At 37.9% G+C, this 72,089-nt stretch overlaps 2 long non-coding RNA genes across 4 annotated transcripts; both read left to right on the forward strand.

The window, feature by feature from the left end:
* Window positions 1-1,688: 1,688 nt before the first annotated feature.
* On the forward strand, window positions 1,689-24,194 carry LOC140725741 (uncharacterized). 2 transcript variants are annotated; one of them, XR_012098456.1, is made up of 4 exons: window positions 1,689-1,788; window positions 13,077-13,223; window positions 13,653-13,823; window positions 24,052-24,194. It is a non-coding gene; the product is annotated as an uncharacterized lncRNA (long non-coding RNA). The 2 variants fall into 2 exon arrangements; XR_012098455.1 differs by lacking the exon at window positions 1,689-1,788 and adding an exon at window positions 12,904-12,991.
* A 4,338-nt stretch (window positions 24,195-28,532) lies between these two features.
* On the forward strand, window positions 28,533-48,642 carry LOC140725736 (uncharacterized). 2 transcript variants are annotated; one of them, XR_012098453.1, is made up of 4 exons: window positions 28,533-29,016; window positions 37,988-38,126; window positions 40,038-40,222; window positions 41,907-48,642. It is a non-coding gene; the product is annotated as an uncharacterized lncRNA (long non-coding RNA). The 2 variants fall into 2 exon arrangements; XR_012098451.1 differs by lacking the exon at window positions 40,038-40,222.
* Window positions 48,643-72,089: the final 23,447 nt, after the last annotated feature.

The raw sequence follows: 72,089 nt of genomic DNA on the forward strand, positions 1-72,089 counted from the left end.
TGAAGGGTCAAAGACAACACTTCTAATTTTTTCTAAACTCAAACAGGAAATAGTTTGAGAAAACCACTGAAATATAGTTGGAGGATTAATTTCTTTCCAGTTCAATAGGATAGATCTTCTAGCCATTAATGTAACAAATGCAATCATCTGCCGGGCTGAGGGGGATGAACAACTATTATCCACCACTGGTAAACCGAAAATTGCAGTAATAGGATACGGTTGCAATTTGATATTCAGAACTGTTGAAATAATACCATAAATATCTTTCCAATAATTTTGCAAGCAAGGGAAAGACCAAAACATGTGGGTCAATGAAGCAACTTCAGAATGACATCTGTCACAGGTTGGATTAACATAAGAATAAAATCGAGCAAGTTTATCCTTGGACATGTGAGCCCTATGTACAACCTTAAATTGTATTAGGGCATGTTTAGCACAAATAGAAGAAGAATTGACTAATTGTAAAATTTTCTCCCACTGCTCAGTGGGTATAAGACAATGTTCTTTTTCCCATTCCTTCCTAATTTTTTCTGATACTTCTGGCTGTATTTTCATGATCATATTATAAATGATGGCTACTAAACCCTTCTGACAAGGATTCAGAGCTAAAAAAATTTCCGTAATGTCCATTGGACATAATTTCAGAAAAGACTGTAACATATTATTCAAGAAATTTCTAATTTGCAAGTATCTAAAAAAATGAGTTTTAGGCAAATTATATTTATTAGATAGCCGTTCAAAGGACATAAAACTGTTATCTAAAAATAGATCACGAAAACATGTTATACCTTTTGTTTTCCATAATGCAAAGGCTTGATCCATAAAAGAGGGCTGAAAAAAATGTTAGATATAATAGGGCTTGATAAGATAAACTTATTCAAGCCAAAGAATTTACGAAATTGAAACCATATTTGTAATGTATGTTTAACTACAGGATTAGTTATTACAAAATCTTTTATTGTATGAACCAGTTGAACAATTCTTTGCAAGGACCTGGAGAAAATGTTTTGACTTCAAGTGGCAAGATTCTTGGATTTAAAAGGAAACAATCTTTGGAAAAATCATGCTGCAAAAGGAAATCTTGAAATGTTTCACTCATTCGCTACTCAAAAGAGCATTGACAATTGTTTTTGGACTGTTATATCTCCAACTTACTGATCACACTAACGGACCATAAGCTCTAGATATAATAATTTTCATGCAGGTGTTCCCTGAGACCTGAAAATTATTTCAAGGGTTCCTCCAGGGCAAGAAGTTTGAGAAAGGGTGATGCAGACATTCACAGCATCATAAATTTTAAATTGTCCCATTCAGGCCTGTGGAGGATTTCTGACTCTTGTGGGGTAACGTCATTCCTGACATGGGGTCACTCTGCTTGGCAGGTGAGACTCATGGCTGTGAAGCAATCTCAGATTTTGGGGCCTCCTCTGCAGAGGTTATAGTTGTTGTCTTTGGGACTGCAGGAAGTGGTTCTGACAGCTCTAGACACCTTTCCTCTCTAAGAATCGACTCTGCTCTCCTCAGCTGATCAATGTGGCATCTCAAGATGACATCAGACATAATCTTCACTGTTTAAGAGATTGATCCAGTTCTGTCCTTAATCTTTCTCACTTTTGATCATCTCTGTAGTCCCTTGCAAGGTCTGCTTGTCCAGGATTGTAACATTGAACCTCTTTGTTTAAAAGCATCCAATTTGTTTCAGCTGTTTGTCCTGCATACTTCTTTTGAGATTGTGTTTGAGGAGATCCAAGCATGAGCACAAGGGACGACACAGGAACAGTATAGCTGGTAAGTTGTTGGTTGTAGAGTGTGCTGTGTTGTGAAATGCAAGGAGGAAATTTGCGAGTTTCTGAATCAGTCTAGTGTGTTCTTCAAACTCTGGACAAACCTTTCCGCCAAGCCATTTGTAGCTGGGTGGTACGGTGCAGATATGATATGTCTTATTTAATTCATTTTCCAAGGGTAGACAGGACAATCCATTGGCGTTTCCATGATTAGCAGTCCTCTTGAAATCAATCTTTGTACTTATGCCCTCTGAGAAACAGAACCCATCTCTTCATGTGTGCTGCCGCTGTTAGAGGAACACACTTCTATGGATTGATAATGAACACATTGAAAATATAGATTGCAATTGAAAGTGGTTGATGATCAGTAATTAGGGTAAAGTCTCTCCCATACAGTTACTGGTTGAAATGTTTTACACTGCAAATGAGACTGAAGATCTTTCTGTCAATCTGTACATGATTTTTCTCTGCGGTGGTAAGGGAATAGCTTCCTTTACTCACAACATGAGACATGACTGTATCTACATCATAAGGTGAGGCATCACAGGCTAGCTCCACTGAATAATGTGGATCATAATGTGTGAGTACAGTGTCTGATGTCACCATTTCCTCTGCCTTTTGGAAAGTCACCTCACACTGCTTTGTCCTTTGCCATTTCTTCCTGATCTGTAGTAATTATATCAAGGAGTAGAGCACAGTAGGCAGGCTTGAAAGGAGCCCATTATATTAATTGACAAATCCTAAAAAGGAATGCAATTGTGACATATCCTTTTGCTTTGGGACATCTACTGCTGATTGAATTTTCTCAGCACACTTGTGTAAGATCTTGTGTCTCAATGGTGTAACCACAGTAATTGATGATTGGATTGAATAAGTCACACTTGTCACAACGTGCTCTGAACCCATAATCTTCTGACCTTTTTAACACTGTCTTATCATCCTCTCCAGTAACAATCATGTCATCCTGGTAACGCTGAGTGCCTTACAAAGGTCCTTATTGTGTTCATAGGCTTATCTTTGGAGTAGCACCTGCATCTGCACTCCGGCAAAAATCCAATTATAAACAGAAAGCATTTCAATAGGTACATTTAATGTTAGAGAAATGTATATAATATACATCCTGGAATTCTTTTTCTTTGCAAACATCCACAAAAACAGAGAGCCCCAAAGAATGAATGACAGTTAAATGTTAGAACCCCAAAGCCCTACCCCTCCAGCTCCCCCCTCCCATACACAAGCAGCAGCAAAGCAATGACAACCCCCCCCACCAGCAAAAAGGCATCAGCACCTCCCACCAAGTACTCAACTGTGCAGCAAATCATCAATAAAGACACAGGCTGTACCCCAAAGACTACTCATTCACCGGTAATTCGACATACCACAGGCTCTCTCTCCCTAATAAGGGAAAAAGGCGTGTCTCCATTTCACAGCGAGAGGGGAGACATAACAAAACAACTCGCCGATTTATGGTGTTAAAAGTCTGTTGCATCGCTTCTTCTGAGCTCTGTGCCCAAAGAACTCGGCTCTCTGTGCTCACAGATGCAGCCAGCCCACGCTTCTGATCTTCCGTTTCCCACAATGTGCCAGGCGGCAGCACTGAACTCGAGTCCGCCCGCCTCCAGAGCCACGAGAAACCGACACCCTGAAGGCACACTAGTCTTCCAGGCCGCATCATTGGCATATCAAAAAATGGCTGGTTGTGAGATACCAAGAATGTGTCCCAGTTCCGCAAAGAACCAAAGTCAGCGTGTAACTCCAGGTCAGGGAGAACCCTGATAAAGAAAAAAAAGAGATATTAGAGATAGAAATAGAGCTGTTTCCGAAGATAGAAACATCATCCATCATCTTTCTAAGCCCCTCCCATTTGTGCGTGTTTATGGTGAGAAACACGTTGGACTTTTCTTCTGTCTCCATCTGCAGGTAGGCCTTAGCTAAGTCCACTTTGCTGAAGTATTTTCCTCCAGAAAGGTTTGCAAAGATAGCCTCTATCCTAGGCTAGGATATTGATTTATTTTCAGTACTGGGTTGATGGTGCCCTTAAAATCGCCACAGATCCTGACAGGCCTGTCCTTCTTGACTACTGGGATCACTGGCATTGCCCATGGGCTCCACTCAACCTTGGAAGGAACTCCTTCAGCCTCCGTGCAATCTAACTCTTTTGGTTACTTTGTCAGGGGCTTTCATGAAACTTGGGTGTGGAACTTTCTTTTAACATTTTACCCTTGGTAAGTTTGAGTTTTCCAATGCAATCCTTGAACACTGCTGTGGCATGATCCTGTATCTTTATTAATTCGCGTTCAGTTACAGGAGGTGTGGCATGGATCTGGGATTGATCTCCAATCAAACTGTAGTTGTTCCAGCCAATCACAGGCCCACAATGCTCGCTCTTCTGTTTTTACCACATAGAAGCCCAATGTGACTTGTTGGCTGTTGCATTTCACTGTTTACAAATATCATTCCCACAGGAGTTATTTTTTCTCCAGTATGTTCTCAGGTGGATATCTGCAGGCTTCAGTTCAGTATCTTTGAAATGCTGTTCAAACTCATTTTGTGGAATGACAGAACCAGCTGAGCCAGTGTCCAATTCCACTTTAATTAATTTGCTACTCAATTCTAGTATAAGCCATATTGCTGGTCTCTTGTTCATTTTCATATTGTAAATCTCAAGGCTAATCGGTATTGTGTCACTTACGTCAGATTTTTCAACAACAGCATGCAGATTAGATCCTTTTTGAAACTGCAACTTGACTTTTATTCATTTTCTCTTCCCTGTGCGATCCATTTATTCTGTCTGCCCCACATGCTGTTTGTTTGTGTCAGACTTTGTTGCTTTTCCTGCAAGTTTCGCCATTAAACCTGCATGGTTCTGGCCTACGTGATCTCCTGCTACAATGGCAATACAATTTGTTTGGTCAGGCAGCTTTCTGCTTCGATGTTGCAATTTTGTTCACATCCATTTTCATTCCTGACTGCAACTCAAGTACATCTCTTGCTGCTGTTTCCAGTGCACAGCAATTACAACTGCTCTTTAAAATGTGAGTTGCGCTTCAGTTAGGAGCTATTTTTGAATGCTTCCTTGTAAGATTCCACATACTAAACAACATCTCCATGCATTATTAAGCCCATCACAGAACTAACAATGCTTGGGCAATTTCTTCAATTCAGCCATGTAAGTTGAAATAAATTCCCCTTCCTTTTGAATCTATTTATGAAACCTGAAGTGTTCTGCAATCAGCAATGGTTTCAGTTCTAAATGTTCCTGCGTTATGTTCATGATATCAACAAAGCTCATTTTGGCTGGTTTGGTTGGAGCAGTTAAAGTTATAAGCAAACTGTATGCTTTTCCACCCATTGCACTCAGCAACACTGGCACTTATTTTGCATCAGTTATTTCACGCTTCAAAAAACTGCTAAATTTATTCTGTACACATCATTCAGTTATCTGTTGTGCAATCGAGCACACCTGTCTCTCCGAAGCAGCCTGCCACTTCTGCGTATGTATGTATGTATGTATTTATTTATTTATTTATGTTTTTATTTATTATCGCCTGGTACTCATTATTTATGAACCCTTAGCTGCATTTGTTGCTTGTTTTTAAAAGCATGAATGTCTCTCTCCCATTCTGAAGAAAAACATGCTGAGCTTCAACAGGTAATTGTCGTCTCGAGTTCATTTTAAGCTACCTCATTGTCACTGTTGTACTGGTATTTAGTTTTGTACCAGTAGTTAGTACTAGTCTACTTAGTTTTTATTTTCCAAACCAAACAAAGGATGCTTAATCAATCACAATACTTACCATAGTAAACACAAGGTACACTGCAGATGCTGTGGTCAAATCAACACGTACAAACAAGCTGGATGAACTCAGCAGGTCGGGCAGCACCCGTTGAAACGAGCAGTCATTGTTTCGGGCCGAGACCCTTCGTCAGGACTGAAGAAGGAGGGGTCAGGGGCCCTGTAAAGAAGGTGGGGGGAGGGGGAAGGTGCAGGTGAAAAACCAATCAGAGGAAAGATGAAGGGGTGGGGGAGGGGAAGCAGGGAGGGGATAGGCCGGAGAGGTGTAAGGGGAATGTAAGGGGTGTAAGGAATGTAAGGGGAAAGCACTATGGGTAGTAGAAGAAGGCAGAATCATGAGAGAGGTGATAAGCAGCTAGAAGAGGAGGCAGAGTGAAAGTATGATAGGGGAAGGGAGAGGGAGGGAATTACCGGAAGTTGGAGAATTCGATGTTCATACCAAGGGGCTGGAGACTACCCAGACGGTATATGAGGTGTTGATCCTCCAACCTGAGTTTGGCCTCGGTGGGAGGGGGGAGGGGTGAAATGTGATTTCTCCTTCTTCAGCCCTTTATCTCTTTCATCAATCAACTTCCCAGCACTTTACTTCACTTCTGCCCCCTCCTGGCTTCACCTATCACCTCATTATTTTTCTCCAGTCCTGATGAAGGGTCTCGGCACAAAATGTCAACTGTTCATTCCTTTCCATAGATGCTGCCTACCCTGCTGAGTTCCTGTCCTGCAGTTTGTATGTGTTGCTTGGAGTTTCAGTATCTGCAGAATTTCTCTTGTTTGTGATTGCTTGGACGTTTGGCCATGCAGTCCTGTATGGGCAGAGTGTACAGCAATGGGCTGAGTACACAGCGCTGAGGATGATGGGGAGGGAGGAGCAGTTGTGCATCCTGACTGTCTTAAGTCTGTTCATTGGAAAGTCCAACACCCTGTTGCACAGCGGTGTATTTAGACCAAGGAGTAGGAGTTTCTTCACCAAAGTCTGTGGGACAATATTGTTGAATACTGAAATGTACTCCAGATCAGCAGTCTGACATGTGTCCTTGTTTTCTAGGCCAGGTATGTGGCAGATGACATGGTTTCTATCGTAGAGTGGTTTTGTTGATAAGCATATTGGTGTGTCCAATGCGGCAGGAATGGAGTTTTGATATGTGCCATTATTGGCCATTCAAATCATTTCATGATGATAGGCGTCAGTGCCACTGGATAGTAGTCATTTCGTTCTGAATGTGTGGAGTTCTTTGGTACAGGGATGATGGTGGCTGATTTGAAACTTGTGATGACAGCAGCCTGGATGAGTGAATTGTTGAAGATGTCCATGAAAGATTCAGTGAGCACTGGATCTGAGATGCTGTCTGGCCCGGCTGCCTTATGGGGGTTGAATCTCTGCAGAGTCCTCTTCACATCTGCTGCTGTTACAGAAAGACAATGGCTGCTCATCTGGGAGGGAGGTACCTTTCGTGGCCAGCGTTGTGTTGCATGCCTCGAATTGTGCATAGAGGTTGTTTAGAGCATGAGGAATGGAGGCATCACGGGTACAGTCAACATTGTTCTCTTTGCAGCCCTTGCTCTCTTTCAAGAGCAACGGAGATGAATTTTAGTCCAGCTAGAATAAAGAGTTATTGGGATAGAGCAGGGTAATGAATGGTGGTTTATGATCTAAGCTGTTGTGATTTTAATGACTAGCAATGGAGATCAAAAGGACTGGATGGTCAATATTTATTTTTTTCTGATATAAAGTGGAAATCTAAGGTTTGATGTGTTGGAGACATTAGCATCATTGTTTACTCCATTTACATTGATTTCTTAGAATTTAATTCATATTCTACATTGATTATATAAGTATGTATGTCAGAAAAAAATCCTGCACCACTGGCATTGATTCAATTATTAGTTATTCTTGTATTCATCTTTAAGATGTAAAAATGTTATTTTATACAACAACTGCATACGTAATTTGACAGGCAATTGTTACTGAACTATATTGATGTGTCATGTTGCTCATAGAATAACAAAACTAAACTTAATTCATTGCAAATAAATGGAATATAATGAACACAGTGTATGATTATGAGCGGTTTATGATAATTTAGGCCAACACTTTGGTTGGGTTTGGTGTAGTTTGAATAATTTCTTGAGTCTGCCTAACTTTTACTTGTTAAATATATTTATTGCATTTTCTGATGTTCAATTAACAATAATTTTTTTAAAAGTCTACCGAACCTATTAACAAATATGCTTAGCTGTCAATTCTTGTTAAGTGAATATTTTTTGGCCCAGCTTTATATTTATATTCCAATTACATGCAAGTATGTTACATCCTGCATGGCTGGTGGAATTTGTGTTATCATTAGTCTTTTCACCCAATTAAAACAGAGACTCATTTGCTACTGCTCTCTCTCTTTCTCTTATTTTACTCATGTAATTATTTTTTTCAGCAATTTTTGAATTAGTCTCTTATTTTTACAACCATCTAGAAATTTCTAGAATGGTAATATAACAATTGTACTCACTCATCAAAGTCCCTCACTCACTATTTTATTTAGCGATACAGTATAGAACAGGCCTTTCCGGCCCACGGAGCTACATTGGCCAACAACCCACCTATTTAACCCTAGATTAATCACAGGACAATTTACAATGACCAATTAACCAGTTCACCTTTGGACCGTAGGAGAAAACCAGAGTACCCAGAGGAAACCCATTGCACTCAGGGGAAGGACATACAAACTTCTTACAACAGTGCTGGAACTGAACTGTGAACTCTGACCTCCTGAGTTGTCATAGCATTGAGCTAACTGCTATGCTGCCACCTTCGCTACAAATAAATAACAGTGAAGGATATGAAATATCTAGTAATTTTTTTCAAAGAATTTAAATCATTGAGCAAATGACTGAAACATAATTACTAAAAGTGTTAACAACATTTTCTGAAGGTAATTATATTTACTTTTCAATTATTTCTGAGTCAAAATGCATTGTAATATTAGCTAAGTATCTTGCCTTTGAACCCCTCTGAAAAGAATATGAGCACATGACAAACAAGAGAAAATCTGCAGATGCTGGAAATCCAAGCAACACACACAAAATGCTGGAGGAACTCAGCAGGCCAGGCAGCATCTATGGAAAAGAGCAGTCAACATTTTGGTCTGAGACTCTTCATCAGGACCGGAGAAGTGTCGACTGTGTGTGTTGCTTGGATTTCCAGCATCTGTAGATTTTTTTTGTTGATCATTTCAACAAGATCACTTCCCTTCTGCATTCTCTCTTGTCATACTTGTATGAAAAATACAAGCTTGTTGGAAAAATAGAGGGTTACACAGTAGGGTAATTCTAGGCAGTTTCTAGAGTTGGTTACATGGTTGGCACAACATTGTGGGCCGAAGGGCTTGTAATGTGCTGTAGGTTTCCATGATTCTATGATTCTGTGAAACTTCTCCTCATGAGATGATTGTTCAGTGGAACTGACTGATTTAATTTCATTCAGAGCCCTTCCAAAATCGTAACTAGTTCATGGGCAATAATAAAGATGCAGTGTATTTTCCGTGTATAACTGGACAAAATTATGATAAACTCCATGCACACAGGATCCATTTTATTCTCCCTACACCTTCTTATAAAGGATTTCTTTTAATTTGAATGTTGTATAAAATTTCAGGTACTGTAACAGTTATTAAATTCCAATAAAAGGTAAAAGATTTAAATAATAAGAATTCAAATATATGCTCTAATAATACTGAGGTGTAGACCTTTTAGAATATCACTATATAATATACAGAGTAATATAACATGACTAAGTTGAGGCAGTAATAGAGTGTGGGACATTTTATCCATCAGCCATTTGAGAACATGCTCCCTATTTTTCTTTTATTCACATACAAGTTCTTTGAATAATAAACTCTCATCCTGCTATAGTTATATTGCATGTTTGCAAATCTATCCATTGAATTATTTTTTCTTTGAATCATTTACAGGAAATAAAATATAGGTTATATTCAAATTGATTTTATGAAAACACAGTTCAAGCATATATTATTTGGAATATATGTATTATTCCATTACTTTTTAAAATGCAAATTATGATATAGATAAATCCTATCAAAGGCCATCCTGCTGTATTCAAATGAACATCAAATGAGTTCAGAGCTCCTGACTTTGACAAATTGCAGATGGCTTTTGTTCATTAACAGGGTTGCTAATGTTTATTTAAATGCAATTTACTGTTGCATTATTGATTAGCTGATGAGAAATTATCTGATAAGAAACATGCGTGGCAAGAAAGTCAGATGTTTTGTTCAGAGAGGAGCACCACTCATTGGAGGCTGTGAGGCATGGGTATTGGTTGTGGTTGTAATCGATAACACCAGCATTCAAAACAAAATTTAGTTTCAAGGCAAAATTAAGAAAAATGTCTCAGGATTAATTTCATTATTATATTGCATAATTTGCCTGTGATAGTCAATGTCAGTTTAAATAGTTCTAGGACTGAAAGCTGGTATAAATAGTTGGATTCATTTCTACTTAATTAAGAATTTATAAAGTAAGGGTTAATGAAGCAATACCAAACAACTAATTTAGGGCAACTTTGCACTGAAACACAAAGTATTTCCCTGAGTAAATTCTTTTTTAATTTCATTTGTTTTTGTCTAAAGGATTTTGGAAGTCATATAATGAGGCAGTGTTGTATAGGCATCATTAGCAGTCTGAGCTAAGGACCCATGGACAGCAAGTTATGGTCAAAATCACAAATGAGCTATGGAACATGTGTTCTGTTTATGCCATATTTCAATTAAATAATTCAAATGAAAAATAATAAGAGTTAGATGTACATTTTAATTTTAAATTGAAGCTAAATTGATGCATAGATTGTGTACTGACTCAAGTGACACCATTATGGAAAATGTATTCTTCATGGTGCCATTTATTCTCAATTATGACACTGCCTTACTGACATGGGAAAAGTATTTTATGGGCATAATGCCAGGACAAGTGGTATAATGTTTGATTTTACACAGGGCATATTGCAATTCTAATTGCTTACCATGTTTGGAAGTACTGCAATTGGTCCTGGGAATACAATATATTTATTGAAAGCTCAGTTTGTATGTTTAAATGTAAAATTGGCAAATATCTACCATCTATCTCTATTTAGAGCATATCCAAACATATATGATGAAATAGCACAGTAATAAGTGCTAATAACACTACACAAAGTGCAGATAACTTAAAGTGAACCACTCTTTATACTGATGCCTTACAGCAGCCATAAGAAATCATTTTATTATGACAAAAATATTATTCAGACCTGTGCACATTTTATTAAAGGTAATGAGAAATCAGAGGGCCAGCTCATGGACTTTCTTCTTCCTGTAGTCAAAAAAATCAGCCATTTAGTTTTGCTGATGTTGAGTGAGAGGTCGTTGTTGTGGACCTATTCAAGCAGATTTTCAATCTCCCTCCTAAATACAGATACGCCAGTGCCTTTGATTCAGTACTTTGATAATAAACTTATTCTGACCTTTGAACTTGGAATGGCTGTTTAAGTTTCACACCTCAGAATATTTCTGAGGGGGCACCCTTTTCTGGAAATACTTTGAAAATATGTAGATCATTCACTTTTATAAAAGGGCTGTTAAGCTTGAAGGAAAAAGCAGTACAAAGTTAGACATGAATATACTATTGGATATCTTTTAAACGATCGGTCAATGGTAAAGGCAGCATCACTAAACTAGATGCTACTTTATGGAGAGGAAAAGTAAACTGAATAATAATAAAAATTATGTTTATTTACATACTTGAGTGCATCGTTATGCACTGTAATATGTCTGTAATTGTGGATTGATTGAGATGGTATGGATGATTTCTTCTTGTTTTTCTTTGTATGAAACACAGCAGCTTTAAAGATACAGCTAGTATCAGAAACCAAAGGCCTGTTTTTTTCCATGATGACTAGGCTAACAGATTTTACACCCAGTAATAGTGAGTAATGTGTGGCATAATCAATCACGTTGGACTCCTCACATGGCCCACCACCATTAACAATTCACCGTGCCCTCACAACTTTGAAAACAGACTTTTTGTGCCTAGAAAATATAAGAAATGGAAGCAAAAGGAGCCCATTTGGGCCTTTTGAGTCTGCTGAACCAATCAATAATATCTTAGCTTATCGTTTTCTTCAGCTCCACCTTTCCAGACATGTCCCTTCATCCCATTAATTCCCTCAGTATCCATGGTGCATGGTAGTAGAGAATTTAAGCATTGAAAATCATTTGGACAAGGGCATTTCTTTGCAATTCAGAGGTAAATGGCCAACACCCTTTAAAAGTACAAGACTACAATTTATGATTCTACTCTTCAGTGAACCGTGAACAGTAGACTGCCCCCCTTTCCTCTGGTCTTGCTCTTGGATCATGAAGGTGTGGAATTTGTTGACAACTTAACTAGTGAAAGCGTACTAAAGTGAAAACATACAAAAGAGCTATAGCAAACTCACATGACCAGTAACTGAAAATGGTTACAGTCCCCGGCTCACAAAAATTCAGAGTGTCATTCACATCTTAGCAGATCTACTATGTCAGTTGAGGCTGCATAAGAATACTTGAACTGCTCATTCAAAAAAGAGGCATCATCTCCTATGAGGGCCAATCCATTAATTGGTCTGCTTTTATTAAAAATAATCTACCACCCCATACATGTAATTTTTGCCATGTTTAAGTCAATTTTTTATTGAAAAGATTTATTCGGTGCTGTTTATATGTAACCCCAAAATCAAATAATTCATATGATCTTAAATCGACTCTCATGTTCTTGTATTCTGTTGGATGTCTTTGTCCTCATTCTGTTTGACAATGGTCTTTCCTTGCTATTTAAGAGCAATGGGAATGTTCCTGCATCATTCAGCAGAAATTTATACATTATTCAGCAAGAAGTACAGATTTTTTGGACACTTCGAAAAATGAATCTGATGACAGTAAGTGTTACCCATCAAAGATAGCTTTAAGGACAAACGCACATCTTTGTGAAAATTAAGCCGATCATTCTGTTCAGAGCTTGTTATGTTCGTGCAGTTCAAGGCCTAGTCCTTCTTCAGCACTGTGTGTCATTTATTTGTCTTAGATCAGGTTGAAGGCAAGAAATGTATAATACTAAACTGAGACCAAAAGTTAATAGCAAAAATTAAAAATAAACTGAAGACAGAAGGTAGGAAAATAAAAACAGAAAATAAACAGTGTACAATCAAAGCATTTTCAATATTTCAGTGTAAAGAAAGGGGAGGAACACTGTGATATAAAGGTGGGGCTATGATAGAAAGTCTCGTTAAATCAATTTTCCTGTCTACGTGTCTCTGGCGTAGCCAAGGTCAATGCACATTGTGACCTTTTATCTATTATAAAGCACCGTATGCCTATCACACGTTTCTGTAAGTTAATTTTATTTTATGATATTTACTAAAAGAGAACCTCAAAGAATGGACTGTATTAATTTCTTTTTCTCTTCTCTTTCAGATCCCTTTTTGATCACCGAGGACGTCAGAACAGCAGAACTCACAGGCCAGTATTCATCATCAGCAGACAGAGGTGCACCTTTTCAGGATTAGACCATCCTGTTCGTTTTCTTCCCCAAGCTTCACCGGTTGAGTCACACAGATGCAGGTTAGTTAGGTTACATTGCTCAGGAACCAGCGTCAGCTTGACAACCACACAAGATATTGCTCTGCCCTCTTTCTAATGCTGCCAAATACACACAAACCATTTAAAATGTCACTGATGAAATACTAATAATCTGAAAGCATGCTTCTGCTTTGTTTAAACTTTCTAAACATAGCCAGAAATACTTTTGTCCTGCACACACTTTTTTTTAAATCTACCAATCTGTGAATTTGTCTAAATTCGCTAAGATGTTTTGGAAAGTTTGACAACATTATATACTTGGTAGAAGAAAGGCAGCAGTTTCTAAGAAGAACAGCAAAATAATTGTCCGATTTCCTTTCTGAAAAATAATGTGGTTACAGTTGTGGTGATGTTAGATCCTCTGTATAGCTTGCTTTTGTGATGAATCTGTTTAATTGCACTGTGTTTAAGGGAGAAGAAGAGAAATGAAGAACCACCGATCTCCTCCCGTGCCACTGCTTTGGGTAGCTACTGTGAGTGCTAATGTGCACCGATTTGTCAACAAAAGTCTAACAATGAATTGCAGTTTATCGACAGGTGCACATGAAGCTAAGAAAGACTGGTCAAAAAGGCTCAATAAAAGTGAGTGATAGCCATGCTGAGATCTTAGTTCTTCCTATTTTCCTGTAATAGACTTAGATATTCTGCAAAATTTAATTTAGAATAAACCTGCTAGGGCCTGGTATTGGAGAAGTGTTCCCATCCGACTGACTGCAAGTTAAAGGCAAGACAGAACTTGCTAACGTTAATCTGCTTTTCCACATTAAACCTGGCCCATTCACCTCACTCTGTTACTAATGTTGAATTTCCTTCCCCACCATGACAAAAGAGATCAAGTGCAAATATATAACATTTATATTTGTACACCCAGGGCTTCCCCAGATCTGAGATTATACATATAATCTTCAAGGACGACAGTGGCATTAATGAGTGCACTTGTGTGATGCTGCCTATTCACTGTTCTCCTTGGGGCCCCAAATAATTATTCCACGGTAATATAATTACATTAACAAATGCAATAGAACCTTGTGAAGAGAGTAAGATATATTTAATGGAACAGTGTGCTGATTACATTTAATTTCAGCAATTGTACAATGTATTTAAGCAAAACAACCAAAAGGACTATTGCAATCTATCTCTGTTTAAGATTTTTTTTGTAGTTTTGCTCTGTAGTCAAAATAACATGGTTACAGTGGAATTCTGGTTTTCAAGGTGCACAATACAAACTAGAAGTGTTTCTTTGTAATTTTTCAGATTAAATGTAAAGGTGATTGATCTTTTAAAATATTTGAAAATTCAACATTTTACAATTAGAATGTTGATTTCTTCCATAATGTATAGGATGCACAACTGAAATTTCAGGTGGCGGTAGGAAGTCAACCATGTTAGATGCCGGGTGATGTCTCTTTAATTGACAATCACCAACACCCACAACCGCAGTTCTCATCCTTTTTATTTAGAAACTGTCGGTTTATACAAGTCTTAAGTTCACTTAAAAGATAAAAAAAAAGGTTGAATTTCGCCTCGAAGACGGGTGCTCGAACAAATAGATCCTTACACTGCAAATTTTAGAATCAAAAGCAATAGTTAACCGTAAGACAAAAATGCAACCATGCTTTAAAATCGAAAACAAGATTATTTTTATTGTATACGCGTTTTTTTCAAATGTTCGCCATTACGTATTACCATTCAGTCAATGGGCAGTTTGAGTTTTACCAGATACAAAAGAGATACAGCAGGCTACAAAAGGAAAGAAATTGGAACCAAAAGGCACCAAACATGAAATACTTCGTCTGCAGATTTGCCTCTGATCTTGCTGCCTCTTTCCCTCTAACCACAATCATTTTCAAGAGGTTAATGGAAAATAAATCCTAGTTGTGATTCTGCACGGGGAAACACTTTCAGGTATGGAATGAGCTAAGCCTTCTTCAAGAGCCACCTAAAAGTTGTTACTTAAAGTAGAACGAAGTCCAATACATTTGTGCTGCGAAAGTGACGCGCGAGTAAAAAAAAGGGAAATGGTGCTGGAGGGGGTGGAAAAAAAAGCCCTCTCGCGTTTGCATTGAAATGTTCGTTTCAGCGGGTCACTAGGAGACTTGACGCTCCTTCCGACCCCGTGGGGGGAGGTGGACAACAGCTGTTTCTTAGTTCCGTTATTATCCCTGGCTGCTTTGGTTGAAGCTGATTTGATGAAAGTCAAATATTACATTGCTGATGATTATGTGATGACAGGAATTTACCTACTAAATTAATCCTGTGGGCTGTTGATTTTTGATTAATTTCTCTCCGGCCACGCGTTCAGGCTGCACGGCATTAATCTGCTGGGGCTGTGCCAAATATCTGGGGGATGGGCTCCCATTACGAAGGGAGAAAGGGAAGGAAAAGTACAGCTTTTATGCCACATTGAAGGAATTCCGAGATATTGCTGAGCATTTGCGATCTTTGTATTTGCACAGCCTCTCTTTTAATATATCGTCGCTGTCTGCTCTGGATTTAGTCTTATTGTGAGCATTCATCTTCCAATTTCACTAAATTAGTGCTAGTTGATATTGTTGCATATTAAACAGAGCTCTGAGCGCCCTTGGAGGATGCTGCGACCGAGGGCTCTGATTTTCAACCATTAATTTTATGGGACAGAAGAGAGGTGCTATTTCCCCCGTGACCTCTCACAGGGAATTCTATCAATTCTGGGCGGAGTTGTAATGCTAATCTGCTCTTTGAACGCTGGAAGTACCACCACCCTTACCTCCCCTTCATCGTCATCTCCACAAATGTGTATTTGTAAAACAGTAATAGTTAATATTCCAGGAGTGCTGCTCAGTGAGAATATTACAATACATCCATGTTTATGCCATAAATCATATCCGATCTGATGCGTCCCAACCTTTACATAAGAGTGTTGCAGACTTTGGATGCACCGTTCAGCCACAAATAAGCGGTGACGCAGGCAAAATCAAACATGGATGCTGTTACTGCCGCCGCGTTAAATTTGTGGAAAGATGTTACCCTTAGTCAGAATCCTGGATTTTCAATAAACTGCCGTATGTTGGCTTTGTTATAACGGCACCAGAGGGAAAAAGCGACTGCGAATTATGAAAAATATATAGTTATAGACAGAAATTACACCAATTTAAATGAAGAGATTTCAGATAATCGATCCCTTATTATTTTTCAAAATATTCAAGTAATGTCTTAAGGTTGTGAACCAAATACAGGAACTGAGTTGTGATTCTTTGTTAGTAAGGTTAAGGTGGTCCGTTGAAACTATTGTATCCTTTCCTAAAGAGAATTTCTTTCTAGATTTACCTTTAGCTGTCTTCTTTCATCCGAGCCTTTAACCAATTTGCAAATTTTTATGTTAATGATAAAATCTGGAATAGGTGGAAATAAAAAAAAAAGTAAGGCTTGTATTCTGTGGGTTTTATGGTGTATGTGCAGATACCCTGTACTTCATTTCTATCTAGGGGGCCCAGAGAGAAACAGTTTAAAAACACAGCATTATTTTCCAGAGTTTGGTATTTATTCTCATCCACTGTTAATTTGATTGCTCTGGGCATCCAGATTCAGCTTGGGTGTCTGGTCTTTTTGTAATATTCCTTCCCCAATTCTTGCTACATACATTTACTTTGTTCCTCCGTGCATTGTGCTCATAGTATCAAGCCACAATTGTCATCTGCAAACAGAAAAAGGTACACGGCTCGGATCTCCTTTCACTGCATTAGCCTGTTTTAATATAAAGCTAGTTGCTCATTTGATCTCACTCGATGTTAGGTGAACACAGGTAGGGAATTAAACAGTCAGAAATATCAATACTTTTATCATGCATGGGGCCCGAGCTTATTTGGTAAGACCCTGGGTGCCACAGAGCTCAGTTGGTGACAGATGGTAATACTGTCCTGGAAAATTTGTCACCTCAACATGACATGCTCTATGTAAATGTCCTGATTGTGCAGAGGGAAGCTCCAAATGTCCCAGGATAATTGCCATGAATGAGTATTGCCTATTCATTATGTGGGTGCTGTGCAAAAGGCATTAATGGATGCTCCCTCTATATTGTCAGAGAAGCTAGGCAAATCTGCAAGATGTGATTTGGGAATAACAAAAGCAGCACGTGCTAAATCGTTCACTTTTTTTTAGAGTAGCTTGCTTTAAATAATCCTTATATTTAACATGTGACTTCTCTTCAGTGGCTGTTGTAGCCACTATTCAACTTCGCTGTTCCATTTTACCGACTGTTATAAGCACAGCAAGTCTTAAAGTGACAGATTCAGATCAATGGACTCAACCTTTTAAATGCCACCAATTTGGCAAACCTATTTTGCAGAAATAGCTGTAAATTTGTTCCTTGGGTGGAATTATGATATTATTTCCATGCTGATATAAGCTAAGTTTTGCTGGACAAATAAGAGATTCAACCAGAAAAACTTGGGCAAGATGATTAATCCCATTCAGTAGCATATTGAAAGTTGGAAATATTAGAGCATTTTCATCTTTATAATGACTTTAAAGTAATTCTCATATGGTACAAGTCTACTATAACTGATGTATTAGATTTCCTGGAACTTACATTTTGACTTGGTATCAGATATATTTAATTATACATAAAACTTTAATGCTCTTCATCCTATGTTTCAAAACTTTAAAGGCCAGCTTTCTAGAGATTGTGGAACTATAGATGTGAACAGGTACTCTCCATTCTTCTGAGCAAAGCCGGAGTATGAAATAGGAAAACCGTTTAAAAATGAGCAACTTGCTGTATAGATACCCAGATTGCTGTAAAAGCATGGAATTTATATTTAACAAAAAATGAAATTTTATTAGTATACCTTTTTGTAAAGCATTTATGATGCTGATTTATGCAATGCCTCTACTCAGGAATGATAGCAAGAGATTGCTTAAAGAAAGATAAAAGCAAAATGTGCAAATCAATTATGAAAACAATTATGTTTGAGCTTTTCCATAATAAAAGCAGATAGAAGAATCTTCCAGATTGTTTACGAACATAATTTTGTGCATTTCAGATCCTTAAATCAAAACCATGTCTACTTCTTAAAATAGAAGTAAAAGATCCCATAGCACTATTTAGAAGATCAGAGGCATTTCATCAAACCCTAAATGCTGTTTATTCTTTAATCAATGTCACAAAGCTGATTTTCTCATCATTATATCATAGTTGTTTATGGAAGCTTGCTGAACGTTAGTGTAGCTGGGCGTAATAAAGAATACTGCACATATGCAGGCCTTTAACATAAATAAAGGCCCATCTTATATGGTGTACCTTTTAAAACAAATCAATACAAATACACAAAATAAAACAAAAATTTGGCTAAAACATTGGAGCTAAATGTGCTCATTAAGGAAACAAAAGAGATCAAATGATAGTAAGCGCACTACATTGGACAAAATAGTTTGATGTTCTCAGCCACTGCTTCTATTGTACATCATGGTCTGTGCAGTACAACGTGCATAATAAATTGTCATCTTCACCAAAGTTTCTTGCACAATAGTTTTACATGAAAGCCATAAATTTACTGAAAACTGGGAGGACGCAGGTAAGAAACAGGGTCAACTAACTCCTGATGAGCTTGGAGTTACTTTCCATATAGGATACTGACATCAAAAAGGACTCAGATAGTAATGGAGTTTCTCACCCCCATTCTCTTTGACAAGTTATACATCTATGAGAAAAATTAAAAACTTGGAATCAATTTGGATTCATTTTTCTATAATTGAACAAAATTGTTGCCATGACTTCCTTCATTTTCCTTAGCTTTGTTCTCTCGCTTTACTATTTTCTCTTGAAGGAGTTCTGAAAGACAGAGAGTAATCATTTCATTGACAAGTTCTCACAGAGTGGAGGCACACATATCAAAAAATTATATCATTGATTAACATTTAAAAAAGGATTAACTATTAGACTAAACAATTCAGTCTCGAGCATTTGAGATTAGGTCATTTATATTCTATTATCAGCTGTAATATTTTCTTCGCTAACTAAAGCTTTGCACATTGGTGAAAGCCAACTCCATTGGCTCACACTTCTTCCTACAGTATATTCCAGAGCAGTGCGTGACACCTTTTTCTTAAACTTATTTTAAGGTTAGAACAAAGGACAGAAATTAGAATGATCTAAAACATAAATGGCCTTTCAAGCTCAGAAAAGAGAGTTTCACTTTTTTCATGATTAAGTGATTTTATCAGCAATGGCACTGCAATTGTCATGCAGTATTAATTAGACAAAAGTATGTTCATTCATAGTAGTGAAATAATAGTGTCCATTTAGCTCTGGTATTAGCTTTCTATGCAAAACACAGTAAAACAATGAAATCTATTTTCTGCCAGCATCTAAATAAAAGTTAATAAATCATGTTTTGAAAACACCTCTGATATTTATATCATCTTTTGTATATTTTAGCAGTGTAATGGACCATGATGGAACTCATAATACATTGATGTAATAAACAAGCTGTGTATTATATACTAAACATAACAGGTTAAGAGAGCAACTATAGAAATGCATTTAGTTTGAAGGTCAAATTGATGTTGTCTTGGGTTTGTATCTCTAGCTTTAAGCTATCAGTCTTAGTTATTAAATAATATATGGTGTGTACTATTATGCATTTTAACATATTGCTGATTAAAATCAGCCAGATTAAAATCCTGAATATGTCCCTTCATTTCTCGATAGAACTCATTTTTGCAGTAAGTATGCACTTGCCAGATCTGACTGATACGTTCTTACCTTTTCCTGAACTTGTTAGTCCCAAAAATTGGCGTTCCCACACTAGAAAATATGTCCGGATCTTGGGGATAATAAAACCTCCAAAGGCTGATTGAAGCAGGCAAAATGCAAATCTCCTCCGCTTCAGGAAAACTCACCTCACCTCAGTTTTAATGTTAATAACCGAGTTTGAGAGCCATAGTGTGACTCCACCCCAATATTTGACAGTCACGAGCTTGATATTTGCGTATTACTTAATTAGAACTAACTTAATTCTTAGAACAAAATATCAAAAGTCTTAGTTAAATAATGATGCTGTTCCTGTAGCTCAACCTCGGGTATGAATGCTCATTAATTTGGTTGTGCTGTGGGACTGGATATCAAATAACAGCAAGTAGTATTGCCTCTGATACACCCATTGATTTAAACAGTTCACACAATATGATGAAATCCTTTGCAGCTTGATATCAAGTGGAAATGTACACTCAATGTCAGTCACATCTCTGCTTTCATTATACAAAACAGTATCTATAATGGTGCTGCCGCTGTCCTTGTGTGTTTGGGGATACAGCTACCATTGCAAAACAAATAGGTCATTGATTAATAAGGCAACACCCAACAAATGCAAGTATTTTAACTTTGTGTTGTGTACCTCAATACTTTGTTGTTCCTAATTAGAAGCTGAATTCAGAGAAAGAATGGAATTGTTTTACTCACAGAATGATCCAATAGTTTCCTTTGTCTGATAGCATTCTCAAAGCACTTAAAATTTACAGATGTTTAATTAAGTGCAGTCTTACAAATGATTCAGTGTTTTTTTATGCATTATTAGGCTGCACTTCTCTTGTTTGAAATCTAAATTTTTGCAGACAACCAGGGTTTTATAATAAGGCAAAGTCATGCTGGAAATCAAGTGTCGTTACAATAAAGCAATCTGTAGAGAAAATCGAGATCATCAAGCAGAAAATACATGGAAAGCTTATTGTTGCAAAATAGAGAACTTAATAGCTTAATAAAAAAAGATTTGGTTATCTTTAACACACTATTAGCAATGTGCTTTCAACAACTAGGCCAGGTTTTTGTTTAGCAGAACCCCTGCATTCCCTGTGAATGGTCTGATCCATTGACTTAATGGAATGCAGTAGAGAGAGTGCAATGCGGCAAGACCGCTCAATCTCATTTTCTTGTGCCAGTACTTACAGTACCATAGCAGTTTACCACATTATTTCAGATATAGTATTCACCTCCCTTTTCATGCTACATTGACACCCTCCTACTCTCCACGTTGTTTTGTGAAACAACAAACAGTGCGCTTGTGCACAGTGCCCCATTCTACCACAGCAGTCAGAACTGCAGCAGTTTCACCTGATTGGTAAAAGCTTTGTTCTTGCTGCAGGGTTGAAAAAGCTGACAAGGCACTTAATCTCTCCTCTTAATAATTGGAAATGACATAGCTCAGTATGTGCATTCAGCTTTATGGTACTGCAGTAAATCAGATGTTAATGCAACTTACCACATCCCCCAGCCCCCCTACTCTATCATCTATCCCAGTGCTGAAGGTTATTTCCATGCAAACTCTTAGGCCGATTAAGGATTCTAATCTTTGTTTTGGTCCAAAAGCCCTTGGTTTGTTGACAAATGCAGGAGACACACAGAAGGCAGTTTGGTAATCCTCTCTGCATTTGCTCTAATCTCTGCTGCACGAATACACTTGTGCATCTTTAATATTCTCCTTCCTCCAAACCTTTAGCTATTTCTGTCACAACAGGAGGACAGCAGAAAACTAGATTATGACTTTCACTTGACATTGGACCCACTCGCTTCCTATTTCCTTTTATACTTCTTGTCAAGACACGTGTATTAGATATATATTGCATGGAGATGCAAATTCTGCTTTAACTTTTATTTATTAAAATGCCCTAAAATTTGAGGAAGGTAGCATCATAGGTGCTTAAGATTGAAAATATACTCAGCCATGAAAACTTGCAATTTCAAGATCATTTTAAAAAAAGTTCACATCAATGGAGATTTTGAAAACAATTTTTTGTCTTAGTTGCTGTGACTTATAATTTACAGCTGTAATTTTCTGGAAACTTTGGGTCTATTTTGAATGTTTTAATTTCCTATAAACACCTTTTCAATACTTTTAGAGGCAATTTAATAGGATTTCGGAAGAATCTGTTTAGAGTTTGATTTTTGACACTCATCATCCTTCATATCAACAAAGGGATCTGTTACCTCATCACATAGTTGCATAATTAACTATTTTACAGACATGATTAATTCACATTTCTCAGCCCCTCCCTTAGATATGTTGATTCTTGATGGACCATCTTAAAATTGGCTACTTTCAAATATAAATATTTCATTGAGAATTACCACCTTAGTAAGTACATTAAATGTGTATATAAACATTGGTTGCTTTGCCATGCATGATATAACATGCAGAAAAAAGAAGACTCATTCTATATATAAAAAAGTCATAAAATTATCCTCAAATGATCTTACATCTAAGTAGAAAGAAATCTGAATTCTACTCTTTATTGGGCTTGAAGCTACAAACTGGTAGCATTTATACAAGGACACATTAGCCCTATAAAATAAAATACTTAACATATATGTGTTGATTTGAGAAGAGTCTGGAGCTTCCTCACAGGGAATGCTGGGGAGTGAGAATGGGTTGGATAGCTCCAAAATTCTTTAAAATTTAGAGACATTACTGGCCTTTTTCTTTGCTGACTTTTCTGTACTTCTGTAAGAATATCAAATTATGCTTTGCAGTTGATAATTTATGTGAATAAAAACATTTTATTCATACTTCTTTTACGCCACTGGAAGTCCATTCATCATATATTCAAATGTTGGGCTATACTTCTGTTTTCACTTTTGGGTATTTAAAACCTTGCTCGGTTCAGGCAGAGACCCACACTGGATGTTCAGTACAGTCAGAAGGAAAGGCAGGGAAATCGGAGACTGAATTATCCGAGCTACTATTTGCATATCATGGGAGCCAGCTCCAAAATGGCTCTGTGAGGGTTTTAGGAATGGCTTTCCATTAGTTCAGAATGAGGTGCTGCTTAGGGGAAGTTAAAGAGAAAGCTAAAAAAAAGAGCTTAAATGAAACTGTTTCTTGTGTTGAAATACTGTGTGTATCAATAGCATCTGAAATATAACAGCAGTTCCCTGCAAAATGTTCATTTGTGTGGTAGAAAACTATATACGTGAAACATGTAAATATGAGCCTGACTATAGAGTTATTAGCATGTTTCTACTCTTTTTTTCATTTCTCCATATTTCTGCATCTCCAACAGACCACTTGAAGAAAACAATTAGCCCTCCTTTTTGCAGATTTTATTCCACATTTTATTTCCTCGCTGCAATGCAGTTCTTTGTAGAGAGCCGAAAACATCCACTGACATTCTCATAATGACTGTCAGCCACGCCTGTACTGTTACATTTAACAGACTTGCTGTTGATAATTCTTTGCATTGTCTAGTGCATTCAAAATGGCTGACAAAGGCTTCAGTGAAATATTCAAAGTAGCATCTGGCCCTTCCCAAACTTATTTGATTTGCTTGTATAAAATAAATTATTAATTGGAGCAGTTTTTCTAAATATGGTTGTTAGACAATATGCAAATTAAACCCAATTTTCTGGTGATTATCTGATAGTTTGTATCAAAATTTAATTTATAATATATTTTTGAAATTTTATTTGCAAAATCTGATGAATATGATAACTTAAGTTTCTAGTCATCATTTAATTTTTTTGATGGTTTCAGTCATTTTGGAAGGAAAAGAATCTCGTCAGAACTGTTCTGCAGTCTGTAACATCACCATATCTCTTAGTTAAAATACAATGGTTATATGCAAAAGACAGCAAAGAAAAACTTTGCAATTCACTGTCTGGTTACCACTAGTCTAATATGTTTTCGCTAGCAAAATTTAACAAAGTTGGACTTTGTCAAGTATGAGAGTAATAAATTGTTATTTTATTGTGACAGCACAGAGTTTCAGAAATAAACTAAATGATAAAACTATGCATTGGGGTCAAAGAATAAGTGTTTGCCCTATATTTTTATTTTTACAGATGGAGGTCCATCGGTTGTAAACACAAGGAAGTGGCTGTAAAGCAAAATAAGGAATGGGAGCACACAATCAAGGAGCAAGAGTTTCCTTGAATATAAAATACTGAAATTTCTGGTATAAAGTTCAATGAGAGGCACAGTTTATTCAAAGGTAATTATTTTTCTAACATCAATAGCAATATGAATAATAAAACTGCATAAAATAATATAAACACAATATTTTACTTTATTATGTGAATAGTAATGTCCCTTGCTTCCAATTCATAAGAACTTTACATAATTCATTATTGTAAAGGTTAGATAAATAACTATTTGGAAAGCATAACATGGCTCTTTCTAAAGGGTTACAGGAACAACAAGAATAGCACTTACACATTTATATTAATAGAAACTATAGTTCAGGGTGTAAGGGCGATTATAACACATTTTTAAAAAATTACTATAAGCCTATATAATCATGTCAATGCCATTGTAGTAAGAAGACAATGTGCATGATCATGTTCAAGTTGGATGCTTTCACTCAGATTTATTAATAACTAAACAATATTCACATCTTTGTAAAAATTATGCACCAAGACGGCTACCATAGTGAAGTTCAGCATTTAAGTCAATTTCTGAGCAGCATAATAAGATAAAAGGCTAACTTTGCATTTCTTGAGGATATAACGATCAAATCCGATGATTAAAAATGAACTGAGATACTGTTAATTTCCTTGTCATGCGAAACTGAAAAATCAGTCTTTGAGGAGTGAATGTTGTGACTGAGGAAATGGGCTCTTATCTTAACCAAATTCTGCATGTCCCAATGGTTAATTTTAAATAGAAACAGTATTAAGAATGATCTTCTTTTATTTTCCAGCCTTTCAGTACTAAAGTAAGTCTTCAACCTGGGGATAAATGTGGTAGTTATTATTTGAGATCTTAAGTCGTGTTCTTTCTGCTTGTATTCTTTTAATTAACCCCATGTTTTCTAACATGTACTTCTTAGCTATTTCTTTTTATGTAACTATGAAAAACATTTGGGTTCCATGTAAAATTACAATGTGGCAAATAAGGAAAGTGTTATAAAGCCAAAAAGTGCAGTGAGTAAGCTGCATTAAAGGCAATTCACACAAAATTGTCAGGTATAGTTTCTGCATTCATCTTTCTATTGTGAAATGTTATAATGGCATGTAATATTATTTCCAGGAGATAATGTAATAGAAAGCATTCATCCTCTATAGGTTATATTGTAAACTGCTTAAGCTATTATAGTCCAGAAGTCACTTAAAACCCCCCACACTGGACTGGACAGCTGGCCATTTAAAATAAATAAATTAAAGTGATTTGCTGTGGACACCTTACAAAACCTGTCCTTATTGGTGTCTGACATCAATGTTTTGAGTGCTATAATGAAATGTTGTCTGTTGAAATGAATCAAGTTTATCCATTCAAAGGGGATGGTCAAACTGCACACAGATACCGAGAGTGCATCTTTTTCTCCAGCTAAGGAGACTAGTGCATATGGTTACACACACACACACACACACACACACACACACACACACACACACACACACACACACACACACACACACACACACACACACACACACACACACACACACACACACACACACACACACACACAAAATTTGGCAGTATCTCACTTTCCTAAATCGGAATTCTTTCAGCATTGGTGCTTACAATGAAACTGAGAATGATTGAGTTTAAGTAATCACTTCTTTAGTGAAGACATTACATTCATGCTCAATTTCTAACTTAATTCAAACACTGCATTTACCATTGATTTGAGAGTAGAGAGTTAGTAAAGTGACAAATGAAGGTAGTTCTGAAAAAAGATGTTGCTGAGGTTGAATCCATATCTGTTACAAACAGGAAAAAATATGTTCCCAGCACTGGAAGAGCCACAGTCTATGATCAGCAAGAAGCATAGACAAAAACATTATTTATGCACAACAGTTAAAGTCCAAATTATTATAAGCTCTATTTCTTAAGATGAACATTTAACAATTTCATGTGAATATTTGTTTTTGTATTATGTTCAATAACAATTATTTTGCATTCTCCTGCCCATAATCCTTGATCTCTGATTTTGCCTGACAAGCAGTGTTCCAAACGGAACAGTTAAAAATTGTATTTTGAAAAGTTTTTTTAAAATAAGACTAGATTTGATATTTTTGTAAAATTAAAAAAAAATTCAAATATGTTTTGATGCAATGTAATTTATATTGCAAATATGTCTTCATTTTACAAACAAAGCACAAGAAAACAAAAAAAAGGTCAGTTAGTCCCTTGTACCTCCTTTGTATTGAATAATAGCAAAATTGATCATTTACTTTGGTGGTAATTTCCTGCATTGTCTACATGTTCATAACGGACATGAAAACTGAACCTCCTTGAGCATTGTGTAAGTTTTATTATATTGTTGTGAAGCTCACAAAAGGAATTATTTTCCTTCTTTATAATCTTATTGAAATAATTGCTGAGCCACAGGCATATAGTTGTATTCTGATTAAAATGGTTTGAATCAAAGGAGTAATATAAAATCAAGCAAACTAAAAAAAAATGTATATTTATTTGGAATGAGTTTTGAATAATTGACAATGTTTTCTCAATAGTTGGTCTCAACATACGGATAAGCAAAACATTAACTACTGGGTAGTCATATTTATATTGGTATTTTAATTAACATTAATGATTTAAAATAGAGTTGCATATCTATAGAATAATAGTTACTTTATATAAAAATACAGGAGGTGATAAATTGTGTTTGTCATGAAGTTGCAAGGATTTATTAACATCAGTGGTCAGGTTATTACCAGAATTGACCTGAGACAATATATCTCAGGAGACAGTTGGATTCACTGAGTGATCTAAACCTGGTAAATGAGTCTCAGATCCTATAAGGGTTTTAATGAACAGGCCATTTCATGGAAGAAGTTAACGGATAAAAATTTTGTAAACTATTAAATTTTTATGAAGCTTTTATGAACTAAGATCGAAGGGATTTCAGTCTCAAAGCTGCAAAAGAGGTGTTTAAAATATATAATTTGTAACCAGAAGTACTTACTATAATAATAAAAATAAATTTACGACATCAGTCTGAGATGGCTAAAAACATGCTATGTAAAATTCAATCCAACTTCTTTGCTAAACTGATGCTAGTATACCACACTAAGCATAATTTTTTAAATTAGTTATCTTCTTAGTTTATTTCCTTCAAATTTCTAAATCAAGGTTTATTTTACAATTATTGACAGCTTAATTAATGATAATGAACTTTTTATAAGCTTAAGATACTCAACTGAAATTATGAAAGAAATGTTTCATTGAACACTGTAAGCACTAATGAATATTGATATATAGAGTTGCATCAGCTATATGTCATTTCAAAGGTTCACATTCAATAACCTTGCAATGTTCCATTACTTTGTGGGAATGATGGACATGTAGGTTAATGTAGTCCAAAGGTGGGGGCAGCCTTTAGGCAGTATATGAACTCCTATCGTTAGGACTTGCATGTTGTAGTAAAGTCATCTGAATTGATAGACTCCAATGACAAAATCAGGGCTCAAATGCATTTGTTTTGTTTTAGAATTCATTTATTTACACCTTTTTAATTATGAAGACAGTATGCACACATTGCTATTTAACTACAGTATAGAAAACAGTGTCTTGAAATCCAACGCACCAATACCTCTTCTCATTTCTACCATCAGCAAGGAGGTACAGGAGCCTGAAGACACACATTCGACATTTCAGGAACAGCTTCTTCCCCTCGGCCATCAGATTTCTGAGTGGACAATGAACCCATGAACACTACCTCATTATTTTTGCTCTCTTTTTACACTACTTTATTTAATTTAATTTTTTAGATAGACATATTGTAATTTATAGTTCTTTTTAATGTATTGCACCATACTGATGGTGCAAAAGAACAAATTTCACAATGTGGCAGTGATTTTAAACCTGATTCTGATTGATCCAACTAGTGGAATCAATAACCAGAAATCTAGTATGCCAACCAACACTTGTTTGACTAGTGAAGTCAATGGTTAGAAATCAGTAAGCTTGTGCTACTATTTAACTGATGAAATATATTACTAAAGTGATATGCTTACAGTGTTGTGAAATTAATTACCAAAAATCAACTGCGGCTGATTTCAATGCTGGACTGAACAGCGGAAGTTAGGCTAACCTTTTATATGAACAAACAATATTTTTACTTCAGCCTTTCTTTAATAAAGGTGACATCTTGTTTGTCAAAAATAACTGTTTACTTCCTAATGAAAGCTTATCCTTGAAATGACTGAAAGAAGGAATAAGCAATAGATGTTTGACAGTTGTAGTTTAGTGTGAGAGCATCTATTTCCTTGTTTGCCTGAATTTCTCTCAGTTTCCCATTTCTTGTGTAATTATATAAAGTTATTTTCTTGGATGCTTTGGATTTAATCATTTCTGTATAAATGCGGAATTAAGCATATTCCAATCATTTTGAAGATTTGAGGACATTTTCAAATCTGCTTTCCCACTAAGGATTAGCTTTCGATATTAAAGCAACTGATTGGTTTTTTTTTAATGATGGGATCCAGATTATCGAAGCTATGAAATAACAATTTCAAACCCACGTTGTACAGAGAAAATACGGTGCTTTTATATATTTTTTTCTATCAACAAAAGTCAGTATTTTCCACCACCGTTTATAAATAAACTAACCTGTGCAATATAGACAGTTGTTAAAAATTCTCAATTATAAAAGGATAAAATAGCTGATTTTGATGGGAGTTGTACTTAAGTGAAAGCCCAGCTGGAAAAGAAATCGAAGGCGTGCACAAGGTTAGTGCGAATTGGATCCTATTAATAGCCTCGGTACAGTTTGACGTTCACTTGTGCAGAGCTCGGATCTATGCACCGACTGCACGAGAGTGCTTCAGCCCCAAAGCGTCGATTATGGAAGAGCTCAGGCATGTTTACATCAATCATAGATGCTTATGTTGTGGTGTTCGTTCTGGTTTTTCTTACTGTTGGATAATTTGATGTTAAAGGCGAAGTTAAGGATTTATTTTGTAAGCATGCACCCATTTACCATTACTTTGCTCTGTAATCGAATGATACGATATTTCACTAGTGTGAGTGTGTTCCTCGCCATTTCCATTATTTGCCACATATTAAGTTACAAGATAAGATTTTGTTTTGTGCTCACCCGGAGGTTATTTTAAATCTGTAAAAATTATTCAGCAACTCATCATTGTTGGTGTTATTTTCACATGATTGCTAAAAAAAAATACAGTTGAAGAATGCCCTCACTTTCATTACGAAAGAAACAAAAGTCGTCTATATTGTAATCAATAAGTAGCGATTTTCCTGATACGGCGAAATTCGTTAAAAGGTATGTCCATGCCATTTTTAAAAATGTCGCTGTGAAACGCGGAGCAGTGAACAGAGAAAGGAAATCTAGGCACGTCTGTATAAGCAAACTGCACAAATTCAGTGGACTGAACGTATCTGATGCCTTTGGTGAAGGTCGAAACAGGTCAACAATGTGGCTGGCGTGGATTATGTCTGTGATACATTTGGAAGACACAGACTGGAAAAGCCAATATGGAAGGGGGGAGGGGCAATCATTGCAGAAGAGGAAAATCTACTTTTTATCTCTAGCTTGATGGCTGCAGTTCATAATCGTGTTTCAGTTTGGCAGAATGAAGTCCAGAATGAATGTGATTCCAGTGATGTAGCTTAAATACATCCTGGTTTGTTGCGATGAAATTAAATTAATATCAAATATTTTTGTGTTTTTATTTTTTTTTAATGTTAATAGACCTGCTTAACGATTTCAGCGATTGTGCTTGTCACTAGTGATAACAGAACGTAAGGATTTCATAAAATGCTTTTTTATATCATTATCTCATTCTAGTGGTCTGTATTTTCCTACACACATTCATAAAAGTTCTAAATCCATTTGTAGTAGTTACATTTATAGTTTTACTACTTATATTGTTAGCATTTGGTATATTTGTAAATATATAAACAGTACATATTTGTATTACTTATAAAAATATACATTTGCAATGGAATGGTTATAAAATGCTGCAATCCAAGAAGACCGCAACATGTCCAGAGTTTTAAAACACCTGGCAAACATGCATCTGAACAGGTGGAATAAATCCCTGATTTTAAAGCAAACCAATTTGTTTCTTTGCATAGGTGCTTCCTAACCTGGTGCATTTCCAACTTTTGCTGTACTTTTTATTATAGAATCAGTTTCTGTTTTCTTCTCTCATATTTTCCAGTTATGTTACATATTTTCTTTGCAGGGAAGTTGTGATCTAGCTCAATTATTTTTACACCTGAGAGTGTGACACAAATGAATCATTGATGCTGCAAGCAAGATGATGGCAAAAATCAGCGAGCGATGTGTGGGTGCCTTTTGCAGGTTCTTCACAGTTAGTTATTCTTGCATGTTTTTGCATCAAATTTAGTGTATGAGTTCCAATATCATTCAACAATCTTGATGCTCTCTATACCCAATTCCTTTCGATCTTATTGACAGTTTATCGATGATTATCAGCAGTTTTACCAATCTGATGACCCATCAGTAGTTCATTGTATTCTTTAATTATATAAATTCAACATAAAAGAAATATTACCCAAATACACCTTAGCAGAGTTTTGCTGTGAAAATAGAACTTTGCTATTATTAATAAAACCTTGTCAATAGTTGCCAATGCACAGAGATAAGAATTTTTTAAACACAATCATGACTAGCTAAACACTATTAAAACTTAACATAAGAATAAGCAAACATATGAATTAGGAGCAGAAGATCTTTTTTTGCCCCTGGGGTCTGCTCTGCCTTCTTGTTCTGGTTATACCTTTAATTTTGCATTCCCTCCTTACCTCCAACACCCCCAGCACCCAACTAATTTTTCATTCCTTTGCTTTTCAGGAATCTTTATTCCTCAGCCTTAAAGTTATTCCAAGTAAAGGTTTTTTTTAAGAAAGGGGGTTTTCAATGTTCACAGTTCTCTGAGTGAGAGAAAAAATCAGCCTCACCTTAGACTTAGCTTGGTAAGCCCTTTATTTTTAAACAAGTTCAAGATTTTCCCAGAGGAAAACATCCCCCCAAGAACCTTTGAGATCTTATGTATTTCAGTTACATTGGCTCACAAGTTTCTAAACTCCTGCAGGTACCCACCTAACCTTTCCAAACTTCCCTCAGAAATCCATTCTAGGTATTGGTCTAGTAAATGATGTCCGAATAGCAAATGGTGTCCCAAAGGCTTCCTACACACTTACTCTACATCCTTCCTCAAGGAAGGACAGCAAAGACATAGAACTGCCAAATCATATTACACACAGAAACATACACTTCCATCACACCTTGTCTGTGCCAGCCTGGGTGCCCGTTTGTGCTAATCCCATTGAGCAGAACTGTCCATGTCTCTCTTTGCTTTTCCTGTCCAAGTACTAGTCCAAATGCCTTTTAAATATTGTAAATGTATCTGCCACCATCACATCTTCTGGTAGCTTATTCCAGCTTTTTTCACTGATGCCCATATGAAAATCTAATCCTTCGGATATGCTTTAAATTTCTCTCACCTCAAGTTAAACCTGTGCCTTCTAGTTCTAGACTCCCCTTTCCTAGGAAATCTATCCCACTTATGCCTCCTTGATAAATGCCTGTAGGATCATCCCTCAGCCTCCTACATTTCAATGAAAATAAACCCAGCCTATCTGAGATAACTACCGCCCGCCATTGCAGGCAACATCCTATAGAATCTTTTCAGTACCCTTTCCATTTCTACCACATTCTTCCTGTACTGAGTTGATCAAAACTGTGCACTGTTTCTGTACTACAACAACAGCTCTTTCACTCAGTGCCTTGGCCTGTGAATGCAAGCATTCCAAATACCATTTTATCCATCTGTGTGGCCACTTTCGAGGAGTTCCAGACTTGCACCCCAAGGTCTCTCTGTACATCAGTGTTCCTGAGGTCCTTGCCATTTACTCTATATTGTCCTACCAGGATATGACTTCCTAAAGTGCAGTTCCTCACAATTTTCAGGATGAAATATATAGTATTCCAGAGGTGGTGTCACTACTGCCTTAAAAATTGAAGCATAACCTCTCTGTTTTTGTATTCATAGAGTCTTAGAACACAACATCATAGAAACAGGCCCTACAGCCCATCTAGTCTATGCTGAACCAGTAATCTGCCTTCTCCCATCGACCTGCACTGAGGCTATAGCCCTCTATAGCCCTACCATACTTGTATCTATCCAGACTTCTCTTAAATGTTGAAATTGAGCTCCCAAGAACCACTTGTACTAGCAGCTCATTCCACACTCTCACAATCTTCTGAGTGAAGAAGTTTCCCCTCGTGTTCCTCTTAAACATTTCAACTTTCACCCTTAACCCATGACCTCAGTAGAAAAAGTCTGCTTGCATTTACCCTATCTATACCCTTCATAATTTTGTCTACCTCTATTGAATAACCCCTCCCCCCACTCCAATCTTCTACATTCTAGAGAATTAGTTCCTAACCTATTGAACATTTCCCAATAATGCAGGTCTTTAAGTACCAGCAACATCCTTCCAAATGTTCTCTGCATGCTTTCAATCTTTCTTACATCTTTCCTGTAGTTAGGTGACCAAAACTGCAGACAATACTCCAAATTAGGCCTCACCAATGTCTTATACAACTTCAACATAACATCCCATCCTCTGTAGTCAGTATATTGAATTTGAAAGGACAATGTGCAAAGAGCTTTCTTTACAACCCTATCTACCTGTTAAGCTACTTTCAAGGAATTATGGAGCTGAATTTCTGGATCCCTCTGTTCTACCACATTCTTCGGTACCCTACCACTCACCGTGTAAGACCTACCCTGACTGGTCCTCCAGAATTGCAACACCTCACACTTGTCTGTGTTAAATTCCATCTACCATTTTCAGCCCATTTTTCCAGCTGGGCCAAACCCCACTGCAAGCTTTGATAGACTTCCTTGCTACACCTCCAGTCCTGGTGTCATCTGCAAATTTGCTGATTCAGTGTACTATATTATCATCCAGATCATTCATGTAGATGACAAAGAAAAATGGACCCAGCACCAGTCCCTGTTGCACACCACTAGTCCTGGGCCTCCAGTCAGAAAGGTGACCATTTACAACCACTATAGCTTCTTCCACAAAGCCAATGTCTAATCCAGCTTACCACCATATCTTGAATGCCAAGTGACTGAACTTTCTAGAGTAACCTCCCAAGTGGGACCTTGTCAAGGTCTTGCTGAAGTCCATGTAGACAACATCCACTGCTTTGCCTTCATCAACTTTCCTGGTAACTTCCTTAAAGAACTCTATAAGATTGGTTAGACATGACCTACTATGCACAAAGCCATGATTATCCCTAATCAGTTCCTGTCTATCCAAATACTTATATGTCCAATTCCTTAGACTACCTTCCAATAACTTTTCCACTACTGATGTCAGGTTCACTGACCTATCATTTTCTATCTTAGTCTTGGAGCCTTTGTTAAACAATAAAACGACATTAACTATCCTCCAATCCTCCAGCGCCTCACCTGTGGCTATATATCTCTGCTAGGAATGTTTTAAATACCCCTGCAGTTTTTGCTGTAGCGTCTCACAGAGTCTGAGGGGATACCTGGTCAGGCCCTAGGGATTTATCCACCCTAATTACCTCAAGACAGCAATCAGCTCCTCTTCCATAATCTATAGCGGGTCTAAGACCTCGCTGCTGAATTTCCGCACATGTATAGACTCTGTGTCCATCTCCTAAGTAAATACAGTTGTAAAAAAATCCTTTTAAGATCTCCCCCATCTCTTTGGATTCCCACTCTGATCTTCCAGAGGACCAATTGCTACCTTTTTTCACTTGTATTCAGATACTTTCACACTAAATTATAACATTGCATTTGGTTTCCAAGTTATTTGTTGTGCTGCAGCAGGGAAAACTCATCTCTCCACAGCTCAGACTGCTCGCCAGTTAGATGTTTCCTTTTCTTTCCAAATTTCATATTTCTCTTTATAAGGGACTTAATACACTTACTTGGCCCATGTATGACTCCTTTCTACTTCTTTCTTTCACAGCTTTCTTTCCTATCACTTATTTTATCATTGTCAAATGGTAAAAGGACAGTCATAAAAGTTTAAAAAATTATGACAGTATAATCCAGCAGTGATAGGTAAACAAAATATTGAGAACTCTGAGGGTCTAATATGGTGATGATAAATTTAGAAGATTCCATTCCTTCAGAGCCTAACACTAGAAGTAGACAAAGAGTGGTTACATAAGAACACATAATGTGGAATTAGGAGCAAATTATATGGACCCATGAGATAGCCCTGCCATTAACAATGATCATGGTTTTATTCTGTCTCCTGATCCACATATTTCTTGATTCTCTTAGTGTCCTGAAATATCCTTATCTCAATCCTAACTATGGCTGACCATCACAAGCCTTACTCAAAGGAAACATTTCTTCACCCCGGTGTTAAATAAGCAACCCTTTATCCTGAATGAAGACCGCTTGGATATAATATGCTGAGAGCTAATATTTATTTTGGCTGATGGTTATTGAGTAATGCATTGTTGGAATTGTGGAGGATATATTAAAGATAGATAGGGAATGCCATTTATCTGTCTCAGCTCATCCATCTAGAAAAGCACAGTAGGGTGGAAATTCATCCTTAGTTGCTTGCACTAAATGCCTATATATTGTACTGGCTTCACATTGTAGTCCTGCTTTCAAAATATGTTTCCTTTGACTTTGACTTCAATAGCATAATACAGCATGCAACTGCTGCTGTGTGCGCATTTAGTGCAAGTAACAAAGGACAAATTTCTATACACCTTCATCCTGATATCAAGCTGTTCTTTTAAGTGATTCCAGAATTTTTGCCTCCACCACCTACTACGTAAGTATTGATCACTCTTTGCACGAAGAATTGCCTGACAACGATTTTAAGTGTTTATCATTATTTTAAATCTGCCCGGATGCCAATCTCAACCCTCTCCCATCACCTACTGTAAAAGTTTAGTTTGAAACTATTTTCAGGATGTTCTTTTGTATGTAGGTAGGTCTCCTCTATAAAACCCCCTTACTTGTCTGAAAACTCCCCAGTACTCTCATCTTTGCTTATAATATAGTTACCTAGGATCAGTTACAGATCAGAGCATTATTTCTCTGCCCTATGATTTGGTGATCATAAGTGGTTTGGTACTTACAGGGTTCCCAGGCCAAATTTCATGCCTTCCTAGCTTGGATATAATAATTATACTGCACTTTCATTGATATCTTGCATTGTTTTTACGAGCATCATCCTCTCAGGGACAGCAGAAGAGACAAGCCCCACTTCTATCATCTTAGAGCTACCGAACAGAGACAATAGATGAAATCTTGCTTTTATTATTTACACCCAAGGACAGAAGTTAAAATAAGTGCCAGAAATGGTTCCAAGGAAATCAGGAAGATAAAGATTAAAGATCAGCTTTATTTGTTACATGTACATTGAAGCGTAGAGAGAAATGCATTTCTTGTGTCAGCAACCAGCACATTCAAGGATGTTCTGGGGGCAGCCTGCAAGTGTCATCATGTTTCTCGCACCAACACAACACGCCCACGATTTACTACCTGCCTGGCTTTGGAATGTATGTGGGAAGAAACTGGAACAGCTGCAGGAAGCCCACGTGGTCACGGTGAGAATGTACAAGCTCTCTACAGACAGCGGCTGAGTTGGACCCAGGACGCTGGCTCTATAAAGTGTGACGCTAACTGCTACACCGCTGTGCTGCCCTGAGGAAAACTAAAAATGTGTTCATTTTTATAGCACCTTGCTCAATGTTGAGATGTGTTTAGATGCTTTGATAATATATATAATGATATAATATCTTATGTCTATCATTAGGGGACATTTTACAGATAGAAATAACCTAATGAGCAAGCAATCTGCTCTGACTGAGAGATATCTGTGGTCAGGACACCAGGATATCTATACTTTTCTCAAATAATGTCATGGAGTAATGAGAGGGCATCTCTGGTTAGCACCACATTGCATCTTGGTGATACCACTGGCAACATAGCAGTCACATGACCTTTCAAAGTCAGGTGAAATTGTGAGCTGTGCAGTTGAGCAGGTTAATTATGATGTAAAGAATAATTGGTGCTAGCTTTGCTGGATTCCTATTTAAAGGCCAGGAAGAAATTTTATCTTTTTTTAAATTCAAGTTTTACCTTAGTGCGTCATCTTCTGATGTGCAAACACAGTGTTGAAGTTTTGATTCCTCATCACCTAGATAGCAATTTGGGAAGTGAATCACCCTCTCTTTATAGAACCCACCTGATTTCCATTCTATTTATTTCATACTGAGCAACACTATTTGCTTTTTGATATCTAATTTATCCACATTCATTCCTGTTGTAAAAAGTAGTTAAAAGTTTTAGTAGTATAGAGAAGCAATAGCAGTATCATTAGTAAAGGCTGCAACAGACTGATTAAGTGCTAAATCTCTTGCCTTATTAAAAAACAAACTTGAGGAATGTTGATTTTAGCTGTGCAATTGTTCCTCAAAGGCTCCCTACAAATTTCTTTGTAAAGGATAATAAAATAACAGATCTATAAAGACATTGCCTGTACTAGCTAGATTTACAGTAAGGGCATTAACTACTGTGCCTGTCAATTTCTTGACTTTTATTTGTATTGCTGGAAGCAGCTTGGAAGCTGAAAAATTTAGCATCCAAGTTACCATGGAGTATATTGCTCAAAGAAAATACTATCGCTGCAAGAGAACAGACAGCATGGCTGGAGAGGATTTAACAAGGTATGAGTTTCTTAGGAGAGCACAATGAAGTGGTTGGAATTGTTTGATGAACACCCAGCTATCACGTTACGAATTCTGGCAACCCTTTCAGTCAATCAAGCAAGTCAGTGTTTTATGGATGGCTGATGGCCGTCAGTGTAATGAGGTTATGAAATATGGAATGACCGCTTGCTTCTGCTTCTAAAGGAGTGGGAGTGAAACTTTCGTGCACTGCCAGTGGGGCATTTGTATCCAACATAGCTGTGTTACTGAAAAAAAATCTCAAACCATTTCACTCTTTTATTGAACAATCTATTCAATGTTTTCTACTGCACAGTTAGAAAATTTGTAGATTATACAACTATATGTGTGAGATATGAAACTAAATAGAATCTGCAGTAAAGTTTGAATGTACTTCAAAAATTTGGCAAGTGATAACAGAAAATGTTTTACCTAGAATGGTGCAAGCATTGAGAACACCACAACATGTATTGATAATTTACACTGACTGTGAGAAAATAAAGAGTGCAACATATCAACATGTTACTGTACACTCAAGGTTCATGACTTACCCGAAGAAGCCGCATTTAAAATATCAACATCTTTAGTGGAAAGCGTTCCATCACTTCATGTGAGTATCATGAAAAAAATTGTGCAAGTTAAATTTAGCTTGTTATTAGGTTGAGTGATGAAGACCTTGCTTAACAAGCTAATTTTAATGAGTATCCTAGAGTTGGTGGTGAAATGTAAGGAAGGAATTATACAAGTCCAGGAGCACACGAGCTATTATCTTGTATTGATATAATATTTTGATGTCTTTTTGGCATAAATCAGTGCACCTAATCTTCCCAGGTCTCTGGTTCATATGCTTAAATTCTACCATGTACAGCTTTGATTCCCTCATGCTAAATCTTGAATAAAACTTCAAGAGGAGAACTTCAAGATTAGTCACCAGCTTAAGACACAGGCTTAAAGTTAGGGTGTATTCATTTTATATCAACAAAGACTTGGCGATGACCCAACTTAATTTTATAGACTGAATAAAAATTTGGATTAGGTACTGTCAATAATTTTAGTTAAACATGCAAGGAGCATTCAACATCTTTTCTGTTCAGATGTGAGACGTACTGCAGCTGTTCACAAGGCCACCATTAGCCCCCATCCTGACCATGTTTGAGAAAGTGAAGAATGATGCCTTCTGGAACCACTGCATTTCCAATGATGAAAGCACTACCAGTCATGATGAAGGAGCAGGTATGTATTTCCAAGTTCCTACGAGCAAAAGGAAATGCTACAGCTGTCCATTCGCCTCTGCAATTCAGGCCTCAAACAGTCCTTCCTGGTGAGGCAACACTTCACCAGAAAATCTGTTGGGGTCATCTATTGTATCCAGTGTTCCTGATGGAGCCTCTTTTACTATAATGAGACCCGATGTAAATTGGGGGACCGCTTTGTTGAGCACCTCCGCTCTATCTGCCAAAAGCGGTATTTCCTGATGATCAACCATTTTAATTTCTACCCCCCCCCATTCCCGTTCTGACATGTCAGTTCATCACCTCCTCTTTTGTCACAATGAGGCTACTCTTCAGGTGGAGGAACAACATCTCATACTACTAAGCAGCTTCCAAACTGATGTCATGAATATCGATCTTTCCTTCCGGTAATTTCCCTCTCTTTTTCCCTCTCTAGCTGCTTAGCTCTTCCTCAGCTGCCTACCACTTGCCATTGGTGCCCCTCCTTCTTCCCTTTCTCCCATAATCCACTCTCCTCTCCTATAAGGTTCTTTCTTCTCCAGGCCTTTATCTTTCCCACCCACCTGGCTTCACCTATCACATTCCAGCTTATCCTCCTCCAACTCCACACTCACTTTATTCTGACGTCTTCCCCCTTCCTTTCCATTCCTGATTAAGGGTTTATTCATTTCCATAGATGCTGCCTGACATGCTGAGTTCCTCCAGCACTTTGTGTGTGTTGCTTTGAAGGTATTCTCCCTTATATTTCGAGATTCTGAAGTTTCCAGGGGAAAGAGATGCTTCTTTTTGCCTTAAGTAGTTTGTGTAGGGTACATGTGCTTAAAACTGTGTCTACTCATTGATGTAGTAGATGGATTATGAAGATAATATGTTATATATTATAAATGTGGATTTTCAGAAGACACTTGATTAATGCCACTTAAGTGGCATGTTAGCAAAACTATAATTTATCCAGTGAAAGGGCTAGTGATATTGAGGGTAATCAATTGGCTTCGAACCACAAAGCAAAGAATCATGGTAAAGATCAAGAGAGGCTGCCGATGCTGGAACTTGCTGCAAAAACAAACAGCTGGAGGAACTCAACAGCTCAAGCAGCATCTGTGGAGGCAAAGGAATCCTTAACATTTCAGATTGAAACCATGATTTAAACCAGTCCCGATTTGTGGGAGAGCAAAAATTGCAGATGCTAGACATCTGAAATGAAAAGGTGAAATGTTGGGCATACTCAACAGCTCAGGCAGCAAATGTATAGAGGGAAAGAGAGTGACTCCTTCAGGTTGTTGACATTCATCAAAACTGGGAAAATGGGGAAAAAAAGTGTATGCTTAATTTGCACAGGATAGAGAAGCATAGTAGATGGAACTAAGGGAATATCTGAAATAGAATGGAAACTAAGATTGCCCAGATGGCACAAATGCATAAGAGAGGGTGATGAATCCTTTCTAATCATTGTGGAGTGTAAGTAAAGGCTGATAAATGAAAAAGGAAGAAATACAGAGAATCTGAAATGCAGAGTACGTTTGGAAATCTGAAGTAAACAAAGATGCTGGAAACACCCAACTCCTCATGGTCTGTGAGCAGTTACTATAGTTTAATGGCTTGCAGTCATTATGACACAAACGAGAAAGTAAATTATCAGAGGCTGTTGAATTCAGTATCGATGAAATTCAGCAGGATTGAGTCCTGAGGGCTGCATTATGCCTAAATGAAAGATAAGGACTTCACTGGAATAGTGAAGGAACAGGGAGAGAGGGGAAGGAAAGGAGAAATAAATAGAAAGACGACTAGAAAACAAAAGTCACCCTCACGGACTGAACAGAGGGATTTTGCTTTCTTTTTGACCTGCTTATATTAATTAATTTATTATTATAATTTATAGTATTTCTTATTATATCTTTTATGCATCTCACAGTACTATGGGCACAAAACAACACATTCCTTATTTGTCAGTGACAAAAAACCTGACTGATCCTGATCTTCAGCGGAGACTTCACCACGAGCACCAAATTCTGCCCACCAGATCGGAAGAAATGCGAATGAATTGCATCTCCAGCTGGAAAGACTGTTTGGATCTGGGCAGAGTGAAGGGATAAATGTGTAGGTGTTACATCTCCTGTGGTTGCAAGGGGAAAGTACCTCAAAAGGGGTGAGGTTTGTGAAGAAATGATATGATGTGTCGCCCAAAAACCTGCAGCAGCTTGAGCTTTAACAGTAAAACATCTTAAGTCAAACCATGTCTTTATCATGCGGCTACCTGGGCTCTTCACTGAGACCACAGTTTCTTTTTCTTTTTAGATGAGTTATTATAGAATACTGACCAGTTTTAGACACACTGTTTTATATTAACTTGGAAATTCCTGCCATTATCTGAGTAAGAGATGGGTAAAATACTCATGTGCATGTTAAATGGAGTCTGTGGGATCTTCCACTATAGTTTAAAGATCATGTCAGTGAAGCCTGGTCCTGGGTTTAACCAGCCAAGAGCTGGTGATCTTGCCGTATGAGGATCGACAGTTTGGTAATATCGTAGGGTGGGGCAGCAGTTTGAAGTATTCGCCTCAGTGTATTCCCTGAATCTGTCATCACAAGAGATGGTTGAATGCAAGCCTGGCAGTTCTAAAAAAGGGAGGGGAGGAAGCTTTGAAACACATCACAATACCTGCAAACAGTAATGCAAGCATTTTCTGATTGTCTCATTGATAAGTACTGTTTTTCTTAGAGAAGTAAAAATAGCCAGCATCAGTCATTATACAATTTCACTCACTTGGTTTTCTTCATTCTCAGGAATGGTAAACTAAGCAGTTGGCTGGTTTAATGTCTCTTTTTACTTCTGAAGGGAAGAAAAGTCATTTAGCAGTTTTGCCATCACTTGGTGACTGGGCTGGATGTTCAGGTGTTACAAGGACCATGCTCTGCTTATTGTTTACTAGCCTGTTAACCATAACCACTTCGGCTAATTATCACAGAGACCAGCATTTATATGAGTCTCAAAGGTCTGAGAAAATAAACTGTGCTGCACTCACTTTATGGGCTTAAAATGGCTACTAAACAGGCCACTAGGCTACACTGGGTGTAAGGCACATTCAGTACTCACACCACGCCTGAAGTGAGTGGCTGCCAACAGGATGAAACTGTTTCAGGCAGAATCTGAAACTAAAATTAGGCCATCAAAGTCAAAGGCAAAATTGAATTTATTGTCAAATGTCCAAGTACATGTATACAAAGGCACCATAAAACCTTGCCTGCAACAGCGTCACAGGCATGTAGCATCAAATTCAATACATTCACAGGAAAAACATAAGTTACACAAAGACTGAACACGATTGGAACAAAAAAATTCCATTGTCATGTAAAGTGGTCAAAGTGATTACGGTGTCACTAAACTGAGTTAGTGATTGGTGTTTTGTAGGTTGGTTCAAGAACTGAAAGTTGGATGGATGTGGCTGTTCTGAACCTGGTGGTGTGGAACTTCAGACTTCTGTACCTTCTTCCCAATGGTAGCTGCAAGAAATTTCATGGCCTGAAGGGCGGGGATCTTTGATGATAGATGTTGCTTTCTTGAGACAGTGTCTCATGTTGATAATATCAGTGGTGTGGAGGGGTGTGCCAGTGATATGTAACACACTGTAAGGTTTCACTGCTAATGTAGTGGCCTCTCTTTAATGTTTCACTGCTAATGTAATAGTTTCTCTGTAGCAGCAATGTTTGGGTTATGACTAGAGATAACGGGGTTTTGGAATGCGGGGGCTAACCAATAAGCAAAATGTTGTTGTTTCTTAAGAGTCTGGAAGAGAGATTTTCGCAGTCTTTGGTCAGTGAGAGGAGAAGAAGGAAGATGCGTGTGGAGAGAGCTGGTAGACCACTGGACGGACTGGACTGGGAGCGAGGGTCTGAAGGTCGGCGACACTCGGAGGAGGTTGATGGTTGATGCATAGCCGTATCAGTGAGCTCCAATGTGCACTTTTGACTTTTCCCTTAAAATGGGCCCTCTTTCTTTTTATTTTCTTTACCAATGCTATATTCAGATTAAGATTTATAAAGTTCGATAAGTTAATTGCATATGGTGCACTGTCTGATATTTTGCAGCACAGATTTGGAACCGGGCAACACATCATGCTGCATCCACACAAACGAGATTTCTCAGTTCGACGGGGCCAGAAGTTGTCTTACCCTAGACGAACACGTGCTGGCCAAGTCTGAGGATTATAGACATATTAGGCTGAAGCTTCTTATGTTCCTACACAATTGAATTGCCGTACTATTCAGGATACTTTCAACTGTAGATGTTTGTTTGAGTGTATGGGGAGAAGCCACACCTCCTTAACCTTCTAAGAAAGTAAAGTGTAAATGTACCAATGTAATTTTTTTTTTCAACACACTTTCTGCAAGTTACCCATGAATTAAGAGGATTTTCCTGACAAGACTGTTGGGCAGCACTGTGGTAGAGTGTCACAGCTCTGGCAACCCATACTTAATCCTAACCTCCTGGTCTGTCCGTGTGGAGTTTACATGTTCTCCTATGGATCATGTAGATTTCCTCCTACATCTGAAAGACAAGTAACAAATATTTTTCCACTGAAAGTTCCCCCTGATAGAATATGAGATGATGTCAATGTGGGGAGAATATAACTGGATGACTGTAAATAGGCACTTGATTGGTCAGCATGGAAGTCAAATTTGTTGTCTTATTTGTAAGGAAATATTTTCAAAATCCTATGAGCTGGATTATCTGGTACAATGGGAAGATTTTCAGTGGTCACTGATTTCATACCTGGTGCTGGTACCCATTTCCAGTAGGTATAGTGTGTTGTACCTTTGTGATTTCCTCCACAGCTGCAATGTTACAGTAGTTTGACACCAACAGGTTGTCAAGTCTCTTTTTCTCAAAGCACTTTGTGCTTCCCATGTGCCATGCTGGTGGATACATGGGTATAAAGCTGAGATTCCACCCATTCAGCACCCAGCCAATGTCTCTCCACATCTCCAAATCACCTCACGTTTTAAAGGGAGAGAATCCCATTGCATTAGGGCATTTCCCCAGTATCCCTCTAGCCTGGGTGTTCCAGTAAAATCCTGACATCTACCCAGAAGCCATCCAGGTTACGCGCTGTTTCCAAAGACCAGAACTAATGCATTCAAAAGTTCAGTGGTTCATTATTAAAGCGTGTATCCATATACAACTCTGAAATGTCTTCTCCAGATGGCCATGAAACAAAGAAGAAGCATGAAGGTCATTCAGAGAGGAACGTCCCCCCCTCACAAAAAAGAATGGCATTTCAATCATCAACCGCCACAAACCCCTCCCCTGCACAAAATGGAACAGGAACATCGACCCCCCCCAAGATCCCCTCCCCGTCACAAAAAAACTAACAAAACATCAACCCTCGAACACCCCCCACTCACACAACAAAACCGAAGAAGAACAGGCAATAAAAGAACACATAATATAAAAACCACAAGTCTGGAAAAAATCCACGATCCATAAACACAAAACCACAATATCATCCTATGATACCACCGACATTCTTCAAAAGACAGGGAAACCACACGAGTCTCTTGACTTTTGAACTCAGTGCCTCGACTAATAAAAGCAAGCATTCCATAAGCCTTCTTAACCACCTTACTGACCAGTGCAGCCATTTTCAAGGAGTTATGAACTTGGATCCCAAGATCTCTCTGCTCAGCAACACTGATAATACTTCTTGCTCCACTGAGGAGCATAACTATTTGCTTGCATGAATGCTGCCCAGTAGCCCTCTTGATTGACTCTCAAAACCTTAATTCCCTGCACCCCCAACACATAGTGGTTGCAATGTCTCCCATCTATAAAATACAATGAAGTTTTTTTTTTGCCTAGGATGTTCTAACAGCATCTTCTAAATCTGTGACCTCTACCATGAGGAATTATAAGGCAGCAGACACACCAGAAACACCAAAACCTACAGCTTTCCATCCAAGTTGCACAGCATCCTGAATTATAACCATTCTTCCATCATTGTTAGTTCAAAATCCCGGAATTCCTTATCCAACGTCACTGTGACAGTACTTTCACCACAAAGGTCATGTAAGCAGATATCACCTTCTCTTCAGGATATTAATAGATGCTGTGTCCCGAGATGTGAGAAGAAAGTCTGACATAAAGGATTTAAAGATCAGCTTTAATTTATCACATGTGAATTGAGATATTGAAACATGCATTGGAATGCACTGCTTGTGCTAACCGTCGCCACAGTCCAGATGTGTTCTGGGGGAGGCCCACAGGTGTCACCATGCTTCTGGTGCCAACACACACTCCCACAATTCACTAACCCCAACTCATCTTTGGAATGTGGGAGGAGACTCATGCAGTCATGGAGAGAACTTGCAAACTGCTCACAGAGACTGGTGGGAATTGAATCCCAATCTTACAGCTAGTACTGTAGAGAGCTATGTTAACTGCTATGGTACCTCTAGGTTACCGTGCTGTCCCCTAGGCTACCATGAAATTCAATGGCCTGTGTGGTTTCCGTGAACACTGTGTGTGCTTGGTAGCACAAAGCCAGGATGGGCAATGAATGGACTTTTCACAAGATGTCGAGTAATCTCTGAAACAAGATGGGGACTGACTCTTCCTACCTGATGCAGGGTAACTTGCCTCTTAGTGACTGTAATCTCCATGATCTCCTTTTTATTGTCTTAGACCATAAGACATAGGAGCAAAATGAGGCCATTCAGTCCATCAGGTCTGCTCTGCCATAACCACCATGGCTGATCCTGAATCCCTCTCAACCCCAAACACCTGCCTTCTCGTCTTCTGGGAGGATCAGCACGTTTCTCTAAATTTACCTTGGGCCTAGTTTGTTTCTTGACCTACTTTGTTTGTCTTTCCCAGGAGTTTTCAGTCCAGACTTTGGAAATCATAATTCTTATATTTTTTAAATTTTTATTTCAAGATGCAGCACAGTAACAGGTCCTTCAGGCCCAATGAGCCTGCACCACCCAGTTATTGCCATGTGACCACAGCATCCTAAAAGGGGGTGTGAACAGCCAGAAGTCATGATATATATTGGTACCAATGACATATTGTAGGTATGAAAAGGGAGGAGGTCCTGAAGAGGGTTAGGTAAAATGCTGAAAAGTAGGACCTCTGGGGTAGTAATCTCTGGATTGCTGCTTGTGCCATACCATTGAGGGTAAGAATAGGATGATTTTGCAGGAGAATGAGTGGCTGAAGAATTGGTGCAGGGGGAAGGGTTTCAGATTTCTGGATCCTTGGGATCTCTTTTGTGGAAGGTATGATCTGTTTGAAAAGGACAGTTTACACCTGAACCTGAGGGGGACCAATATCTTTGCAGGAAGGTTTTCTAGAGCTGCCGGGGTGGGTTTAAGCTGGTTTGGTAGGGGGATGGGAGCCGGAGTGATAAGACTGAAGATGGGGCAGCTGCTATACAACTAGATAGAGTATATAGTAAGACTGTGAGGAAGGACAGGCAGATGATAGGGCAAAATTGCAGACAGTTGGATGAGTTAAAATATAACGGGCCAAAATCAAAAAGGATGATGAATACAGGACTGAAGGTGCTTTATTTGAATGTACACAGTGTACAGGAAAAGGTCCTGTAGCACAGTTAGAGATTGGCAGGTATGAAGTTGTGGGCGTCACAGGTTGTGGCTGAAAGAAGATCATGGTTGAGAGCTTAAACTCCAAGGATAAATATTGTATTGAAAGGACAGGCAGGTAGGTAGAATCATGGGGTGGCTCTGTTGGTAAAAATAAATCAAATACTTAGAAAGAGATGACATAGGATTAGAATAGAAAGATGTAGAATTCTTGTGGGCACAGTTAAGAAACTGCAAGGGGACAAAGACACTGATGGGAGTTATATACAGGCCCCTGAACATCAGCCAGGGAGTAGGGTACAAATTACAACAGGAGACAGAAAAGGCATGTAAAATGGGCAATGTTGGGATAGTCATGGGGAATTCCAATATGCAGGTAGATTGGAAAAATCAGGTTGGTCTGGATCCCAGTAAGGGGAATTTGTAGAATGCTTACAAGTTGGATTTTTAGAGCAGCTTGTGGTTGAACCCATTAGGGGAAATGCATTTCTTGATTGGGTATTGTGTAATGACCCAGATTCCTTGTGCAGGAGATTCCCTAAAGGTTAATTTGCAGGTTGAGTATGTGGTGAGGTGGGGAAGGCAAGTGCAGATGCTATCTCAGGCACTACATTCCTCCTTAGAACACCTGGAGAATAAAGACGCATATGTAAGGCTCCTTTTCATCGACTACAGCTCTGCCTTTAATAACATAATTCCAAATAAACTGATTCCTAAGCTCCGGAACCTGGGTCTCAACACTCAGATCTGCAGCTGGATCTTCAACTTCCTCACAGACAGGACCCCGGCTGTAAAAATAGGGAACAAGCTCTCCTCTACAATCACTCTGAGCACCGGTGTACCAGGGAGCACGAAGCACAGAAACAAATATCACTGTGATGATTGTACGGTCTAGTATCAATTGTTTGGTGACAATAAAGTATAATAATAATAATAATAATAATGCAATGTCAGGATTCATTTCTAGAGCACTAGAGTATAAAAGTAAGGATGTAGTGTTGAGACTTCATAAAGCACTGGGCACTTGGAGTACTGTGAACAGTTTTGGGCCTTTATCTTAGAAAAGATGTACTGAAACTGGGGAGGGTTCAAAGGAGGTTCACACAAGTGATTCCAGATTGAATGGCTTGTCATATGAACAGCATGTGATGGCTCTGGGTCTGTATGCACTGGAATTCAGAAAAATGGGGGGTGACCTCATTGAAACCTATCGAATGGTGAAAGGCCTTGATAGAGAGGATGTTTCCTGTTTTGGGAGAGTCTAAGATCAGAGGTGCATCCTTTTAGAACAGAGATGAGGAGGAATTTCCTTAGCCAGTGAATGGTGAATCTGTGAAATTAATTGCCCCAAGCAGCTGTGAATATTTATGTATATTTAAGGCAGAGATTATAGATTCTTTACATTTGGCAGGGTGGGAAGAGGTATAATCAAGGTAGTTATGGGAGTCAGTGGATTTATAGAAGATGTCAGTGGACAGACTATCTCCAGAGATGGAGACCGAGAGATCAAGAAAGGGGAGAGAAGTGTCCGAGATGGACCAAGTGAATTTGAGGGCTGGGTGAAAGTTAGAGGCAAAGTCGATGAAATCGATGAGCTCAGCATGGGTGCAGGAAGCAGCACCAATGTAGTCGTCAATGTATCGAAGGAAAAGTTGGGGAGCAGTACCAGTACAGATTTGGAGCATAGACTGTTCCACATAACCCACGAAGAGGCAGGCATAGCTGGGGCCCATGCGAGTGCCCATAGCTACACCGTTGGTCTGAAGAAAGTAGGAAGAGCCGAAAGAGAAGTTATTAAGTGTGAGTACCAGTTCCGCCAACCAGAGGAGTGTGGTGGTATTGGGGAACTGGTGAGGTCTATTGTCCAGAAAGCAGCGGAGGGGTTTGAGGCCTTCTTGATGGGGAATTGAAGTGTATAAGGATTGGACATCCATGGTGAAAATGAAGCAGTTGGGACCGGGGAACTGGAAGTTATTGAAGAGGTGGAGGGCATGGGATGTATCCTGGATGTAGGTAGGGAGAGACTGAACTATGGGTGACAAAATGGAGTCCAGGTAGGCAGGTACAAGTTCGGTGGGGCAGGGGCAGGCCGAAACTATAGGCCTACCAGGACAGTCAGGCTTATGGATCTTGGGGAGGAGGTAAAACCGAGCAGTGCGGGGTGTGGGAATTATGAGTTTTTTGGCTGAGGATGGAAGGTCTCTGGAGTTGATAAGGGCAGTGATGGTACGAGAGACAATGGTTTGATGTTTTTTGGTAGGGTCCTGTTCCTGTTTCAGTCCTGACGAAGGATCTCGGCCCGAAACGTTGACTGCTCCTTTCAACGGATGCTGCCCAACCTGCTGAGTTCATCCAGCTTGTTTGTTCATGTTTATTTGACCACAGCATCTGCAGTGTACTTTGTGTTTATTATAGATTCTTGATTGGTCAGGGCATGAAGCGGTATGGGGGGAAGGCAGAGCTTGGGGCTGAGAGGAAAAATGGATCAGCCATGATGAAATGGCGGAGCAGACTCGATGGGCCAAATGGCCTCATTATGCTCCTATATCTCATGGTCTTATCAACACCCACAAAATGCTGGATGAACTCAGCAGATCAGGCAGCATCTATGAAAAAGAGTAAACAGACAACGTTTTGAGCCAAGACTCGAAAAGGTCCCAACAAGGATCAGAAGGTCAATCATGCCAGCAAGGATTGGAAGATCAAAACATATTTTACATTGCTCAGAACACTGACTGATGGGCTGAGTGGCCTAATTCTGCTCCTATGTTTTATGGTCTTATGACTTTTTTTGATGCAGTATCTTAGAACGTTTAGTGTGATCTGGTTAATATGTGTGGCTGTGGTCCATATTAAAAGCCGGCAGCATTTTTATTTCTGTGTCTGCATTTCCTTTCAACTACTATCAATTCATGGAATTTTCTCCTGACTTCCCTTCAGGACCTTTTTGCTTCTAAGGCAGTTTCTACTGCACCCAACAAACCACAGCCAGACTAGCACCAACTGTGAAGAATGAGTTAATCTCTCAGTCAACTTCATCAGCGAGGGCAGATCACATATTCTTTGAGCCCCTGACTTCTTTACAAAGCTACTTGCGAACTGTGAAACCAGCCACTGATGCATCCTTGCTTGGACTGGCTGATTTCAAGGATGAAAGGTACTTAGAAGCATCGGTTAAAGAATGCTAACCACAAACAGAGAAGAGGAACTTAAAGCTTTCATTACCAAGCAATGAAAATATAACCAAAATCTTTTCATGAGCATGAAATATTTATGTAGGTCTTAAAAATGGCTTTTATTGCTTGCAGATAGTTTCGCACTTTATAAATGTTCTGCAGTCATAGGTTAAGGCATGGTGATTTAAAAAGTGAACCAATTAAATAACATTCCTTGTCACCTTACCTATTAAAATATCATATTTCTTTCCCATTCTTTCTTCAATTATATTTTTCTCCCTCTCTTTCATTTTTCAATTTCCTTTTTTACAGTCTTAACAAATTAATTTATCTTTGTATTCCTCTTTGAGCTTCAGGACATAAGGTCAATACAGTCAATAAGTATTGAAGGAGTAGTGACAGTATAAACCAAATTTGCAGTTTTAGACGGGTGCAGAAACTTGTGCATGTGTGTGCATAAATCTTAAACGTGAGGGCAGGTTGAGAGAGTGGTTAATATCACACATTGGATTCTGGGCACCTTAAATAGAAATATGGAGTGCAAAAGTAAAGAGATTATGCTGAACTGTAAAACACAGGGTATGCCATAACTGGAGTGTCCAATTACAGCAAATTTTAGGAGAACGTATACAAAGGCTCCAGGATGAGGAATTTCAGTTATGAAGATGGCTCAGGAAATTTGGAGTTCCTTTTCCTTGGAACAATGAAGATTAAGAGGAAATTTGGAAGAGCTGTACAAAATCAAGGGCAAGAAGACTTGCATTTCAGAATGATTAGCAAATAATCTGGAGAGGTTTGAAAGAAAAAAAGTCACACAGCATGTAATTATCATCTGGAATGGATTGCCTGAATGTGTGATGAATGCAAATTTACCGATGTACAGGGTTAGAAGAAGCTGCAGAGGGTTGTAAGCTCAGCCAGCTCCATCGTGGACACTAGCTTCCCCAGCACTGAAGCCGTCTTCTAAAGGTGATGCCTCAAAAAGCCGGCATCCGTTGCTAAGTATCTCCATCTCCCATGACATGACCTCTTCTCATTACTACCATCAGTGAGGAGGCACAGGAGTCTGAAGACACACAATCAATGCTTTAGGAAATGATTTTTCTCCTCCTCTGTTAGATTTCTGAATGGACCATGAACACTACCACACTATTTTTGCTCTCTTTTTGGAGTACTTGTTTTATATACTTTGCTGTGGAAAATCTTGGAGACATACAGGTAGCTAGAATGCCTAAGAATGTTGCTCCTGCTGCAAAAAAAAAACCCAGATGAGTGATGATAAATGTGATTCTGATATGGGTCTCTATTGTGGACTGAGAGCGGGAAGGGGGCAGGGAGAGGGGAATCATGGTTGGGAAATGGGGGAGGGAGCAGGGAACACCAGAGGGACAATCTGTAATGATCAATAAACCAATGGATTGGAATCAAATGACCTTGCCTACTGTCTCAGGGCTGGGTGTGTCTGCACCCGTGCCACAACCTGTCCCGGCACTCTTTCTCTGCCACCTGTCCCACACCCCTCCCACGGTGGTCCACCCTCGCCATTTCCAACATCCTTTGCTCCGTCCAGATTTACAAACTCCGTCTCTGCTCAACATTGACAAATGCAGTGTAATGTACATATTTCTTATTGTAATTTTTAGTCTATTTAATGTTTACACTGCACACACAAAACACCAAATTATGTCGGTGATATTAAACACAAATTTGGTACCGAATTAAGTTGTAATTTTCAAAAGGAAGTGATAAATATTTGAAGAAAAGAAATGCTGGTCTGTGGAAAAAGAATGGAGAAATAGGACTGGCTGGATTTCTGTGGCAAGTGTTGGCACAGGCCCAGTGGGCTGAATTGCCTCCTTCTGTGCTCTAATGTTCTTGTGATACTATAATCCAGAGAGGAAAGGAATTTGCCTTGAATGGGTTGACTGCACAAATAGATCATGCACAGTAGCATTTGAACTGTAGTTAATAATCCAAGTTACTTTAGAGAGCACCCGGCTGCGTTTTAACCTCTTATGCTTTCAGACATCATCGCCTAATAGTTCCCCATTGATGTTGCCAGCAGTCAACCACAACTGTTTAATCAAAAGCATACAAAATCCAAAGCTAGAAATGACAGATGGGACAAATAGATAGTAAGATTAATCGGAATTGCTTTTAACTAATCATTTTTATCAAACACCTCCGATGGCGAGACTTGCTTTTTAGCAATGTAACAGCTCAGCTCATTTCATTTAAATGTGTTAGTTACTTGTCACAGAGCAAGCTTGGGTGAGCTTGGCTTTGGGCACTTGCATTGCCAGGTCAAGAACATTAACAATTGACCACCACTGATCGTTTAAAATCCACCCACAGATACAAAATTCCTTCTCATTTTTGCTTCCAATGTGGTGGATGCTTCAGGAAAATTAGACAATGCTGCATCCTGGACACTATCATCCCAAACTCAAATTGCACACTGTCATTTTGTAACTGATCTGTTTCTATATTTGGACAATTCTCACTTTGCAAGTGAGAATTCCTCAAATATGACACTGCACATTCTCACATTTTGCATTCCAATTAAATGTTCTGTTCATTACTTACAGCCATAAATCCTATATATACACTGAAGATCTATATTTGTATGTGTGTGTGTGTCCAGGATATAATCCTGGAAATACATGTACAAATGAAGAACATTGTAATTAATGCAAGTGATAAAGGATTAAGGTGTCCAATAAGTAAACAACATTCTAAAACAAAAATTTAAGTTGCAACTCACATCGTTCACACAAAAATGGACCCTAGCCTTAACATCTATTGCTATTCTCAGCTCCAGAGCCAGAGATTCATTCAGTCAATATGTTCAGAGAAATTACTGTCTTCCTGAAGAAGGCACCAGAATAAATTGTCGGCTCATACACTGACACACTGAAACACATTACTAAGAAAAACACCAAAAGAGGAAAAATTTAATGCTGAAGTATTATACATTGAACTACCAACGACACCATTTTACAATTCCAAACTATTATCAAACATCTTAATTCTCAATAACTAAGTGCAAATGTACATTTCTTTTGTAGTTGGGATGGTGTCAAAGGTAGGGAAAGTGGTTATTGCAATTTCTTTCAAGAAATGTTTATTGAATATGTAAGAAAGCTTCGGTGGGACAGAACGAGCAATCAGTGTACCCTCCCCACAGTCAGGCTCTTCCTGTGATCAAGCACTCAATGGAATTAGACCTCATCTCACGATCATCATCCAACCATCTTTCTAACCTCCAAGATCACCCCCATTGTACAAGTGGCTCTGTATTCACCCACTGCCACCCGAACAACGTCTCTTCCACATCATAAACATACAGTCCCTGATGCAGAGTTTCCTGCCTGACAGTTTATGAAAATATCTTATCAGACAACCACATGGCAGTAATTCAGTGCTTAAAAGCATGCAGACATGGTCAAGAGGTTTCGGTGTTATTCAGCCCAAACACCAGAATGGGGGAAAAATGAGATCTAGATGACTTTGACCTTGAACTGATTGTTGGTGCCAGAGGAGGTGTTTTGAATATCTCAGAAACTGCTGATCTCCTGGGGTTTTCACACACAATGGACTCTAGAGCTTACAGAGAATGGTGCGAAAAGCAAACAAAAAGACATCCGGTGAGGGGCAGTTCAGTGGGTGAAAATGCCTTGTTAATGAGATGGGTCGGAGGAGGATGGCCAGACTGGTTCAAGCTGACAGAAAGACGGCAGTCATTCAGATAGCCATGCATTAAAGCATGGAGTGCAGACCAGCATCTCTGAACACACAGCACATCAAATAGTGAAATGGATGGGCTACAGCAGCAGACCACGAACATACGCACAGTGGCCCCTGTATTCGGTACCGGATGTGCTGCTCGATGTCCTTATTCCTCTGTTCCATTTAATGCTAAAATTCCTTTTTGTGTAGCTGTGGCCACTGAAAACAGGAAATTGAAATTGGGAACTGGGTTTTCCGTGGTGTGAAGAAGAAGCCATAGAAAATAATGGCTTATCTTTATAAAGAAGCACAGAAGAAAGCTAATCTCTGGTAGCTGTATTAGTATCATCACTGTCAATACATCAGGAATGGCTTTGTTTGGAATAGGTTCATACCCAACTAATAACTTCAATTACTGGCCACTACTTTGCACAGTTAAAAATCAGGCACCTGATGTCAATGGCACTTTACAATTGCACTGGTTTGACGTTTCATATTCTATGTGTTGTTCTCTCGCTTTTTGCCCTTTGTGCTATTTGTTCTTCCTTTGCGCTTTGGATGTTCCATGTTTTCTTGAATGGGTTCCATGGTGCTTCTTTGTTTTGTGGCTGCCTGCAGGAGGATATATCTCAGAGTTGTATTCTGTATACAGAACCTCCTTTGAATCTTTGAATCATTGGATCTTTTTAGTTGCAGTCCATCACAGGGAAAGCCCTCCCCACCATTGAGCATATATATCTATCGCGAGAAAGCAGCATCCATCTTCAAGGGTCCTCACCATCCAGGCCATGATCTCTTCTCGCTGCTACCATCAGAAAAGAGGTGCAGGAGCCTTAGGTCCCACGCCACTAGGTTCAGGATCAGCTGCTACCCTTCAACCATCGGGCTTCTGAAGCAATGTGAAGAACTTCACTCATCTCAATACTGAACTGACACAGTGGACTCACTTTCAAGGACTCCAAAACTCATGTTCTCAGTATTATTTGTTTATTCATTTAAAAAATATATATTTGTACAGTTTGCCTTCTATTAAACGTTACTGTTTGTCAGCCTTTGTGAATAGCTTTTCATTGTATTTATTCGTTCTATTGTGAATGCCTGTGAGAAAATGAATCTCAGGGTTGTATACAGTGACGTATATGTACTTTGATAATAAATTTACTTTGAACATTGAATTTTGAACTTTTGTATGCTGATTGACATCTTAGCACATATTCAGCCGCCTCAGTGCAGAAACACATTATCTGCGAAGGGAACACCTCACATATTCAAAGTACTTGATGGGATGTTTTCCACATTGCTTTTTATATCTTCTTTATAATAAACCTCATTATTTTGAACATGATATAACAAATTGTAAGTAGTATCACTGCAAGAAACACTCATTTTGCAAACTGCCACCAAGAATCCCTTTTCCCTGAAGCTGTACTGTAGTCACAAAAGGAGACCCAGCCGCAGTCCATCTATTGTATCAAAGCACAAAGTACACATTGATGTAACAAATGAGTAAGATTCTCACCTGTCACAGGTGCCAGATGGGTTACCGTTATGCATAAAGCTCCCAATTCAAGAGCCTAAAGACGAAGTTCTCACATAAGTATGCAGGATATTCCTAAAACATTGGGAACTGAAAAGATGAAAAAGATCTTTATGGTTCACTAATATCAGCTGGCAATTTAGACATGTTCATGAAATATTTGGGGAATGTTGAGAAGCTAAACATGCTTTAGAAGAATCACTGCTAGCAGTAATCTTTCTGGGAAACAAAGCAGCTCCATTTTTAATCTTCGTTTTTCATCACCCTGTGCATGTTCAGGATTATTTGGTCAGGTTGAGAGATAATGCTGAGTCCTGACTGGAGATACAATAGGGGTGGTTTGGAGATGTGGGGTTGGTGAGGCTGACAATTGAGAGACCTGGGCAGAAACATGTCAAAGCGACATCATTGTTCCCTGAACTGCCGGCCCAACCCAATGTAAAGGAAAATCACAGAGGCCCACAGGCCCACTCCATTCTGTGTAATTTGTGTGCCTAGTAGCTGTCATTCATGCTAATCATCAAGCACCCATTTCTGCTGCTCTTTAATGAACTGTCAAGCCCCTGGATTGGTTAGTTCGATGAAATTATATTTCTGAAGGGATTGCGATTTTCTATTTGCACAGTGAATAGCATATGCGGCTGTTTCTGAATGGAAGGCATCATGCCTAAATAATCATTAAAGAGTTGAGGTTATTTCTGCCCTCAACCCCCCCCCCCCATTACTTCTGGCCCAATAAGGCAATACATTAATATCATAGGTTGAAGTTTATTTGGAATTGTGCCTTCATTCTATTAATGTCTGGTTGTGAGGCGATTGCTGGATGCTCACTTCAAACTAGGACGAGATGTGTTTGCCCTCGGAGTGAATTTTAATTTAAGCATGATTGTTATGCTGACCTGTCTCTGAATACCAGGAAGAGCTTCTTTATGTTGGATCCGTAGCCTATGCTCTTTGTTGCTGATTGCTGAATTCAGGTTATTCATTAATGCAAATCTGTTCAGCGAGATGACAGTAAATGTCTATTAACAGGGGCAGTCCCAACATTCTAACTACTGCACAAATCATTTTCATGATTAGAAGCCTGTAATGACCAAAGTACTGAGTATGTGTAATAGAGTCAATTCCTATTGATTGAAAACACTGTTACTGGAATAGAAATATTTGTAAAATATTAGTAACCAGGATGGAATGATTCGTCTATAGAAGCTATGGTATTTTCTAAATTTTGACGAAAATTCTGGGATCAATTTGTACAGAAAACTATTAAAAAAATTGGGAATTGATGTTCGTAATACTTCTTAAAAAGCTTAAAATGCTGGAAACAGAATCAAGAATTGAGATGAAAATGATACAAACATTTGGGTTCATCAGATCAGGGTGGGCTCCCAATAACTCTGTTTTAATATTTCCACAGCACAGAGGTGCTTTTGACAATGTTACTTGACTTGTTCGAAGACAGAAACCATGAAAAGTGACTACCACTGTTTGTTGTAGCGAACAGTTATTCAATTAAAGAAAAATCAATTGTAATTCAATGTGAAAAAAGTAACATATTTCTATAGTGAAACATTCATACCTTATTAAGTAAGTTTATTTAAATGGTCTCTTTGTCCTTTAACTGTTTAAGGGAAACTACTGTCAACGGTCAACTAATGTTTCAGATTACCTAGTTACAAATGTTACTACATTGCAGTCTTGTCAAGAATGTATGCTGATTAGCGCTTTCTTCTCAATCCATCTGCAGTGTCATTATATTTATTGCACAAATCAAATCCTGCTGCTATCAAGATGCAAGTAAAAAACTGGCAAATGTTTTTTTTTCCAGTGATTGGGATCACAGTTCCCTTAGGCTTATTATAAATACAGTCAAATGCAGATTACATACCACACCAACAAGTAAATTGATGGTAATGTTCTGATGTATGCAAATCAGTAACAATCTCCAGTTGCATCACTTACATAATCAGTAATAGTATAGCTGTCCTATTATGTCTGTCTGATTCTTCACGGTTTTTTAGTCACCCATAACCTATTACACAAAACAGGATTCCACTGCCGTATATATACTGAAGAAAGTCTGTATCATCCTGTGCGTAAAATGACTGTTTATGAAACAACACATTGCCTCCGCTCCACCAAATGCATTTTTGTCACAGTGCTGAGATTGAATGTTATCCGAAGTACGGTTCACCTATTTTTTTCAAGTAATCATTTAGCCACCAAGCCTAGGATTCCATACCTTGAATTTCTTCAACTGTTTTCATGTGTCTCTCACAATGATCTCGTTCCACTACACATTTCTTCAGAGTGCATGCCAGAGTGTGTGATAGCAACAGACAGTAGATCATTAATCAAAATATTGAATCACACCTTTACTAGCTTAAAATACTGCTTCTCTCATAATGTCCTGCTGCATTATATTTTACAATTCAGCATGCCATCCACTCCCACTGGCCCGCCATTTCACTGCCCCTCCCCTTCATCCTCGCACATCTATCTGTTTCTGATTCACTGCATTGCCTTCCTCCATTTTGTCTCATTTTATTGACTAAAATGTTTACATTCGCAAAATGGGGACCACCCTGTTCATTGTAATGATTACAGGCATTTTCTGAAAAAATATGTAGTTCAAATGAAAACAATATTTTGTGTTAGAAGGTTTATGAAAGTGAGGCTATTTATTAAGAGAACATTGGCACAAAACCCACAGCTGTGTTTCCTGAGCTCAGAAATGAAGATTATCTATATCCATTTCAGGAAGAATTATTGTTCATCCTTAGATGGTTATTCTTTCAAAAAACTTGGTGTTATTTAGTGAATATTGATCACAAATGAAGACTATAACAAGAGCTTTCTTTGAAATACTTATGTAAGATGCAATGTGATACTCATTCCACTTCCTTCTTTCTATGCCCTTTTATATTTCAACACTGTTGTGGGTTACAATTTCACTTTTCAATGGATCATTTATATATACAACAACAAAGAGACATGATAATTTTAGATGTTCTCTTCATTGTAAATCATTTCTGAAATGGATCACAGAAATCAACAATGTAATGCTTTCAGAACTTTGTCAAGGTACATGTTAATAAGGGATAATTACATCTGTTGAAAATGTAACAAAAACACCTGAAATTTCTATCAGAAATAATTTGATCTGACTGGAGTTTTATAAAAAGAAACAGGAAAAATGGAAGCACGGTGTTGCCTGTATTTGAATGAACCAGATATATGATTGGTAGATCTTTGTTTCCAAGTAGTTTCGCTGAGTAATAGTAAGTGTAAATCAGGATGAGCATGTGGTGCTGCAGCCTATTACTTGGTCCTGTCATATTGCACTTCAGCCAGCTGGGAGAATCCATCCCAAACTATTGCTTCCATCTCAGTCTGTGATTTAAACATTTTGCTTCTTTTCATGTTTTTTTAAATGTAGCTTTGTTATTCTGCAGCTGTTTTGACCATTTCCTTTCAAATGCTACTGAATGTCTTGGCATGCTATGATTTCATGTATCTCTGAACGGTATAGCTATCCGCGAACCAAGGAGAACCCATGAAACAAAATAAGACAAAATGCACACATGCAGCTTCCTCTCAAGGAAGTGTAACACAATCGTGTTTAAATATTTTATTAGCTGGTTCAAAAATAGCGTTGAATCTTAAGACTACTTTTAAATAGAATTTTGTTAGACTGCAGAAATGTAATAAAACGAACAAGCCAATAAAAGCTTGCAGAATACAGGAAACTTTGCATAAATGTTTTGCAGATTTTCCTGTAATTATACTGATAATTTAAATGTAATTATTTTGGTAATAGTTATTAATTAAACATCATAATTTAGAAATCATTGCTACGAAATGCACTGATAGTAAACTGCAGTGAAGTGAAAAATCACAATTTGTGTATTTAAGTTCCATCCATCCAATAGTATGTAATGATTTTACAATGCCTGAAATATTTATCAACAGAAAGATGACTCCATTGAAAAATTAGTATTGTAGTCAGATTTTTTTGATAAACTAGCAAGAGATTTGCTGGTGAATCTTTGTTACCCCTTTCCTCCCTCCCCCGTCCATCACAAAACCAAGCCAGGATAACAGACGAGTGTACAAAAATATTTATCGTAATCACTGTCTAATGACAGGGATTTATGTCCTAAGCACAGATGATTTGTTTCTCAGGGTTTAAATGTAGATTATTTCCATGGAGCAGGCTTAGTGTAAGCTGTTGAAAAACCACAAACAGTGCACTTCAGTCTGCGTTTGGGAAGTTAGCCAAAGGTAATCTTATTAAAAGGGTATTTTTCCTACATGAAACTCCTTTGAAAGTTGCATTTGTTCAGATATCACTGGGCCAGAAATAAATTGCTTTCAGAGTAGAACAAAAGGTTTGGAGGAAATCAAAGGTAGTGTCACGTCAGTAATTTCTCCAAAAAAATAAATAACACCCAGTCCTTTGATATCTTCTGCAGGGCAATAGATTATTTCCCTATTTTGCTCCATTCTTAGAATATAATTAACAGGGAAATACTCTTTAGCATTAATCTTTCAAGATTGCAAAGCTGCATTTCACATCCATCTTCTAATAGGAAATTAATTTAATTATTATCACATAAATAAAAATATCTAAAAGAAGACATTGAATCCAAACATTGTGCACATTCAAAATCAATGTAGGCTTCAAATATTCCTTGTTGTAATTGTTACAGTTCTAGTCCATGTCACTAACGGCAAAAGTAAACCAAGTGCTCAGCATGATGAAAATAAAATATGGCGTAGCTCCGTCTTGGCTACCAGCTGTATGCTGATATTTCAGAATATATTTTATATGTTTATTATTTCCACCATTTGTAAAGTTAGTTTTACTAGTGTATAAAAGTCTGCGGAATGACAATGTGCTGCAAATCAATGAATTGCAATGCCTGGGGGATGGAGTTTAGCACAATGAAACACTGACATACAGGCGTGAACGCAAGCAGAGAAAGCTCTGATGCCTGGACTTCGAGGTCCCAGATCTAAATAGGATCCACTCACAGTACCAAAAGGATATTAATGTTTTCCCATCGAGGAAATACAAACAACTTCGCTTTTGTTATACGTATTTTCCATAACAATCAAATAATTTCAAGTAAGAATTAAGACCCCCATTTCGATCTATTTGAAGCACAGTAAAAATTATGGATTACAATGAAAAATGAGGTGCATGTAAACTATGCTGCCTCACATCAGAATGTAGAAATTGCAAAAGCTTCACTAGCTTGTGAAGGCTCCCATTACTTAGCTGAATTGAGTGGCTGTGTTGTTTCTCAAGAAGCGGCATCAATGACATATTTTACACTGCATCTGATTTGAAATAAAATTTGTGTTATTTTATTGGAACAAAAATTGAGGTGAGGTAATTTTATTTGCTTTAGTGGTGATTCCAAATTTAACACTTTCTCAGATGTGTAATGTGATTTATAAACTAATGAAAGACATCCTTTCAAAAAGGCCTGCAGGGTTAATTGCTATGTCTTTGCACTGACGAATTCACTTCCATAAATTCGTCATGAATATATTGGAAATATGTACTGTAGTTTTCAGTGGAAGAAACTAGGCCCCAGATCTTTGTCCTTGCTTATCTTCTGCTTAGGAACAATGGCAACTGTTCTTTTAATTTAGCCATTTTTGTTTTCCCCTGCTATATTATTTCCCATGGAAATCCCTGAAATGTGTGTTCTTTGTTGCTGGCTACACTCGCAATGGTACAACAGGCCCTCAATTTACTTTTTCAAATAACTCTGCCCTTCAGCATGGCATTCTATTGAAAGGAACAGTGCCTCACCAGAAAAGTTCAGTACAACCAGCAATAAAACACAAGTGCTGCCTTGTCAAGTCTCAAATGATTACTTGGACAAGTGCTTGGAGTGATGCAAACATTATAAAACAACGCTTTAAACAGTGAAAACAAAGAGCCAATTCACTTTCTCCATTACTTTTAATGTCATTTGGTAAACACAATTACTGCATCTTTGGCACCGATCACAAGCACCTTGTTAGCTGATGTGCGGATACAAGCTGCAAGAATTAATTTCCCGATTGAGCGTATTCGAGAAAGAATAATGTGAGAAGTTCGCAGATTTTGAAAGCCTGAATATAATTTGTATAATTTTGATAACATCAGGGGTTTTTTTATGAATAAGTAGTGGAAATGCTGTATCCTTGAAGCTGTGTAAACCCTAACAGAAATGCTACAGTTATGGACAATGCCTCAGAACACTTCCTCGTGGTTCAGAATATTTTCGAACATGAAAGGAACTGTGCGGAAACTGATTTCTGTTTCTATCACAGCACCGTGGTTTAAGATGCTGGAAGTGGCAGGTCCTTGTGGATTTAGACAAGTAATTTTATTGCTGTGTCAGGAAATTTACCAACCAAATTTTTGATTAGTTGTTCAGAACCAGAGTCTGTTTTTGGAAAGCTGAAGAACCTATTCTTTAAAGAAGATTCAGTGCCTTCTCATTGCTGTAATGTCCCAAACCAATGCCCTTACTTAGACTCACAACATCCTCTTAAATAATCTGTAAAATATCAAATCATCAACACTGAGTGGTTGAGCTTTTAAAGTTTGTGCATCTAATAAAGTAATGTAAGCAGTGAGAATCTATAATAAATGCAGTTTAATATTTTAAATTTAAATGACACAATAGAAAAATATATGTACACACAAAACTAAGGTGTATTTCTATTTTCAGCAGGAGAGTTTTCAAATGTTAAAAGACCAATGATGCATTTTACTGTTCTTTTTTAGCTTCTACTTAGCTCTCCATTGATAGCAGCTAATCACTACTCACTTTCAATATTTTTGTTTCAGAATCACTGACATCTCCAGGATGGATTGAGCAAAGAGTACCTCTGTAGGTGGATGCAGCTATTTCTGTAGATTTGCTTTGGCATAAACCTCTTTTCTATCAGGTTGAAGTGTGAAATGTTTTTGAAGTATTTTAGTTGCATGTAGATGTCCTTATATGTATTTCTCCGTAAGGTTTAGTTACAGCAATCGCATCAATTTGTCAGTACATCTGTATTATTTTCTCTGTTTCATCTTCTAAACCCATTTGTCTTATCTTTGTGTACATACTTTTGAATAGCTACCCAGAACACATACCTGAATTTGACAATAGTAACCTCTGTATAGTTAGATGCACTTGTAGCAATGGAGCTTGTTTGATTAATGACAAATCTGGCTATTCTTGATATTGCGAAAAATTATTAATTAAGAAATTTGAGTACCCTCTATCTTAAAAGCAAAACAAAGGATAATAAATAATAAAATAAATCAAAAATAAAATACTTGCCATAAAACTTCAAAAATGTCTAATGATAAGGAGCTACTGATATGAATAATATCTTTTTACGCATTTGAAAACCCAACCTAACAATGTGGACCACAGCTTTGTTCGTCTGCTCTACTAGATTTTAAAATGAAAGCTGTAATCTGTATTACACAGGATCATTAAATTCTGCATTTTACACTTGAGCAACTGCATTTTGATTATCTACTGCATTTCAAAGTAAGCTGATTTGCTTCTTGAGACTTAATTACTTGCTGCAGATTTCCCATTATTATAGTCAGTTCATAAACATGGTTGAAACCACTATTGGAATTAAAATGATGCTGGGAAGTGATAAACAAATACTAAAGTGTTTACTTTCACCACAAACTACTAAAAATTCAAATGATACAACTGCTACATGGCACAAAGATTTACATCATTATTATTGACTTCAACCACAGTTGTAAATTTTAAGTTCTATTTTGTCAGGCACCAAAAAAAAGACGAAAACAACAGTGTTCACTGTTTTAACTATTTTTACAATTGATTTGACAGTACCGAAGCTGATCTTGATGTTATGACATTTGGTCTTTTTGGGGTTCTGGTATCTTTATTTACTGTAAAACTATCCACACAATCAATGAATAAAGATAGAAAATATTACTTCTAACAGAGCTGTGTTTTATAAAGCAATCAACTACAAAGGGAAATCATATCAAGTACTTGCTCCATGCACTGCCAGATATCAGGTATTTCAGAAGGCGTATCATTGTAGAATGCGAGCTTATGTCATTTCTAACCACTGCCAGTAGGTTTGAAAATGTTGTAATACACCATCTTGGGTCTAATGATCATATAAAAATTCCATTCTATATTGTGTTTGAATCATCTGACGTTCCTTCTAATTTAGATCAAGTATATTGGTTTTATATTCTAAGTATTTATTTCCTAGCTTGAGTGATTATTATTGGCGAATTATTATCTTTAAAATATTCTGCTATTCCATAAGTATATTGATTGCTTTATTTACACCAATAAAGGGGCATGATAGGATTTTTACCTGATTAATTACTTTAAGCAGCAATAACGAGTAATGAAATGTTTGATGCTGTTTCTGCCGTATTACCTATAAAGCATAAAGATTTGTGTTAAAAAGGTCTCTAACAAATGTTGTGCAATAGATTATACAAACACCATATTAGTTGGAATGTAGTTCATGTAATAAACTCCATTGTCACCATATAAAATATCATAAGGATATTTTATTCCCCTAATGAAAATACCAAATCCTCAACAACAAAACAATAAACAAATAGAACTTCTTAGAATAAGGAATCACTGTGCTAATTGAATGCATCAGCTTCTCCCATTAAAGATTCACAAAGTACATTATATATATGTAAATATGTAAACACTCTAGGCAAGTAGCTCTATACAAAACATTTACCTTTTAATCTGATACAGAAGACGGAAAAGACTCCATTAGTATTACAAGACTGTTGATAGCAATTTCCATGGCTTACTAACAGTATTATATGAAACAGCTTAAGAGGTGTCTTTCTTTCCACATTGTTAGTTCTTACATTTATGGGAGAAATAAATCATAATCAGAATGCCATTTTCCATTTTTTCCATTAAAGCATGTCTACTAATTATTGTTGGTGTAGTCTTACCACACAGTATGTTGACTGATTCCCTTTGAATTTTATTGGAGTGATTTTGAATATTTAGAAGTAAGCAAGGCTGTCTGCCTCAGCTCCATTTTACACAATCTGTGGTGACTGCTAATTCAGCAAATGCACTTTCCATTGAAGCAGTCATTAGATCTGATTGTTGGCGAGCTTTTATGGTTCTATTGTTATTAATGGAGGCTCTCTGTATAATGATATAAAAAGTCAGCTGCATCATTGAACTCAGTCATTCAGTCAAATACTTGAGGCACTATGATTCTACTAAGATGCATTTTCCCTTGTTTGAACAACAACAAGAAATGATTTCACTGATATGAACAGGGGCATTTTTATTTTCTGCAGGTTTTCATTGTATCCTGTTCCTCTTCTGTAGGGTAAAGCCTCTGATATTTTTGAGGCAACAGAATGTTTTGACTGTCATGGACAATGGTCCCTGAAACTCTTCACTGATACATCAAACTACTGTTTCAATAAACTGTAAATGTGACATTATTGTTGCAGGATGCAGGGAGTTAGAGACAAGGTGAACTAAATTGTGACATCTGAAAACAGGCAGGCATCTATTAATGTGATGCTGAAAGATATGAACAATACTTCAATCAGAGTAATTATTTCTGTTCATTTCAGTATGCATACCAATACACATTTCAGCGAAACACATTTCATGCACTAAATACAAGTCACACACTAACATTCTTTCTGAGAGAGAATTGAACTGATCTTTATTCTGATCTGGAATTTTTTTTACCTGAAATAATCTGAAGTTGACATGATGAAGGGTCTCAGCCTGAAATGTCAACTGTTTATTCTTTTCCATAGATGCTGCCTGACCTGCTGAGTTCCTCCAGCATTTTGTGTGTGTGTTGCTTGATATGCAGATCCTATTCCACTGAATTAAGATTGTGACATTAGTCACTATAATGCCATAAGGAATGGAAATTCACTAATTCTTAGGTGTGAGAGAGTTAATCCAAACCCTCCTTACCCCAGGTAATATTTTGACGAGCACCATTCCACTATCAACATTACTGTTCGTATTTTGGTGAATTTCTTTTATTAATCAGAAGATAGGAAGTTGCCAAATTGTTCAACATTTAATTCAAAGGAAGTATGTAATTGAATTCATATGTGTCTCTTACTGTGTTGCAGATGATATGAATGTCAGTTTCCTAATCAGCATTTCTGATCATAAGCTTTGATTTAGCAAATTAGAAGTCCCAGTTTTATACACATTAAAATGTGGGGTCACCCTAAAAATCACTGGCAGGCACTACTAAATCCAGATGAAACTAGTTCTGACTGGGGACATGCTCATCATAGCTGATTTATATCAAGGAGGCCTAGCCTATTTATTCTTTCACAGCAGGTGATGACAGGTGCTGAAGTGGCTTGTGAAAGTGTCCCATCACCTGATAGTCAAGTTTAATAATTTATCAATGGCTGTGGATTTCAGAAGCAGAGGGCTGGATGATTTTAATGCCCAGTGCAGAGTGAATCTTTCCGATTGGGCTAGTGGCACACTCAACTCAAAGGATTTTAATGTCAGCACAATGATAAATAACCACTTTTTAAAGGTTTAAAATTCTATACTTGCTCAGGAGAACTTTAGCATTTCTTTGGAAGAGGAAAGGAAGGCAGGTGACAAGGGAAAGAAGTATTTTATTGAGTATGTGGAAGGTAGAATAAAAAGAAATGGTAGACATGCTTTTACACCTTAGCGTATGTTTGTTCAATAATTCATAATTTAAAAAAACACAACCCTGTAGTCACTAGGAAGCAGAGTTACTGTTTAGAGTGTTAACAGACAAGCAGCATCCATTTTTAAAGAGAAATGAGCTTCTGTCTTTGATAATCAATCATTAGGTTCACCTGAGTATTATCATCAAGGTCTCATGACAAAAGACTGCTCACATAACAACTTCACCTTCTTCACTAAGGTGGCAAATGTAGCATGGAGATATACAGAGCATTATAACTTTGCTACTAAATGTGGTTTGGTTCCTTAAGGTTGTTTTAGCCGGGGGTGGTAATGGGGACAAACTCCGACTACATAGTAAATCCTCCCGATGGCTTGTGCCTCAAGTAGCCTCTGACAACCAAGTCCAGCTCTCGGCCTTCACGTGTGGCTTAGTTACTAAGCCTGGTGGAACAGTTTCGACCGGCAGGACAAGGGGCAAAAGCATGTTACTGGCACCTTCAAACCTGTTGTTTTGAGCATTTGGGGCTTGTCAGCCATGGTTGGCAGCTCATCTAGGAAAAGGAAAACTCTGATCTCCGCTGCTTTGTGGCTGTACCCACTCATGGAGAAGACTTCAGGAGCAAACCATGAGGAAAAAAATCTGGAGATGGAATTCCTATGGCAGTCCTGTGTTGAATTCAACACTAGCCAATCCTGCAACACTGCTGGCACCAAACTCTATTGATCTGATGTTCCTTTGGCTTCATCAGATGTGTGGAGGGAGGAGCTTGCTAAATGGGCAACAGCTTGCTCTCCGTATTGTATTGTCCAAGCTTGGATATCTAGATAGTTAGGATGCAACATCCATAGCTGGCCCTGACTGACAGAGGCTCATTCAAATATGGTTTATTATTAATAGATCAGTAGAAGAGTGTAGGTGGTACAATAAAGTAGCATTATATTTGAACCATTTATGGATTTTCAGTTTTAGGATAGGTTGCTCAAGTTTCATTGTTAACTTTGCTCAACAGTTCAGCATTCTTCTTTGTGAAGCCTGCTTCAGACAATGATTAATTCTACCTGTCTGCAGGAAAGATGGTGGTGGGAGGCATTTAAAAGAAAGATAAGAAAGATCAGATTGATTATTGACATGCCCATCGAAAGAATGAAGCATACAGCAAAATGTGTCTTTGCGACAAATCAAGTCGGTGAGGATTGAGCCGATGCTGCAGCACCAACATAACATGCCCAGAACTCACTAACGCCACCCTGTATGATCCGGGAATGTGGGTGAGCACCTGGAGGAAACACACACAGAGAACGTAAATGTTCCTTACAGGGAGTGTTGGGAATTGAACTGGGATGATCACGATCGCAGTACGCTAACCCCTATATTACTGTTCTGCCCTCGGACCTCTCAAAACACCTAGCCACTTTTCCTTCGCTACATCGACTATACAGGTATCCGTCCCACTCTTTTTCTTCACTTCCTCCTGCACGCGTGCTGAGCTTGTTGATTTCATTAACTTTGCCTCCAACTTTCACCCTGCCCTCAAATTTACCTGGTCCATTTCCGACACCTCCCTCCCCTTTCTTGATCTTTCTGTCTCCATCTCTGGGGACGGCTTATCTACTGATATCTACTATAAGCCTACAGAGTCTCACAGCTACCTGGACTATTCCTCTTCCCACCCTGTCTCTTGCAAAAATGCTATCCCCTTCTCACAATCCCTCTGTCTTCACACTGCATCTGCTCTCAGGATGAGGCTTTTCATTCCAGGATGAAGGAGATGTCTTCCTTTTTTAAACAAAGGGGCTTCCCTTCTTCCAACATCAACTCTGCTCTCAAATGCATCTCTCCCATTTCCCGCACATCTGCCCTCACCCCATCCGCCCGCCACCCCACTCAGGATAGGGTTCCCCTTGTCCTCACCTACCACCCCACCAGCCTCCAGGTCCAATGTATAATTCTCCGTAACTTCCGCCACCTCCAACGGGATCCTACTACCAAGTACATCTTTCCCTCCCCCCGCTTTCTGCTTTCCGCAGGGATCGCTCCCTATGCGACTCCCTTGTCCACTTGTCCCCCCCATCCCTTCCCACTGATCTCCCTCCTGGCACTTATCCTTGTAAGCGGAACAAGTGCTACACCTGCCCTTACACCTCCTCCCTCACCACCATTCATGGCCCCAGACAGTCCTTCCAGGTGAGGCGACACTTCACCTGTGAGTCGGCTGGTGTGGTATACTGCGTCCGGTGCTCCCGGTATGGCCTTTTATATATTGGCGAGACCCGACGCAGACTGGGAGACCGTTTTGCTGAGCACCTATGCTTGGTCCACCAGAGAAAGCAGGATCTCCCAGTGGCCACACATTTTAATTCCACGTCCCATTCCCATTCTGATATGTCTATCCATGGCCTCCTCTACTGTCAAAATGAATCCAAACTCAGGTTGGCGGAACAACACCTTATATACCGGCTGGGTAGCCTCCAACCTGATGGCATGAACATTGACTTCTCTAACTTCCGTTAATGCCCCTCCTCCCCTTCTTACCCCATCCCTGACATATTTAGTTGTTTTCTGTTCTCCATCTCCCTCTGGTGCTCCCCCCCCCCGCCTTCTTTCTCCCGAGGCCTCCCATTCCATGATCCTTTCCCTTCTCCAGCTCTGTATCACTTTCGCCAATCACCTGTCCAGCACTTAGCTTCATCCCACCCCCTCCGGTCTTCTCCTATCATTTCGCATTTCCCCCTCCCCCCACTACTTTCTTACTATCTTTCCTACTAACTTTCCTTTCGGTTAGTCCTGATGAAGGGTCTCGGCCCGAAACGTCGACAGTGTTTCTTCCTATAGATGCTGCCTGTCCTGCCGTGTTCCACCAGCATTTTGTGTGTGTTGTTTGAATTTCCAGCATTTGCAGATTCCCTCGTGTTTGACCTAGCCACTTTGCTCAAATCACTGTAAAGGACCTCTTGTCTTCACCATAAGAACATTAGAAGAGATGCTTTTCAAAAAAATATAATATGTTTCAAAAGTTTTTTATTTGCATTATCAGCTGCATATTATGTAGAATTATCAAGCTAATTTTCCAAAACTAAGAGGGAATAAAAGGAAACAATTTGCATTAATGCATTTGTCCCAACTTTGTATGAAAAATATCTTGACTCCATCCTGGCAGTAGTATAGGACACAACTATGTCAGAATATTTTATTCAGCTTCTTTTTAAGATTACACTATGTTTATATTCCAGAACTATAAAGAATACATGAACTAAATTCAATATATACATTCACAGGTGAAGTTTCTGTGAGTTAACATTGCTCAAAAATCTGGAACATTAAGATGTTGCTTTTTCATTGATATGCTTCAAATTTAAGTTTTGTGAATTTCAGAATTATATATCAAGTCCATGTAAGAAAATTTGTAAATGGAGTAGAACTTTAGACCACATATAGTTAGAAAAAAAAAACAATTTCATACAATAATAGTTTGTGAACCATGCTTTTTGATGTCAATATACTGAAAGGATATATATAGTCTTCTGCATCTATCATCGATATCACAGCTCACTAAATAATGCCTAATGTTTATTTGATTTAGCAGAGCATCTAACACTGGGTTGTACACCAGGGACTGATTATCATAATTAGACAAGTTTCTATGGCAACCTACAAGTCTATCAGTTTTGATTCATTATATTGGTGTACCTTATAGCATTTTCCAAATATTGGGTAAATGGGAAAGTCACATCGCAACGTCACCATAAAACACTGTTAAATTATATTTTTGTTTTAGATTATATTGTTAATTGCATTTGTTCTTCATTGGTACTTCACAACTGCATTAGTTAATTGTAGCATCTTTGTCTAAAATCCAAGGGAAATACATGACAATTATGATATGTTCAGTCTGTAGGGTTGATTAAAAAATATTTGATGGCATTACTTGGTCTATCTCTGATGAAGTATGCAATTTATATTATTTTTTCCTCCCACTAAGCCACCCACTGTATTTTTGAAGGAACAAAAATCTATGCACATTAAGCAATTAATAGTGCACCAGTAATTAAAATGGCTTTCTGAACCTCTTTTTAATCCCTGGAACCAGAGTCGAAACAAGTCTTAAAATTGCCATGGATGCATCAACTTGTTTTGGCAACATTATATTGCCTGACCAGTTTTTGCTGATATAGGTGGGGTGGTCATCGATCCTGCAGACGCAGAACGTAGGCTTCATTATCCAGAGAATATTTAATTTCAATATCTTTTTGCATCAAGAAGACTTTATGGACTCCTTGTTTAGTTGCCTGTTTTTGAATCAAATTATGCATACAAGATATAAATTTTTTAATATTTCCTTTTTGAATTAAAATTTCTATTTCTTTAGATTTCGGCAATAACATTGTTTGACCTAGTTTTTCTCTTATGTAAGCCCTTAATTGAAAGTAACAAAATAAAGTGTTATTTATTCTTTAATTGATCGAATGACATTAATATACCTCCTTCAAAACAATCTCCTATGTATTTAATCCCTTTTTGAAACCAATTATATAAAAGTTGATTGTCCATTGTAAAAGGAATAAGTCTATTTTGAATTAAAGATCTCTTTGCTAATAAAGATTTTTTTGTCTCATCATCAACACTTATCTTATTCCATAAATCAATCAAATGTTTTAATATAGGAGATTCTTTCTTTTCCCGTATCCATTTAGATTCCCATTTATATATAAAATCTTCTGGTACGTTTTCTCCTATTTTGTCTAGTTCTATTCTAATCCATGCTGGTTTATCTTTCTCAAAAAAAGATGCAATAAATCTAAGTTGATTTGCTTTATAATAATTCTTGAAATTTGGAAGTTGTAACCCTCCTAGATCAAATTTCCATGTCAATTTTTCCAACGATATTCTTGACATCTTACCTTTCCAGAGAAACTTCCTCACATATTTGTTTATCTCTTGAAAAAACTTCTGGGGTAATTGTATTGGTAATGATTGAAATAAATATTGTAGTCTAGGGAATATATTCATTTTTATAGTATTTACTCTACCTACTAATGTTATTGGTAATGCCATCCATTTATCAAGATCCTCCTGAATTTTTTTCAAAAGTGGTGAATAGTTTAATTTGGAGTCCATAAGTCAAGACAAAAATGGGAAAGTGATTTGAATATTAAAATTGAAGAAACAAATTGGTCAAGACTATGTCTTGATAGTATGACAAATACAATAAATGTTTGGTTAAGATTAGTGCAATATAACTTTTTACATCAATTATATATTACACCACAAAAAATAAATAAATTAAATCCAAGTTTATCTGATCAGTGTTTCCGATGTAACCAAGAAACTGGTACATTTTTACATTCTACATGGTCTTGTTCTAAAATTCAACCTTTTTGGACAAATTTAAGACTTTTATTGGAACAAATTACGGGAATACAACTTCCTCATAATCCAATATTACTTTTACTAGGTGATATTGAAGGGACAAAACCGAAATTCAAACTAAATAAATATCAGAAAGAATTCATAAAAATTGCACTGGCTGTAGCCAAAAAGGCTATTGCAATTACTTGGAAATCAGATACATATTTAAGTATAGATTGTTGGAAAAAAGAAGTCTATGGCTGTATTCCATTAGAAAAAATTACTTATAATTTAAGAGATAAATATGAAACATTTTTGAAAATCTGGGGCCCTTATTTACAAAAGACAGGATTAAATATATAGGTGCTCTGAAGAGGAAATTAATGGTTACTTGGGGAAAGAAATAAATATATATACTAAAGTTATTAAGAACTCCATGGAGCATGTGGAGACCTTCCAACAACCAGGCACTCTTTCTTTCTTTTTTTTCTTTCTTAATTTTTTTTATATAGGGAAGTTAGGGGGGAGGGGTTAAGGGGAGGGGGAAGGGGGGAAGGGACACACACTTTTTTTTCTACACTTGTAATCATTTAAAAATGCAATTAAATAAAATTTAAAAAAAAGACTTTATGGCCCTACCTCTTGTCTATCCATTTTAGAGTGCAGTTGAGAGTCAACTGTATTGGGTCTGAAGTCAAATATGGGCCAGAACAGGAAATGCTGGCAGAGTTCTTTCCCTAAACTTTATTAGCAAACTAAAGGTGTCATCTATAAATTTGGTGATGACACAACTGTTGTCAGCAGACTAGCAGATGGTGGCAATAAGTTATACAGGAGTGAGATAGATGGGCTGGTTGAGTACTGTCGCAACAACAACCTTGAACTTAATGTTAGTAAAGCCAAATAATTGAACACTCCAGCCAGCTGATCAGCACAGGTCTTTAGAACTTGGCCAAGTACCTTATCTGGGTTGAAAGCATTTTGTGGTTTCACCTCCTGAAGGCTGCTCGCACAATGGCCTCAGAGACTGAAATCACAGGATTATCAGTGGGTGTGGGAGTATGTGATGGTCCCTCCATGGTTTGACCATCAAAGAAAGCATAGAAGGAATTGAGCTCATCAGGAAGTGAAGCCCTACTGTCTCCTATGTTGCTTTATAAGAGGTGATAGTACTCAAGCCCTGTCATAACTGTTGAGCATTGTTTATTGATTCAAGTTTAGTCTGGAATTGCCACTTTGCCCATGAGGTGGCTTTCCAGAGATCTTACCTGGGCTCCTTGTATCTTTCTTGGTCAACAGACTTGAACACCTCAGCAGATTTCAGATCTCATGGTTCATCCAGGGCTTCCAGTTGGGGAACGATTTTGTGGGGCCACACTCATCTACAACTGTTTTAATAAAGTCCATGACAACCATGGTGTGTCCATTCAGATCCACAGGTGAGTCCTTGAACACGTCCAGTCCACTGACTCAAAGCAACCCCATAGCTGGTCCTTTACCTCCTGTGACCCACCCCTTTCTTGTCTTAATCTCTGAAAACTTGCTGTTTAGTCTCTGCCTGTATGCAGGTTGGAGATGGACAACCAAGTGATCCGATTTATCAGAATGTGGTCTGGGCATGGAATAGTAAACATTCCTTATCTTAGTATAACAGTGGTTTAGTGTGTTGGGACCTCTGGTGGTACAGGTTATATGCTGATGGCAATCTCAAAGGTTGATGGTCACGTTACTTAAGACACTCTTAGGGAGGTACATGGATGAAATAAAAATGGAGGGCTATGTGAGGGGGGAACATTAGATACATTTTGGAATAAGTTAAAAGTTTAGCATAATATTGGGGGCCAAAGTTCTATGTTCTATGTTATAT

Source organism: Hemitrygon akajei, chromosome 1, assembly GCF_048418815.1.
Source record: "Hemitrygon akajei chromosome 1, sHemAka1.3, whole genome shotgun sequence".
NCBI classification, from domain to species: Eukaryota; Metazoa; Chordata; class Chondrichthyes; order Myliobatiformes; family Dasyatidae; genus Hemitrygon; species Hemitrygon akajei.